Consider the following 71,881-nt stretch of genomic DNA (forward strand, 5'->3'; position numbering starts at 1 on the left):
ATTTCTCCATTGGTAGCTCACTTCAGAATCTCGGCCACTTTATCTCAAAAAATAGATGATGAGCATAGCTATATGTCTTGAGTTCCATACTCTAGTACCATCGGGTCTCTTTTGTATGCGATAGTGTGTTCCTGACAAGATTTATCTTATGTTGTCAGTGCAGTTAGCATATACATGGAAAATCCTGGCAAGGAACATTGGAAAGCAATTCAGTGGATTATTAGATAGTTATATCGATCTGCTGATGTTTGTTTGCAATTTGGGAAAAATAGAGATGGAGTAATTGGATATGTTGATTCTGATTTTGAAGGAGATCATGATAAAAGGAGATCCCTTACAGACTATGTTTTCTCCATTGGTGGTTGTGCTATTAGTTGGAAAGCTACATTACAGTCTACGGTTGCTTTGTCAACTACTGAGGCAGAGTAAATGGCTATTACCGAGGCATTCAAGGAAGCTATTTGGTTGAAGGGTCTGTTTAGTAAACATAGCAAAGACTTACAGGCTATTATGGTCTTTTACAATAGTCAGAGTGCTATCTTCCTTACGAAAGATCAGATATTTCACGAGAGGATAAAGCACATTGATGTTCGATATCATTTTGTGCATGAAATTATTGCTCATAGTGCTATTGTGGTAAGCAAGGTTAGTACCCATGATAATCCTGCTGATATGATGACCAAGATACTACTAAGTTCCAAGTTTGATAATTGCTTGGACTTGGTTGGTGTTAGCTGTTGAGATGTGCCCTTAGGGGCTTTTGTGGAAGAGGTGGAGAGTTTGTCTTGGAATGGATTTGAGTTCTGAATTAGAATTCATGTCAAGGTGGAGATTGTTAGAGTTGTGACCCGAATTATGTTGAGCCGGCCCTGAAAGTCCTGTGGTATTGACCTTTATGTTTTTTAGCCTAGGACTTATTTGAATGCACGTATTATATAGGTGCAATTAGTGGGTCTATTTTGATTATTCATAAAATTCAATCTTCTCCATATTGTACTCTTTCTCCATTATAGTGAAATCTCCTCTGCCTCTACCAGTGGTTTTTTCCGTAAGGATTTCTACGTAAATCCTGTGTGTTGTTCGTGATTTTTTCTTTGCACTTGTGGTTTCCTTATTCTATCTGAATCATAACAAACTAATAGTTGGTGTTTGTCCTGACTTTCTTACCATAATTGGGTTTTCCTTTAGGTACCATAATTCGGTTTTCCTTTTAGGAAAAGGAAAATATATTCTCCATATTTGGCTAATCCTTATACTTGTAGGAAAAGGTTATGGACTTTATAAATAGAGGCTCCTTTGTTCTAGTTTTGTAGCATCCACAATGTAGTCCTAGGGGTTTGAGACTTTCGTTTTGGGGGAGACTTTGTGAGACACAAGTGTTGCAGGATCACTTGTGTGAATCTATTTTCTATTCTGAGTGAATTTTTCGAGGTTGTCTCTCTTGACAGTTTGTGCTCTCTTTTTATAGTGAATTGATCATCTTCTTTTGTGGATGTAGGTCGATTGACCGAACCACGTTAAGTTCTTGTTTCTCTTTTGGTGTATTTCTCGTTTATCTTCTTATGTGGAATTTTTTGAGGTTTACTTCGCTAGCTTTCACATGACACCTAATTATTTCGATCGTAACAAGTGGTATCAGAGTGAGATTAAAATCGGGGGTTCATCTTGGAAGATTCAGTTCTAGTCGCAACCTATTTGACGATAATGAAGATTTTAGTTTGAGAAATTTTATCAGAGTGTTACTCTGTGTAGAGACAAGATTTAATGAAGGAGATTTTGGAGATAGAGATTGAACTTGTTGAATACTACATGAAGAAGGTAGAGCAAATTTATTTTATCAGAAATTCAAGCCAATGGAGAGAATTGATGGTGTTTTCCCTGACTTTCTTACCATAATTGGGTTTTCCTTTAGGTACCATAATTGGGTTTTCCTTTTAGGAAAAGGAAAACATATTCTTCATATTTGGCTAATATTTATTCTTGTAGGAAAAGGTTATAGACTCTATAAATAGAGGCTCCCTTTTTTCTAGTTTTGTAGCATCCACAATGTAGTCCTAGGGGTTTGAGAGTTTCGTTTGGGGGGAGATTTTGTGAGACACAAGTGTTGCGAGATGACTTGTGTGAACCTCTTTTCTATTCTGAGTGAATTTTGTGAGGTTGTCTCTTGACAGTTTGTGCTCTCTTTTATATAGTGGATTGCTCATCTCCTTTTATGGATGTAGGTCGATTAACCGAACCACATTAAATTCTTGTGTCTCTTTTGGAATATTTCTCATTTATTTTCTTATGTGGCGTATTTCGAGGTTTGCTTTGCTAGCTTTTGCATGACACCTAATATTTCGATCCTAACAATTTGTAAATCGTGGAATGCTATAATTTCCAACATTACATTCACAAAAGCTCATTGTAATCAATGCAAAGCTCTAGGATGTAAAAACTCTTGTTACTGAGATGCACTCGCGAGTTCGAATTTACATATGTGGACAATCTTATTAAAATTATAATAGGAAAACAACCATTTCCTCTGACAGGATTCCAAAGAACACATTTGTTAGGCTCAAATAATGGCTTGGCACTATTGAAGAAACCTAAGGCTTATAAGAAATTTGTTCGGTTGAATGCATCATCTAGACAACAACACATTCTTGAGTGCCCATACATGAAACCTCATGAAAACACATTTCCACATGCTTATGGGTTATGTTATGATTCTTCCGACGATGATAACAAAATTGTGTATTGATCTATAACTTGTTTTATGTTGTGTACTCTATGAGTAGGGGTTCTTGGACTAAGAAAAAACTACAACCCGCCCCCCGGTATCACAACAACGTCTCCTTGGCTGCGAACTACTACCTAAATCAGGTTCACGTGAGTGCAGGGAATTAGCATTGAAGGTTATGCTTATTGGTCTCGGAATGAAAAACTTGATCATTATTTACGTAAAAATTCTACAAACATATACTTGATGTGAAGTCGGACGAATTGAAGGAATTTCCGACACTAATTTTGATTGTTACAGATGCACACTTGTTTCATTTGTCTACTCTGATAGGTAGCATTAGTGCATTTGGAGGTGACAGTCATTTTAAAAAAATTGGACATATGGATCGTGAAAGAAGTTAATTGGAAATGGTTAATGAAAATTTAATTGCAAGCATTTTCTCAAAAATTATAAGCATTTGTGTCCCAAGGAAGATGGTGAAGCTATCTTTAATAGAGTAGGGTACAACAAAATTTAGTTAGTTGCATTTTGCTCCTTAATGTGTGCTCTATTTTTTAACTTAATCCCTATCCTATTTTTTTTAATAATTTGCACCCTAATCTCTTTATTTCCTTACAAAACAGTAAAACCACTCTTATAACAATTTTTTCATGAGGACAAAATAGGAATAACAATAATAATGAGTTTATATTTAGAGAAAGATCTCCAAACAAAAAAACAAGTAGCTACCACAATTAAACAAATCTTATTGACGGATACAGATGATTTAAGTACCAAAAAATCCACAATCAAATATGAGAATGGTAACTTCATAATCATATGCATTTGCTTTCAGAAATTTGTTGTGTACAAGTGCAAATGCACGTGAAACTTACTCTTGAAGTCACTTGGAAGTGCAATATATATAATACATTTCTATGACTAAAGAGCTCCAACTTAAACATACGAAACTTCTTGCAAGATTTAATATCAATTCAGCACGAGCAGAAAAATCTCATATTATTTCAGTAGTTTAGCAGCAATATGTTCTGAAATAGACATGCTGAAAGTTAGGACTGGTGATTCAATCCCAAACTGGTTAACTAAACTAGATATACCATGAGTTTCCTCTCCCTGCAAAACACGCATTTGAGGGTGTAACGCCCCGAATTTTGGGCTACAATATAGACCATGATTTCGATGCGTTGTTAATCCCGAAGCCATAAAATCCTATGCCAATACGGCATGTTATTGGGACTTGTGTACTTGGCTTCAAGTCATTCCCAAATTGGGACTATAGGTAGGATCCCGGGCTAAGTGATCTTGGTCACTACCATTGGGGCGAGACACCATGCTTTGTGGTCTTGTGTGTCTCTCCCTCACTTATACTCTAATTTCGGCGGCAACCGAGGTTAGACAGTTGGTGTAAATTATGTAGGGTATTCCACCTAGCTCAGTTGCACTTCATTGTTGTTGAGAAACTATTGCATTACATCCATGTGTTTTCAAATAATTTGATACGAAATTGCTTTATAATGGCTCTCAACTATATTTTGTAAAAAATATTATCTTTTGCTTTGATATCTCTGCGTGCCAGTACATTTATTCAGATCCCCTCCCCTCTCCAACCTCTCAGGTTTCGAGGCCCAGTCTAGGGGTCAAGAGAATCAGTAGATCATTTAGATGGAGTTGCAGAGACAAGTGGTGAACCTTCTATGTTTCAGAAGGTCTTATGTCCTGCAGTCCTTTTATCTTATATTCAGTTTTGGGGTCTACTGGGGGCCTTTTCTCAGTTTATATACGGGTACTTGATTCAATCATTTGTTAGAGATTTTCGCAGACAGTTGTTTAGAGCTTAATTGTGTTGAGGGAACCTTATCTCCCCGTTATTGTTTCTTTTTATATTTATGACCATGTTTCTGAATTATTGTGTTTCTTCTGCATTACTTTAATCATATGAATTAGGTGCATGATTACTAGATAGATAAGGGTGTTTTGGCCCTCCATGGTTTGAAATGCTCATCACGGCCAGGCCCTGGTTTTCGTCGTGACAAACTTGGTATCAAAGCATGGTTCATGGTCCTAGGTTGTCTGTGAAATCCCATCAGGTAGAGTCTTACTTATGGGATGGGTGTGTAGTGCGCCACACTTATAAGCAGGGGGTTACTAGGCGTTTAGGAAATATTTCCCTTCTTTGTGATTTAGTTCGTACTTCAGAGTCTAAACTTCCCCCTAATCAATGCTCACTTGTGTTTTAGAAACACAGTTATGCCTCCACGTTATATCATCGATCAGAATGCTCAGTCAGATGAGGTTTGTCCCTCCCATAGGATGTGGACCCATAATAGGGCTCACACTCTAGAATTTGTCCCTACTCCGGGAGTCCCACCAATCCCTACCATTCTACCTCGGGCTCCTTGGACTAATGCCAACCGTCCCCCAACTGCTCAGGGAGATATTTCAAATGTAGAATTCCAATGATCCATTCATATGCTAACACAGTTGGTAGCTAACCAGGCTCAACGATTGGAAGATGTTGGGTCTGCATCTGATACGTCGCAAGCTACTAGAGTCGGATATTTCATGAAGATGAATCCATCTAAGTTCATTGGCACCAAGGTAGAGGACGATCCAGAGGTGTTCGTGGATAAGATGGAAAAGATCTTTAAGGTGATGCATGTGGATGAGGTTGAAGGGATGGAGCTAGAAACCTATCAGCTCAAGGATGTTGTGAATCAGTGGTATACTGAGTGGGAAGATACAAAAGGTGAAAGTGTTGAGCCTACAGTTTGGGGAGAATTTGTGGAATCTTTCCTTGATCGGTTCTTTCCTCTGGAGTTGAAGGAGACCAAAGCAAAAGATTTTATAAATTTGAAGCAGGGAAATATAAGTGTCCAGGAGTACACTTTGAAGTTTAATAAACTAGCCCGCTATGCACCAGAGTTTACTAGTAATATGAGAGCCTGGATGAGGAAATTTGCATTTGGCCTTGCTGATAACCTGGTACTTAAGTGCCAGGGGGCTATGTTGAATAAGGAGTTAAACTTTGCTTGACTGACCGTTCATATGCAGCAGGTGTAAGAGAAGAAGAAAAACATTGCCGAATCTAGAGTGAAAGACAGACAGGCTAAGAGAGCTAAATCTGCAGACCAGCACCAGGGTCAGCTGCAGAGTGGTAACTAGGGTAATAAGTGGTCGAATAAGAAGAAGTTTTGGAATAATGCACAGTCAGCAGCCAGAGCCCCAGCACCCAGACCACCGACAGACAGACAAACTCAGAGTTTTCAGACTCCTTATGGATCCAAAAATCTAGGTACATAATCTTAGGGAAGTGTGGCGTAGCAGCATTGTACTTATCTGTGGTCTGAGGTTTGTGGGAGGAATCATCTAGGGAAGTGCTGGTTTGAGGGGAGAAACTGCTATACTTGTGGCAAAGTGGGTCACCTTCAGAGATATTGTCCTTCTGCTAGAGTAAATATGGGAGGGGCTAAGTCCCAAGTTGCCTCAACAACTCCTTTTTCTAAGGGTGCCCCTTCAACTTTCGGGAGCGGTTGTAACCGGTTATATTATTTGACTAACCAACAGGAGGCGGAAGCTTCACCAGATGTTGTCACTGGTATGTTACGAATCTTTTCTCGTGATGTATATGTATTTCTTGATCCTGGGTCTACTTCATCTTATGTGACCCCTTATGTGGCTGTTGGTTTCGGGTTTGAGCCCGAAGTTATTGTAGAACCCTTCTCTATTTCTACTCCTGTAGGTGATTCTGTTGTTGCTAGAAGGGTGTATAGAAATTTTGTCGTGTCTATTCATAGTAGGGAAACTATGGAAGACCTTATAGAACTGGATATGATAGATTTTGATGCCATCCTTGGGATAGACTGGCTCCATTCGTGTTATACCACCCTTGATTGCAAAACCCAAAAGGTCACTTTTTCTTTCAAGAATGAGACACCAATTGTATTGGAAGGGAGTTCTGTGGAACCTATAGGTCACTTTATCTCTTATCTTAGAGCTCGAAATCTTATCTCCAAAGGTTGTATGTATCATCTAATCCAAGTAAAAGATTCAAAAGTTGAAAACCTTCCTCTGCAGTCAGTCCCTGTAGTGAATAAATTCCCAAAAGTCTTTCCCAAGGATCTCCCAGGGATACCCCCTGATAGGGAGATAGATTTTGGTATTGATATATTGCCAGACACTCGTCCTATTTCTATTCCTCCATATAGAATGGCTCCCGTGGAACTAAAGGAGTTAAAGGAATAGCTTGCAGACCTCCTAGACAAAGGTTTTATTCGTCCTAGAGTTTCCCCATGGGGTGCACCCATGCTCTTCGTATGAAAGAAGGATGGATCCCTTCGGATGTGCATAGACTATCGTCAGTTGAATAAGGTCACGATTAAAAATAAATATCCTCTTCATAGGATTGATGACATTTTTTACCAGCTTCAGGGTGCCAAGTGTTTTTTAAAAATAGACCTTCGTTCGGGTTATCATCAGTTGAAAGTTAGGGAGTCAGACATAACCAAGACAGCCTTTCGAACCCGATACGGTCACTACGAATTTCTAGTCATGTCCTTCGGGTTGACTAACTCCCCTGCATCCTTCATGGATCTTATGAATATAGTGTTTTTTCAGTTTCTTGACTTGTTCATCATTTTGTTTATTGATGATATTCAGATCTATTCAAAGAGTAAAGAGGATCAGACCAATCACCTTTGAATTATTCTTCAGACCCTTAAGGATCATCAGTTGTATGCCAAATTTTCTAATTGTGAATTCTGGTTAGACGCTATTGCCTTCCTAGGGCATATTGTGTCCAGTGAGGGGATAAGAGTGGATCCCCAGAAAGTTGAAACAGTGAGAAAATGGCCCAGACCCACAACTCCAACCGATATTCGGATCTTCTTGGGTTTGGCGGGGTATTACAGAAGGTTCGTAGAGAGTTTTTCTTCCATAGCTGCTATGATTACTAAACTAACTCAGAAAAAGTAGAAGTTTGTGTGGTCTGACTTGTGTGAAAATAGTTTTGAGAAGTTGAAGGACAGGCTGACTACTGCTCCTGTTTTGACACTTCCCGAGGGTGTCGATGATTTTGTGGTTTATTATGATGTGTCCCGTGTGGGACTTGGTTGTGTATTGATGCAGCATGGTAAGGTAATAGCTTATGCATCTAGGCATTTAAAGGTGCAGGAGAACAATTACCCCACTCATGACTTGGAGTTAGCGGTCGTGATGTTTGCACTTAGAATCTGGAGGCACTATCTCTATGGAGTGCATGTTGATATTTATACTGACCATAAGAGTTTGCAGTATGTTTTCGCATAGAAAGAATTAAACCTCAAGTAGAGGTGTTGGATGGAGCTTATGAAAGACTATGATATGAGTATGCATTACCATCCGGGTAAGGCAAATGTTGTAGCCGACGCCCTCAGCAGGTTGTCTATAGGCAGCCTTTCTTATGTAAAAGAAGGAAAGAAGGAGATGGTGAAGGATATTCAATGCCTTGCAAATCTGGGAGTACGACTCTTAGATTCCAAAGATAGAGGGGTGATTGTTCATGAGTTAGCTAAGTCATCCCTTTGTGCTGAAGTTAAGGAGAAGCAGGTTGAAGATCCCATCTTGATGCAAATCAAGAAAGATATGGGTCAAGAAAATGTTATGTCATTTGAAATTTGTGGTGATGGTATTCTGAGATTTCAGGGTAGGTTGTGCGTTCCGAAAGTAGATGGGCTAAGGAAAAGAATCCTTAATGAGGCACACACTTCGAGGTATGTCATTCATCTAACATCTACTAAGATGTACCACGATCTGAAAACCTTGTATTGGTGGAATAACATAAAATATGATGTAGCTGATTTTGTGTCCAAGTGTTTGAACTGTAAACAAGTGAAGGTAGAACACATGAGGCCAGGTGGTACTTCCCAAGAGATAGCCCTGCCTTTATGGAAGTGGGAGATGATAAACGTGGACTTCATTACAGGACTTCCGAGATCCCGAAACTAGTATGATTCTATATGGGTGATTGTAGATCAGCTGACAAAGTCGTCCCACTTTTTGCCTGTGAGGATTAATTATTTGGGAGAGGTTTATGCTAAGATTTACATTGAGGAGATAGTTTGATTGCAGGGGCACCAGTGTCCATTATATCCGATAGAGGTACGCAGTTTTCATTTATGGAGATCTTTTCAAAAGGATTTAGGTACACAAGTGAATTTGAGCACAGTTTTCCACCCTCAGATGGATGGGCAAGCTGAGCGTACCATTCAGACCCTCGAAGATAACCTACTAAATCTATTATACCTATTAAATCCGCACACCCCCCTATAAAAATGGTATCAGAGCACAGCAATTTAAACAGTACAGAAGAGATATATATATTAGAGTTAGAATATACATGTTAGGGTCAAAATTAGATTTAGAGTTAAAACAATTTACTTATAATTAATTAATTATGCGAAGACCATTTAAAAATAGAGAAGCTTTTAGAAAAATTAAAGAATCTTTAATTAGTAATTATTCAGAATATATAAGTCTAAATAAAACAAAAGAAAATCCACAAAAACTAGCCTACTTAATTACATTAATATCTAGTATTGAATCAAAATTAATAACACATTTAAAATCTAGAAGAAAGAAACATATACCACCTAATTATGATAAAATTAGATTTAGATATCCACCGAGATATTATAAATATAATGAATAAAATACAACGATATAAAGAATTAAAACAAATTATCTCTGAAAAACGAAAAGAATTAAAAATAAGAATAGAAAGACTACATTATAATATATTTGCCGGAGTTAGTAAAAATTCAATAGATACACAAAAAGATGAAATATCAAAATTAGAAAATAGATAGTTTAGAATATGTATATCAACATGACCTATTCACAATAAAATGAATAAAGAAGAATTTATAATAGATGAAAAAATATATGAAAACTACGAAGGATCAAAAATAAAAATAGTATTTTCTAATCTAGGACGAAGATATAAGAAAATAGGTGAACATTTATATCTAATGTTAGAAAAAGAAGAATTAAAATTAGAAGATAAATTAACAGCAATGGTAAGAATAGAAAAAGAAAATGAAGAGATAGATAGGAAAAAAGAAATAGAAAAAATAAAACAACAAACTACAGAAGAAATACGAAAAATAGAAGAAACCAAAAATAGTAGAATTGCAGAATTAGAAAAAGAATTACAAATGTTAAAAGAACTGTATGAACAAAGACAAAAAGAAAAAGAAGAAAAAGATAGAGAACAGAAATTACTAAATGAGATAAATCAATTTAAGGAAAAATTAGAAATAAAAAATGAAGAATTAGAAATAAATAATATAGATATTGAAGAGACAGATAATTATGAGTCCAAAGATAGTGAAACATACACAGAAATATTAACAAATACAAAAAATTTAGAAATCAATGAAGAACAAAAAATTAATGAGGAAAACTTAGAAAATACCCACACAGAAATAAATACTCTTAATAAAAAAGAAAATGAAAATATAATACCTAAAACAACAGAAATAAGAAAACCCATATATTATAAGACTAAGTTTAAAAAATATAATGAATATGATAAATGGATACCAAAACAAATAGTGAATAAAAATTATAACTTTTTAGATCTAGACTGTGTAATAGATACAGAAAAAACAATACAATTATGGATAGGATATATGACAAAACAATTATTAGATAATAATATAAATATAACAGATGCACCGGAATATATAGAAAAAACACTCATAGAATCAGTAAAACTATGGTTTGCAAATCTAACCGAAAATAGCAAAAAAGTATTAAGAACTAATAAACCTATAGAAGGAACATCATCGACAACAACTAAACTAACAACTATAGAATTATTAAAAAAATATGAAACAGCTATAAAAGATGAATTTGGTAGTACGACAACAATCGAAGAAGAACAAAATGAAGAAAAAGATACAAATAGAAATTTAATGTTAAAATTAGTAATATGTAATATGTGTTATATAGATGAATATACTTGCGCATTTAAAGAATATTATTACAAAGGAGCATATAGTATAGAAGAAAGTAAAGAAATAAGAAAAATATATTTTAATAAATTACCCGAGCCATTTAGTTCGAAAATAATAAAAAGTTGGGAAGAAGCAAAAATAGTAGATACGTTAGGAGCAAGAATAAAATATTTACAACAATGGTATAGAAACTTATGTGAAAAATATAGAGAAGAATTAAAAATGGAAAAAACATTAATAAGAAATTTAGCTTGTTGCAAAAATAAAATAGCACCCCAATTTGGATGCGAAGAAAGATATTATAAGAAAAGAAAAAGACATAAGAAATATAAGAAATATAAAAAATCAAAATATAAATATAAGAAATCAAGAAAAAGATATTATGTAAAAAATTATAAACATAAAAGACCATATAGAAAAAAGAAATCTATAAAAGAATGTACTTGTTATAATTGTGGAAAGTTAGGACATTTAGCTAGAGATTGTAAATTACCTAAAAATCCAAAAAATAAACAAATATCAGAAATAAAAATAGAAAATACCGAATACATGCAGATAGATTATATAGATTATGAATTAGAAAGTGAAGATAGTATATATGAAATTTCAGAAAACGAAACAGATAATGAAATAGATAGCGAAATAGATGAATCAAATGACTGAAGAAGATATAAAAATAATAACAAAGGAAGAATATTTAAATGATGAAGGAACAGAACAAAAAATAATATTTGACAGTAATATATTTGATGAAATAAAAGGAAAAGAATTAGATTTAAGTGTAAAGAAAATATTTAAAATACCAACAATAAAAAATATTTTTACTAGGAAAAAGGATGAATATTATGTAGTGTGCCAAAAAGAACATGTAATAGACTGCAGATATGCAAAACGAAAAGCTAGTATACCATTAGTAATAAAAAGAATAATTAATAAAGAAATAAATGATATAAAAAGTAAAGGAGATCCAATAAAATATGTACACCTTGGAGGTACAGAGATATTAATAAAAGCATGTTTTAGAGAAGGAATAGATACACCAATAGAATTATATTTAGCAGACGATAGAATTATAAAACCTATAGAAAAAAGCATAATAACTGCCGTAAAAGGAAATGTAATATACCAAAAATTTAAATTTATAATAAGTGCAAATTATTCAGTAGCAGTAACAGATAGGAATATAGATAAATCATTAGTATTATATTGGAAAATATCAGGAATAGAATTAACCCCAGGAAGTAAATATTTACAACAAGATGTAAAAATCTATATGTATTAACAACAAAACATAAAATAAGATTAACAAAATACAAATAGAAAGCCCATTTGAACAAATAGTAAACACAATAGATTATAATGATTATACCTATAGAGACATAGATACAGAAGAAAATTTAGAAATAGTAAATGATAGAATAAGTACAACAAAAAGAATAGCTAATGAAAAGCCAGAATCATCAAGCTCATCAAAAAGAACAAGTTATGAAACAAATTGAATAAGTAATTTAAACCAATATTACATAACGGGAAAAATAAATGAAAAAGAATATTTAATACTTTTGAATACAGGACAAGAAGAAAATCATATAGCAAAGTATCTAGTAAAAAATGAAGAAATAAAAACTGACAATGATATATGCCCAGATCTACCAAGAAGTTTAATAAATAATAAAAATATAGCAGAAAAAGAAATAATGTTAGGAGTTAGAAAAATAAAAATAGAATTCGAAGTAAAGGAAGAAATGCAAAAAGCAGATATAATATTAGGAATAAAATGGTTAGAACAAGTAAAACCATATAATATAGAACATACACAATTAACCTTAACATATAACAAAGAAAAGTTATTCCTAAAAAGAGCCTTAACATGAAATGAAGATATATGAAGATAGTAGTAGAAGGATATTACAGTAGATATTATACGCCTATGATAGATACAGGAGCAGAAGCTAATTTATGTAGATATAATTGCTTACCAGAAAGCAAATGGGATAAACTAAAAACACCAATAATAGTTAAAGGATTTAATAATGAAGGAAGCTTAATTACTTATAAAGCTAGGAATGTAAAAATACAAGTATGGGATAAGATATTAACAATAGAAGAAATTTATAATTATGAATTAACATCAAAAGATATACTTTTAGGAATGCCATTTTTCGATAAATTATACCCACATATAATAACCAAAACAGACTGGTGGTTTACAACACCATGCAAACAAAAAGTAAGAGCAAAAAGAGTTAATAATAAAATAAGAAAGAAAACTGATTGGATAAAAGGAAGTGAAAAAATTACACAAAAGTTAGAAAATATAAACACTACTGAAGATACAGTAGAACTAGTAGTATTTTCGATAAATAAAACAGAAATAACTATATTTTCAATAAATAAAATAGAAATAATTCAGAAAAAATTAGAACAATTATATAGTGAAGATCCATTAAAAGGATGGGAAAAACACAAAACTACTATAAAAATTGAATTAATAGATAAGAATAGCATAATAACACAAAAACCATTAACATATAATTTTGATGATTTAAAAGAATTTAAAATGCACATAGATGAATTATTAGAAAAACAATATATACAAAAAAGTAATAGTAAACATAATAGTCCAGCATTTATAGTAAATAAACACAGTGAACAAAAAAGAGGAAAAAGTAGGATGGTTATTGACTATAGAAATTTAAATGCAAAAACTATAACATATAATTATCCGATACCAAATAAGATATTAAAAATAAGACAAATCCAAGGATACAATTATTTTAGCAAATTTGACTGTAAATCAGGATTTTACCACCTAAAGCTAGAAGAAAAATCTAAAGAATTAACCGCATTTACGGTACGACAAGGATTCTATGAATGGAACGTGTTACCATTTGGATATAAAAATGCACCAGGTAGATACCAACATTTTATGGATAATTATTTTAAACAATTATCTAATTGCATAGTATACATAGATGATATATTATTATATACAAAAACTAAAGAAGAACATTTAAAATTATTAGAACAGTTCACAGATATAATAGAAAAATCAGGAATAAGTCTAAGCAAAAAGAAAGCTGAAATTATGAAAAACCAGATAGAATTTTTAGGAATACAAATAGATAAAAGTGGAGTAAAAATGCAACAACATATAGTACAAAAAATAATAAATTCGAAAGAAGAATTAGATACAAAAAAGAAATTACAATCATTTTTAGGATTAGTAAACCAAGTAAGAGAATATATTCCAAAATCAGCAGAAACCTTAAAACCACTGCAGAAAAAATTAAAAAAGGATATAGAATATAATTATGATGAAAAAGATAAAAAACAAGTTCAAAAAATAAAATTACTTTGTAGAGAATTACCAAAATTGCAATTTCCAGATGAAAATAAAAAATTTATATATATAGTAGAAGCAGATGCAAGTGAATATAGTTACGGAGGAGTACTTAAATATCGATATGAAGCAGAAAAAATAGAACACCAATGTAGATACTACTCAGGTACGTTCAACGAGACAGAAATAAAATGGGAAATAAATAGGAAAGAATTATGTTCATTATATAAATGTTTATTAGCATTTGAGCCATATATTGTATATAACAAATTTATTGTACGAACAAATAATACACAGGTACGCTGGTGGTTAACAAAGAAAATACAAAATTCAGTTACAACAAAAGAGATTCGAAGACTAGTTTTAAATATATTAAATTTCACATTTACAATTGAAGTGATCAGTACTAACAAAAATGTTATTGCAGATTACATATCAAGACAAAGCTACACAGACTGAAATAGTAGAGGAAGACACTCTAGAAAAAATACTTAACACCCTAACTACACTTTCAATGAAAGTGGACAGTATGGGTAATGAGATAGAAAAGCTAAAGACTAATGAAGATAAACTGAAGTCTATAGCTACAAATCAGCTAACTCAGCAGTGTGCAGAGCTATGTCGATCAGAAGACATTAAAAATCCAGAGCTATAAGGAGACGTTGGGACACTCCATAAAACCCATAACATTTATCAATCTACTTCTGCAGGTACAAGCAAAGGAGTTAATAGGCCAAGATACCAGAATGCAAATATGAACAAAATATTTGAAAAACCATTTACCCCAAAAACACAAAAAGACCATTTATTCATACCCCCACAAGTTAACACATACCGAGATAGCCTAAACCAAGACAAAAAAGTATACAACTACACCGCCCAGAAATACATAGAAAATATATACAGAGTACAAACCTTTCTAAACCATAACCCCAGAGCTACAGACATCAAAGAACCAAATACCAATTATATAACCCAAAAACTACAAGGATACAATAAATTAATCGCACTACCCAAAACTAACCCAAGCCTAGTTAAAACCTGTTTTGACTACGGACTACTAAATACCATATATACCCAAGACGGAGAAGAGCTAACAGCTATGGAGGAATTATACAAGATATTCACTACCTACAAAAGAATAACAAAAGGAAATTTATTTTATATAAAGTGTTATACTGCACCAGCAGAGATATTATATGACGAAATAAAACCAGTTATACAAGTTGTAAAGATAGGACTAACAAGAGATATGATTATACCAGAAGATATTTCGCAACAACCGGAGATACCTAGAATCGAGATACCAGATTTTTATGCAAATAAAAGACTTATTAGACTAGCTACGATCATTCAAGAACTAGCAAATAACTATGCTAACGGAAACCCAATATGGAGCTACTATTCAAGAGATCATCAAATGATATATTCAAATTCAAAAGAGCTACGACAAGCAGATATGGAAGACGTAAGACAATGGATAATGACGCTACTTAACCCAGAAAAACAATCTACCGCAAGAGCGATAAAAAAAGGATTTATTTCAGACGGACTGCTAACAAGATACTGTAAAATAATTGGACATAAATATCCAGACCACCAATGTTCGAGGTGCAATGGAGAAGATAATATTATTCCAGAGGTACATCTAGAATAAAGAAGACAAAATGCCAGCTGGAAAGATAAGATAAAGAGCAATAATGGAGCAGATACAGAGCAATAATGGAGCAGATACGACAAATTCAACGGAGACAAGATACTGTACAAAAACAGAATTATTGTATATTATGTAACAAAAGTCTTTATTAGAATAGTTGTACATTAATTAGATTGTTGAAATTGTTGAAAAACTTTACGTAAAGTTACGTTAGAAAAGTTAAGTTAGAAAAGTTAGGAAAGTTAGGCCCCCTTTCTTTGACTTTTTTAGTCTTAGTTTTTAGAAATTAGAAACATGTGTAAATTGTAGACTTACTTTTCTCGTTCTATATATAACAAAGGCAGAAGGCATTGCAAAAAGCAAGCCTTCATGCGTTGAAGCACCTTTGCTCTCTCCAATCCACAAAAAATATTTTACTCAGTTAATTAGATAAACATATTCCAATGGAAAAAGCTATGGAACAACAAAACTCAGAAATAACAAAGCTACCCGAACAGGTATATCTATTTATGATTATGAATAGCTAATTTCATAATTCCCAACAATCATGATATGATAAAATAAATTCATATTAGTTACTTTATAGTAGAATTATTCGAAGAATAATATGTTAAGAAGTTTATTAACAAAGAGGAAACGGAGAAATATCCCTAAGGACTATGCCATCCTAAAGGTGAAACCATTGAGGCAAGAAGCCGTGGCGGGGAGTAACCAGAGTAGAGGCGCTGTTTAAGGGAAAAAGTATCCGGATTACCATGTTAATAGTGACGGAAGAACATATTATTTAAGAATAATCTAGTATATAGTAAGCTAAGATGACTATATTTTATGTACATGGTTGAAGGAAATATTTTGAAAAAAGCAATTTTATGAAAATGAATGATAATATATCTGATGTGATGGTAGATAAATTCAAGATACTTATTTTGTATGCACTTAGAAATATAAAAGTAGCAGATATAAGAAAAATAATATTAGAAAAAAGCTTTTGGTAAATATTACATGACTAGAATAAATTATATACCACAACTACCTAACTACTCTTATAAATACTTACGATGATAAGTTACATAAAATTTTTAGAAAAAGATATAAAAAATATGCAGTTACTAGAAAAACAGATAAAAATAAATATAGATAAATACATGGAAAACAAAGATATAAAATTTCTTAATAAAAATATGCAAAAACTACTAAGGCTAAAACAAACAACTACAAAATATTATAATAAAACCAATTTTAAAAATAGATCATTTAGATTATCTTAAAGTTTTAATATTATATATACTTAAAAACATAGAAATTATAGATATTAAGAAAATAATATTAGAAAAAGTAATAGACTACGAAATTGAAACTATAAATTGTCTAGAACAGTTATACGAAGAAATTTACCCAGAAGGATATTATTCAGATTAAAAAATGTTAGAATATATTAGACAAACAAGAGAAAATCAAGAAAATCTAAATAATGAAATTAATTATAGAAACCGAATTAAGAAAATAATGGAAGACCTAAAAGAAAAATTAATATGGATAGAAAAAACCTTAGAAAATTTAGATAAAAGTACATGTGATAGTTTATATAATTTAAAAAATTCACTACGAGAAGAACAACACAAGATAATAAATAACATTGAAAATCTAGAATTAGATATACATTATAGTACAGATAGGATAAATTATTATACAGAAATTTGTAACTCTGCAATTACTACCGGATAAAATAATTAATGAATATATCTTACGAAAAAAATAAATTATTAAAAGATATTGAAACAAAATTTAAAAAATATCCACACACAAATAAAAATAGATTCACTAGAAACCTACTAAATCTATTATACCTATTAAATCCGCACAACCCCTATAAAAATGGTAAATCCAAGGATACAATTATTTTAGCAAATTTGACTGTAAATCAGGATTTTACCACCTAAAGCTAGAAGAAAAATCTAAAGAATTAACCGCATTTACGGTACCACAAGGATTCTATGAATGGAACGTGTTACCATTTGGATATAAAAATGCACCAGGTAGATACCAACATGTGCGTCATTGATTTCAAAGGTAGTTGGGTAGATCACCTTCCACTGGTTGAATTAGGTAACAATAATAGTTACCATGCCAGCATCAAGATGGCTCTTTTGAGGCTTTGCATTTTCCATTTTTAGTGGAAAGAATGTAATGGGTTGAAATACTCAAAAGGAGAAGATGCTTTCAAACCATTCAATATGCAAAAACTTACATTATCTAAACATTCATCACCTACAATTTCTTGAAACAGAAAGGAATGCACAAACTTTTGAGCTTCAGTTGGTGCAAACAAAGATGAAATGTCGATTCAATAGCTTGATGTCCATCATCAGAGATAATAACAAGGACATAACCAACAAATTCAAAATTTCTAGTGTCTGCAGTAACGTTTTGATACTAACATAAATGTAAGCTATCTATCCTATACAAAAGAATTTGAATTGTTTGATGTTTCGACGTATATAAGAATCTTTTTTTCTAGTTTATTACTCTTGTTATAGTGAGGCAAACTGATATGTTTCTTCATATGAAAGAAAAAGAGGAGAGCAAATAGGTAAAAGTTGTTACACAAAAACAAAAATAAAAAATATAGAGAGCTGGGCAACAAACATATCATCCCAAATTTTTACCTTTCAATGTCTCCTTCTTCAGTCGATCTTGCAATTTCTTTTTATTTTCATCCATTGATATTTACTGTTTTGTAATTTATCTTCATAATATGAAGAGATAATGCACAAATATGACCCTAAACTTGACACCAAATTATAACTTTGACCTTAAACTTTGATAGTGCACAAATAGGACCTTTAACTATTCAAAACCTGAACTAATATGACCTCCGATTTTGCAACCCCATGCATGAGTTTCACTCGCGCCTATGTGGAAAGGTAATTCAATCACACGGTGCCACGTCGTTAAAAGGCTGACTTGGAGAGGTCATATTTGTGGAGTTTTGAATAATTAAAGGTCATATTTGTGTATTGTCAAAGTTTTGTTGTTTGTGTTAAAACGACGTCGTTTTTATTATTATTATTATTATTATTATTATTATTATTATTATTATTATTATTATTATTAGTATTATTATTATTATTTAGGAATCGAACCAGCGTAATAGGCTGAAGAAAGCGCCCAAGAAGTGCAAATAACACCACCGGGCTATCTAAGTGCCTTGTTTCATGTGGTTCAATATACATAAATATAGATTTTCTACCTTATATATACAACATAATTTTTTTACCGAGGGGGTTCGGGTGAACCCCATGGCAACCACGTAGGTCCGCCCCTGCATTAATTTAATAACGTTAATTTAATAACATTTTAATAACATTAATTTGATAACGTTAATTTTACATACTACTACTACTATCCTTAATAACATTAATTTAATAGAATTTTATTAAAACTAGAATATTTTTATTATTAGTATAGTTTCATCTTTAATTTAATATTTAAATAAATTATATTTAGATATATTATATAACTTAAATTCACGCTCTACTTTATAATATATATACATACCAGCACAATCTTTTCATATGAGGTTGACCCACCTAATTAATAAATCTTCAATATTGATCTTTTTCCACAATGACAAAAGAATTTAGATTCCATTTTAATCTTTGAACCAAAAATAATGAAAAATAATAGTGAAAAGCCATTTAAAGGTCATATTTGTGCAGTTTTAAATAGTTAAAGGTCATATTTGTGCACTGATAAAGTTTAAGGTCAAACTTATGTATTATGCCCTTAGATTTTAAGCTGGAAGCGTCCAGTTTTGCGTGTTGAACACGCATTTTTCCACGTCAGATCGGAGGTCATATTTGTGCAGTTTCGAATAGTTAAATGTCATATTTGTGCACTGTCAAAGTTTAAGGTCAAAGTTACAATTTGGTGTCAAGTTTAGAGTCATATTTATGTATTATCTCAAATATGAATTACCACTTTGTTTACGGTTGGAGATTTTAACCTAGTTACTGATGAAAATGTGAATGGCAGGAAGGATTTATTTCATCTAACCTCCTACATTAAAAATTAAATAAATTTATTTTTTAAAAAAATATTGTTATTCCTAGTTTGCCCTCATGAAAAATGATTAAAAAAGTGATTTTACTGTTTTGTAAGGAAATAAAGAGATTGGAGTGTAAATTGTAAAAACAATAGGATAGAATATAAGTTTTAAAAAATACACATTAGGGTGCAAAACGCAACAGACTCCAACAATATTTATATATATTATCCTAAATACCAACAATTTGTTGGGTAAATTTATAATTCAAATCTTAAATACTATGTGTATTCTCTTGGAGATACACGTTTGGATAGCTTATATTTCCCTAGACTTAAGGTCATACGCAATAGCAAGCAACACAGTACTCCATCGAAACAAAGGTCATATTTTTGAGAAGACACGTGTGATATCTACCGAGAAATGACAAATTTGTCAAATTCTATCTTAGGCATTGATGTGTAATCCTTGGAAATGATGACTGTTATTACTGTTGGTGTCACCGAAGATGGAGTTGGGTGGTTGAAGTATGGTAGGGATGTGGTGGTGCTGTAGGTATAACTTTTTTCAGGTGTTTCTGCCACAGCCGGAACAATGGTGACGATAAGGGTGGATCACAACATAGCTAATGCGGAGCATGGTGAAGTGATCAATGGGGCTAGAATCAAAGGGAAGCTCAATGATGGCGAAACTCTAATGTTCCTAACAAATTCCAATGAAGCTCCTTCAGAAATAACCAATAAATTCACAGTCGCTGCAAAAAATAGAGGAAACCAGCCACCAATATCCATATCTGAAAAATATGGGAATTAATGAGTGTTTGTATTACTATGTTTATTAATGATTCAAAATTATAAAAATGGCTTTGTTTTTTAGGGAGGAGAAGAATGTTGCCTCAGTTGAGTAAAATGAACAAAGAAATTGATGGAATGCTCCACCAGCAATGGCACGGGTGGAGAAACTCGAAAAGTTCGCGGGTATTGACTTGAAGAGGTGGCAGCAGAAAAAGTTCTTCTACCTCTCCACTCTTTGTCTTGAAAGGTTCACATTTGAGGAAGCTTCGGTAGTGCCTGAAGAAAACTCTTAATAAGAGCGATTTGTGATTGTAGAGGCTTCGAAACACTCAGATTTCCTTTGCAGGAACTAGATCTTGAGTGGTCTCCATGATGATCTTGATAATGTGTATAGTGGAACAAAGACAACAAAAGAGTTATGGAGAGTGCTAGAATGGAAGTATAAGACTGAGGATCCCGGAACAAAAAAGTTCTTTATTGTAAGATTCCTGGAGTATAAAATGATAGACGACAAATCTGTTGTTTCCCAAGTGCAGGAACTGCAAGTGATTGTCCATGATCTCCTTGCGGATGGTATGATTTTAACAAATACTTTTGTTGAACGATTTAAACATGTTCTTAGTATTCATATAACCTTTGTTGTAGGCTTGATTGTGAATGAAGCATTTCAAGTAGCAGCAATAATAAAGAAAGCTACCACCTATGTGGAAAAACTTCAAGAACTATTTGAAACACAAATGTAAGGAGATGCCAGTTGAAGATATGATTGTATGACTACACATTGAAGAAAATAACAAGCTACGGAAAGAAGGTAAAGAGGCAATTCTGCAATGAATGGAGCAAGCATTATAGAAGATGACCAAAATAACTCTAAAAATCATAAGAAAGCTAGAAATGAAAGCAATCAACCCAAGAAGAAATTCAAGGGAAAGTACTTGAACTATGGCAAGATAGGCCACAAGTCTACGGATTGTCGTACCCTGAAGAAAAGTAAGAAGAAATACCAAGCAAATCTAGCTGAGTCTAAGAAAGAAATGGATGATCTGTGTGTTATGCTTTTCGAATGCAACTTAGTGGGAAATCCTCGTTAATGGTGGATGGATTCTGGTGCCACCTGCCATGTTTGTGCTAATAAGGATTTATTTTCGACGTTCACTCCATCTCAAGTAGAAGAAAAGTTCTACATGGAAAACTCCACTACTGTAAAAGTAGAAGGAACATGAAAAGTGTGCTTGAAGATGACTTCCGGCTAAGTGTTGACACTTAACAATGTCTTGTATGTTTTGGAGTTACGGAAGAACTTGATTTCTATTTCACTTCTAGAAAAAAATAGATTCAAATATGTATTTGTATTCAAAAAAATTGTACTTAGTAAAGGAGAAGTGTATATAAGAAAAGGCTACCTCAATGAGGGCCTACACAAAATGAATGTAATGAATGTTGAATCAATAAAAGTTTAATTTCTTCTTACTTGCTTGAGTCTTACGATTTGTGGCATGAATGATTAGGCCTTGTTAATTACAAAACATTACGAAAACTGATTAACTTAGAAGTTTTGCTAAACTTTGAGTGCAATAAATCAAAGTGTCAAACTTGTGTAGAATCAAAGTATGCTAAGTATCCATATAAGTCCGTTGAAAGGAATTCCAATCCTTAGACTTAATTCACACTGACATTTGTGATATGAAGTCAACACCATCACGTGGTAGGAAAAAATATTTCATAAATTTGATTGACTATTGCACTATATATTTTTATGTCTACTTGCTAAATAGTAAGGATGAAGCAATAGATGCGTTTCGGCACTACAAAACTGAAGTTGAAAATCAGTTATAGAAAAAGATCAAAAATATAAGAAGTGATAGGGGCAGAGAATATGAATTTTCCTTCTTCAAAATATGTATAGAGACTAGAATTGTCCATCAAACTATAGCCCTGTATTCACCTCAATCTAATTAAATTACAGAAAGAAAAGACCAAACTTTAAAGAAAATGATGAATGTCTTACTTATAAGTTCAGCTTTTGCTTATGGGGGGAGGCTATCCTTACAGACAACCGAATACTCAATAGAGTTCCCATAGTAAGACACAATCAATTCCTTATTGAAAATAGAAAGGAAGGAAACCCAACTTAAAATATTTCAAAATGTGGGGGTGTCTAGCGAAGGTCCAAGTTCCTATGCCTAAAAGGGTTAAGATAGGACCTAAGACGGTGGACTGTGTGTTCATAGGATATGCTAAAGTAGTAAATCATGTCTGTTTTTGGTTCATAAATCTAAATATTTGGATATTAATGAAAATATGTTAATTTAATCAAATAACATTGAATTCTTTGAAAATATTTATCTGCATAAAACTAGAGATGAACAGTCTAGTGGGGGATCTAAACGACCTCGAGATGAACCAAGTTAGAATGTACGTAATGATGAGAATCCTAGATGTAGTACATGTTAAAGAACATCAACTTCATTTGGATCGAATTTTATAACATTTCTCTTAGAAAATGATCCTCAAACATTTATAGAAGGGATGGCATCTTCAGATTCATCTTTTTGGAAAGAGGTAGTCGATAATGAGATTGATTCAGTCTTAAGCAATCATACGTGGAATTTGATTGATCTTCCTTCAGGAAATAAACCTTTAGGTTCTAAATGGATCTTTAAAAGGAAAATGAAAGCGGATGGTACTAATGACAAATACAAGGCAAGACTTACAGTAAAAGGCTTCAAATAGAATGAAGGCCTTGATTACTTTGATATATACTCGCCAGAAACAAGGATAATGTTGATTCAAATGTTAATTTCCATGGAGGCGGTATATGGCCTTGAAATCCAACAAATGCATGTGAAAACCGCATTTCTAAATGGAGAATTGGAAGAATAAATTTACATGAAATAGCCTAAGGTTTTTGTGGTTCCAAAAAAGGAAAATAAGGTGTGTAAACTTGTTAAATCACTTTATGGACTAAAACAAACACCTGAACAATGGCATGCAAAGTTTGACCAAACCATGTTGGTAAACGGGTTTAAGATTAATGAATGTGATAAATGTGTTTATATTAAAGACACTCCAAATTACCAAGTCATTGTGTGTTTATATGTGGATGATATGTTGATCATCAGTAGGGACATTTTTGTTATAAATTAAACTCAGAGACTAATGAGACTAATGATTTAGTATAGTTTTATTACTATGAGACTAATGATATAGAGAGCCCAAATTAAACTCATTTATTAAACACCAGTAAGAATTTACAAAGCCAGAGCCAACCAAGCCTAGTTGGTCATCTCAATTAACCAAAATCTCATACAAATCACCTAACTAGCACCCGTATAAATCTATAAAGACAGAATATGTGTAAAAGGTTTAATGTTTCTCTGAACTCGTATGCATAAAGTTGTCTTCAACGCATGTATCACTGTTTGTTCCTACTTATTCTGCTGAAAAGTCTAGTATTTTCTTTCCCCAAGATTCCATGCACAACAGCTGCAAAGCTTGATCCAATTCCACTCCTGATCCCATATTAAGATGGTTCTGTACCATTGCAACCAGTTTAGTACACCCACACTTCGTTCGTCTATATACGCTCAATGAATAGATGCGGCAAACTTTCAGGTTTACTTCCACAGAGGTCGCAATCTCAATTGATTGACATGCCCTACTTTAATAGCACTTCCTCGATTCTTAGTCTGCCATGATGAGTTAACCATAATGCAAAGACCTGAATGACAAACAAGGCTTCTCCACTCAACATTAGTAGCTTCTCCTCTGATCGGTTTATAGGCTTCTGAGTTGTCAATTAGAATGTCACTACTAAGTTAACGACAAGCAAAACCATTTTCATCAAGGTCTATATTGTATCAACAAGTTTTTTTTAAAAAAAAAAACTAAAATACAAGACAAATTAAAATCTTCCCTATTTTGAACCAACCTTTCACACCCAAAATCTCTGCTTCCTTATAGTCCTTGTCTACACAGTACGAGGATGAAACAGATGCAAATTGTTTGGATACATATAGCTGAACCAACTAGTTTGGAATGCAGGCAAATTTATTGTTGTACTCTTATATCATGATATCTAACAGAAGGAAAATGCATTTATTTTAGCTACCGTAAGATTTGGATATTCCAAGACTCGATATTTTTTTGACTTGATCATATGAAAGCAAGAAAACTAAAATTCATACCCATTTCCTAATAAACTTTCCAAACCTAAAACTTCTAAATTCCTCACATTGCTTTGTTAGGATCGATTAGCCATTCACACACACTAAATCTGTGGAGAGGATGAAGAAAACTAGAGAGAGAGTTCTTTAGGAGAGAGAATTAATTTCGTGGTAACACTGGGTAACCTCCGTGGAGGACAGGCTATATATATTAATATATAACAGTACATCACACATTAATCAGGATCCACAACCAAACAATTCTCCCACTTGGAGACTGATTCTGTCATCTAAGAATTATATTCTCAAAAAAATAAAAAATATTCCTCCATCATCAATATGTTCGCCACACGGCAACATCTGTAGACATAAATACAGAAAGCCAACTAAGGTTTTGCACAACCTTTGTTTACCAACATCAATACATTTAGTCAACATGTCTGCTGGATTCTTTGCACCCTCTATCTTTTCCAAACACATATCACCTTCCTCCACTGCCCCGCGATTGATATGGTACCGTCTTCTAATGTGCTTTGTCTTCAAATAATAGACCGGGTTCTTCACCAGCTGTATGGCACTCTGGCTATCTGTGTGAAGAATCTGCTTAAGCTACTTCTTGCCCAGTTCTTCCAGATAATCTGCCAGCCACATCATCTTCTTTCCAGCTTCAGCTATTGTCATATACTCAGCCTCAGTAGATGAAAGAGAAACGCACTTCTGAAGCCTGGACATCCAACTCACTTCTGTACCTCCTATGGTGTAAAGGTATTTAGAAGTGCTTATGCTTGAGTCTACATCCCCACTAAGATCAGCCTTAACAAAACCTTGCAGAATTACATCACCATTGCCAAAACAAAGTGAAGTACTAGATGTACCTTTCAGATATCTTAGAAGCCAATTCACAAATTCCCAATGCTCTTTCCCGGGGTTTTCTATGTACTTGCTAACAACCCCCACTACATATGCTATGTCAGGTGTAGTTCAGACCATAGCATACATCAAACTCCCAACTGCAGAAGCATACGGAACAAGTGCCATGTGTTCCCACTCCTGAGCTATCTTCGGTGACTTCTTCTTTGACAATTTTATGTGATTTACCGATGGAGTAGTCCTGGGTTTAGGATCATTAACTTTGAATCTGGCCATCACCTTCTCGACGTACTGCTCTTGGGATAGATTCAAAGTGCCAGTAGATCTATCTCAAGAAATCCTCATCCCAAGAATCTTCTTCGCTGCACCTAAATCTTTCATCTCAAACTCCGAAGACAGGTTTGCCTTCAAAGAGTTTATGTCCTTCATACTGGATCCTGCAATCAACATATCATCCACATACAAGAGTAAAAATACATAAGAATCAGTGTATTTCTTGAAGTAGCAACACTAATCCTTTTTACTCCTGCAGAAGCCACTCTTGCTCATAAAGGAGTCAAACTTCTTGTACCACTGTCTAGGTGCTTGCTTCAGCCCATACAAGCTCCTGTTGAGCTTCCAGATCATGTGTTCCTTGCCTGGAACTACAAACCCCTCTGGCTTCTGCATATTGATTTCCTTGTCTAAATCTCCATGTAAAAATGCAGTCTTTACATCCATTTGTTCAAGATGCAAATTCTCCGATGCAATAATGCTCAATACAATTTGGATAGTATCTAATTTCACAATAGGAGAAAATATTTCAGCATAATCAATACCTTTCCTTTGTGAATATCCTTTAACTACCAACCTAGACTTGAACCTTCTTTTACCATCTGGTTCTGCCTTGATTCTGAACACACACTTGTTCAACAAGGCCCTCTTCCCTGCAGGTAACTCACTGAATATCCACATGTTATTCTTCTCAAGTGAGCTCATCTCATCATCCATGGATTACTCCCACTTGATTGAATCCTTCACTTGCAGGACCTTAGCAATAAACTCTGGTTCCCTTCATCAGTCAGCAATAAATAATGTAATGATGGTGAATACCTATCTGGTGCTATAATGGTCCTGGATGATCTCCTTTCAGCCTGCTCAGGTGTCACTTGTTCCACCTCTAGTTCCTCAATGACAGTCTCTGGAGTTTATTAAGTATTTGCTGCAACATATTTGGGTGTACTCTTTGGCAACTCAAGCTCAACTCCTACTTGCTTTGTAGTTTCTTGAACCTTTTGCTCGCTGTCCTTGTAGAAGACGTTTTCATCAAATGTCACATCACAATGTCTTAGGATTTTTTTGTTCCTGTCATCCCAAAACCTTTACCCGAACATGTCAGAACCATAACCTATAAAGTAGCACTTTATAGCTTTAGAATCAAGCTTATCTTTCTTCTCTGGATCAACATGAATATAAGCAGTGCAACCAAAGGTTCTCAAGTAAGAATACTTGAGCTCTTTTCCTGTCCATTCTTCTTCAGGAATCTTGAACCCCAGAGGAACTGATGGTCCCCTATTGATCAAGTATGCAGCTGTGCTCACAACATCTACCCAAAACATCTTAGGCAGCCCACAGTGTATCCTCATGCTCCTTCTATGCTCATTTAATGTTTTGTTTATCCTTTCAGCAACTCCACTCTTCCTTGCCTTCCTGGGAACTGTCCTCATCAATCTGATTCCCTCAGCTGTGCAGAATTGTTTAAATTCTGACTTGTCATATTCTTCTCCATTATCATACCTCAGCCATTTGATTTTCAAGCCAGTCTGATTTTCAACTTTAGCTTTCCACCTCTTGAAAGTAGTAAACACATCTGACTTATGTTTCAAGAAGTAAACCCATACTTTTCTGTTGAAATCATTAATAAAGGTGACATAGAATCTGGATCCACCAAGTGATGAAACAGGAGATGGTCCCCAAACGTCTGTATGGACAATTTCCAGCCATACTTGCTTCGGCTCTCTTGTAGTCTTGGTGAAGCTTACTTGCTTCTGTTTACCCATAACACAACTCTCACAAAGACCCATATGAACAGATTCCATCCCCTCTAAAGCCCCTTTTGCAGTCAGCATCTTCAATCCTTTGGCACTTATATGTCCAAGTCTGTTGTGCCACAAACATGAACTGGAAGCACCCTCAGCAACATCAACTATGTTTATACACCCTGCAGTGGTGTACAAAGTTCCAAATTTTGTGCCACGTGCTACAACCATAGCACCCTTCACAATCTTCCATGAACCTTTCCTAAACTCTCATGCATAGCCTGTGCTATCCAACTGACCAACAGATTCTTCTTGAAACCAGGAATATATTTGATATCCTCCAATGTCCACTGATTTGTTGGTGGAGTTTTTATGCAGACATCCCTCTTTCCTTCAATTGCCATTGGCTTGTTGTCAGCAAGATACACCTTTCTAAAATTTCCAGACTTGAAGTTTTGGAACAATTCCCCATACATGGACTCTTGTGGTAAATGCACAACCAAATGTACCATAACATCGAAAAACAGGTGGAAAGATCATCTCAAGCTTACATAATATAACAACTATATCCCGTTCTAGTTGTTCCAAGTCATCTCGTCTCAATGTCTTACAACATAATCATTGGAAAAAATCACTTAACTGAATCAATGCCAAAGAGACATCTTTATTTTTAAATCCACGAAAAGCAATAGGCAGCACTTGATGTAACAAAATATGATAGTCATGACTTTTGAGTCTAGTTATCTTACCATCATCCCCATTTACACACCCTAAGATATTTGAAGCATAACCATCAGGAAATTTAACAGACTTTAATAATGCCCAAAACTTTTTTTTTCTCTTCTATTGACATATTATAATAAGAACCAGGCATTGTATAATTAGAATCATCATGTTGCAACCACAGTTCTTTTCTTATGTTCATATCTTTTAGATCTTCTCTTGCTTTATAAGTATCTTTAGTTTTCCCCTCAATATTTAATAATATCCCCAAAATAGCCTCACAAATATTCTTTTCTATGTGCTTGAAATCTAACTTATATCGTAAATTCAACCCCTTCCAGTAGGGCAACTCAAATAGAATACTTCTCCACACCCAATTCAGCTCTTCAGGAAGACGATTCTTTCTTTTATTATTTGAGTGTTTTACTGGTCTATAAGTACTGAGTAAATCTAATTGTTGCAAGATTTCATCACCTAAGAGCTCTTTTGGCTTCATTCTTTTTTCTATCTTCCCATCAAATTTCTTGCTTCTTCTCCAAGATTGATTGGATTTAAGATACCAACGGTGACCCGTGTAAGAAATTTTACCTCTTACCGTTTGTGAAGATGCATCCTTAAGATACCGACGGTGACCCGTGTAAGAAATTTTACCTCTTACCCTTTGTGAAGATGTATCCTTGTTGCAAGTAGGACATGCCATGTATCCCTTAGGGCTCCATCTAGATAAATTGCCTAATTCATTTAAAAAAAATTATATGTTCAACAATAGTTTATAACCTGAACATAAAAATAACATATGCAGAAAAACAAGATTCACTACAATAATGAATGAAAATTCAATTTTCTCATGTATTGTCAATTAGCTAAAAGAACACCTCTTTTTCATGCGAAATACAATTAATAATTGCACAACTTTTCTCTCAAGGAAAATAGATAGCTAGGAAAGTAGAGAATTTTAAAACATACCATAAGCTGGAAAGTCATTTATGGTCCATAAAATAGCAGCATGCATTTTGAAGCACTCCCCAGCTGATGCATCGAATGTCTCTACACCGTCACTCCATAACTCTTTCAATTCATCAACCAAAGGGAACAAATAAATATCAATATTCTTTCTCGGTGCTTGGAGACCAGGAATAAGTAATGACATTATCATAAATGGGTCCTTAAAACATCTCCATGGAGTAAGATTATGAGGAACAAGAATAACAGGCCACATGTTATATGATGTGCTCATGTTACCATATGGATTAAAACCATCAGTTGCAAGACCGAGTCTAACATTACAAGGTTCTCACTCATATTAATACATACATTATTACCAGTCTCCTCCGAATAATTGACAAACAATCCTTCAGCGATCTTTTCTAACATAGTACAAATTCCATAGTCCTTATCATGGGCTTCATTTTTATCTTCACTGTAAACTACTTCATTGTTATTTCTCATTTGTGATTTTTCCCCATGGTGTCTCCAGTGCACGTAACTTTCCATAATTCCTTCGTGCAATAAGTGGCCATGCACTATTTTTTGTGTTTGAAAAAACACATTTAAGCAATCTGTACATGGGTATCAAATTTTGGTATTTCCATCAAAGTGAGATCGAACAAGCCGCATAAAAGATTGAACACCCTCAATATATATATTAGTAAACTTTGGTTCATGCATCCATCTTTTATCCATGATCATCTGCACAAGAAAATAAATATCATAGGAGTTTAAGCCTTAATGGTAACTCATTGTTTTATAATTTTCTACTAAAAGTTTAGATATGGTACCTACCATGCCCCATTATTTTACATATTAAATTTTCCTCTCCCTGCCCTACCCAATTTAAGCCCTGACCCGCTCAATTTAAGCATTGTCAACCCCCACCTTTCTCTACTTCCATCTTCAACAAATCAATCCATAAATTAGAATTTAGTATTTTTATATTAAGAATTCAAAAAAACACCATTTACCTCTAGTTTCAATAAATATAAAGTTAAAATCCAACTATATTCACCCAATCATAGAAATCATCTACCCCAAACTAAAGCTTACAATCTTGAACAATAAATTTAGATTACAATGTAGATTAACCATAGGAAATTGAGGTAATTAAACTAAATCAACTCAACTAAATGTAATATTATAAACCCCAAACTAAAAATTTACAAAATTAAACAAGATTAGAATTTAAAAAAAAAAAAAAAGAAAATTGGGGTAGTTGAATTAAATCAACTCACCTAAATGTAAAATCATGAACCCTAAATGAAAAAAAGTACCAATCTTGAGAAAATTTAAGATTAAAAAACAAGAATTAGAGGTACCTGAATATGGAATTCTTGAATCTTGATGGGGTTAGCATTGTTTGTGAATATTTAGCATAGAGGTACCTGAATACTTTGTTTGGGCTTGATAACGTTTGCCTAAATTACGTGCATGAATTGTGACATGTTGTTGATGACTTGAACTTGATGGAGCTGCTGTGTAGTGTTCTCTGAAATAAGGAGATGGATTTTATTTTTTTGAAATTTAAACTTTAATTAAGAGAATAAGAAAAGGAAAAGAATCTGATTAAAAAGAAAAGTTAAAATGAATTTTCTTTTTTTTTAAAAAAAAAAAAAAATTTTAAATGTACAAAAAAATTTAACATAAAAAAAAAAGTAGTATGTGCGTATACTAACTATGTCAGGTATATTGTTCAAATCATATCTCCCTAAATACGGATCATTTCAAAACCTACATCAATAGGAAATAATTAGTATATCAAATTGTCTCTTATATATGATTTTAATCAAAAATCAAATATTATTAATTAATATTAATTTCTATACAAAAAATATATTTTGTAATGTTTACTTGGTGTAAATATCGGGTACATATTTAAAGACTCAACTCAATTTTTTACCGATAGTTTTTTATATTTTGAGTTGTTAATTATTGAGATTTATAGTATTTTTTACTATTTTCAAATAATATTTGTATTCCTATCCCAATTTATGTGAGTGAGATATTTCATGTGTCATGTTTACTGTATTACAAATATCCTTAGGAGACTTCTTTTAAACAAAAGTGCTTATAAGAATTTTATTCGTTTAAAGGTTAATTTTTGAGACGGGATAAAAGTCGAGGTCTATTTGAATTCTATTTACAATATCTTCTATCCCTTACTAATACCGTAATTTAAAATATAATAAGTACTCGTTCACTTTTACTTCTGACATTTTTATTTGACACATCTATTTAGGAAGAAGAATTAATAACATAATTATTTTACTATAGTATTCCTATTCAATGATGTTTATATTGTGTCTTGAAAACATACAGAAGCTAGAGTAATATTCCCTCAAGACCAATCATATATGCATAGTTTTATTTGAAATGCCCCACATGTTGAAGATAGTAGAAAGAATATATATTAAATGTCTGCCCATTTTCATTTATATTTATAAAACTAGATATCGGATCGCCCGCGCTAATATGGGCCCAATATATATTTATAGTAATATATGTTAGGGGAAACGACACAAATGTCAGCTCGCCCAAAATATTTCCACTGATATAGCCATTGATTTGGCAATTCCAATAGATAGCCATTTAGGCTTTTCTGTTGCTACTACCCCTTTTTTTGGTCTTTTCTTTATTTAATTTTTAATGTCAATTATTTTACATGTTACGTTCTCTTTCTTCCTATTTTTTTTGTTGTTTGGTTTTCACTATTTTTTTTCTTTTAATGTTGTTATTTTTTATTTTTTTTGGAATAATGGGGAAATCAAGGTTAGGTGCACGACAAAAACTAGAAAGGTCACGGCGCCTCATGACACCTACCATTCTTGCCACACTGTTTACTAATGCGTCCAAGTCATTCCCTGAACGTACCAAGCAAGCACAAATTATCAGTTTTTACATGTATCCTTCATATAAGCAAGGAAATATATTGCGATTTAATGTTAAAAAACTTTAAGATAGTAAAATATGTTGATGACTCAAGATGGAAATTATCACGGATTGGTTAACCTAGTGTACTAATCTTTTTTCAGTATTGTGCCTACCAATAGGAAAACGAGGACAACAGCTTAGACTCAAAACATAGAACGTACTTATTTATTCACAAGTCCTACATAATGTCATCTTAAATAAATATAGGAGTATGTTCTCTGTAAAAGGTGTATTTATATGGTATATATACTGTATCAACGTGATATAAAAGTGTATCAATTTAATATAAAAGTGTATCAATGCAGTATCAAAGTATATTAATGTTGTATAAAAGTGTACCAATATAGAATAAAAGTGTATTAATGTGGTATAAAAGAGTACCAATTGAGTATAGGGACTGCATGTGCTTGCATAGAATTTTCTTTCTCTTTTTTAAAAAGTGTATCAATATAATATAAAAGTGTATCAATTTTGTATAAAAGTGTTTCAATTGAGTATAGAGACTGCATGTGCCCAATTGGGTCAAATGGCTAAAAAAAGAGGATTAAATTTAGACGACAGGTTACATTTATCCACCTTTTCAATTTGTGTCCATTTTTTTCTAAAAATGGCCACCCCATGTCCTTTTCCCTATCTGTTAATCCCTCGGCCCATCAATAGTTGTTCACTATTAACTTTGACACATATGTTTAAAAATAGTAAATGATAGGGATAATGTTACTATGTTATCTTTTGAATATAATAAATTAATATTTAAAAAAATTTACTGGATAATGAATCGTATTTAATATCAATGGTAAAATCGGCAGAAATGAAAAATTATCCATTGATTTTTCAAATTAAATAATATTGTTGCGCATCTATTTTTAATAAAATGAACGGAGGAAGTAATATTTAGTCCTAATTATGTGACACAAATGTAATTTAGCGTTAATCAAACTTTTTATATGTTTTTTAAAAATTTTACTTATTAATTATTATAATTTATAGTATTTTTAAAATAGCTTCTGTATTATATACGTTACTTTCTCTATCCTTAATTTTACACATATAAATTTTATCATATTTATTATTGAGAATATCCAGCATTAAAAAATCACCCAAATAATATTTTCAAATTAAGAGTTTTTGTTAAAAATTTATTATTTTTTTAAAAAAATTATGAGTGATAATGTCAAAAGTAAATATATTTTTTTTTTTTTGAAATTATGCAATTAATGTTATTGTTTACATCAAATCTAACGCCACCTGAATAATATGTAAACATGACTAGCCAAATATTATTAATATATCATATTTTGCATAGTTTTTATAAACCCCACCAAAGGATCCTTAGGGGTTGTTTGGTTGGGAATGTATTAAGCTGAGATTAGTTATGCTGAGATAAGTTATGATGTGATAAGTTATATTGGGATTAGTTATGCTGGATTATTTTTTATTGAATGTTTCATTGTTGTATTCAAAGTAATATGCATGGTATAATTTCTACGAATAAATTAATTGGTTACCAAAATACCCTCCATCTTATTTAACATTTTATATATATATATATATATATATTTCTTTTGATGCTTTAAATATTTATTCTTAAATATAAAACCTTCGTCTTATTTAGGTTAATTTTTTTTTTTCTGTGTGCATTTTCATGATTATATCGTGTGTATTTTAAAAATAAAACTTTCATCTTATTTAGCTTTAATTTTTTTTGCATGTGCCTTCCTATGATTATGCCGTGTGTGTTTAAGAAAAAAATCTTACTACATCTTATTTAGTCTGAAATAAAAACTTTCAACTTAAGTTTGTTAAAGTACAAGAAGATTTGTTGTTTATGTCAATTCATTTAAACACATATCACTCATATAATATAGACTATTAAAATTTATTTTAATTAATATATACAATATCAATTTTAAAGTAATTAAAAAATTATTTGATTTAAAATTTGTAATTGAACAATTGAATTGATTGTGAATGTGGATCACTCATATAATATAGTGATCAACATTTCAATTCAAATACTTAACAATGACTTATAACTACGATAAGGCCTGTGCTAGTTAATTAAATTTGTCTTTGGCTGAAAAAATTAGTTATAAGAGGCTAATATGGATTTGTGGGTTTGGGGGTAATTTAGGTTGTTGGTAAATATTACTCAATTGAAGATAGGTTAATTAAAGCTCTAATAATTTTAAAATTTATAAAAATATTGAGGATTAATTCATTACAAATTTCATCGTAAAACAAACAAAATTTAATATTCATCTACATTTTATGCATTTATGAAAAGATTTTAGTTTATTATTCATCAAATATTTATCATAAAATGTGAAAAATATTAATATGCATAAAATATTCGTATATTTATTTAACATGTCTACTTATGTTATAGAGTTTGTTAGCCATCTAGATATAATGTTTATCATTTGAATAAATATAAAATTACTACCTTACTATTTGGTTAATGTATATGTTTATGTCAGTAAAATTTATGGAACGCCTAAAGTTGTTGAGTTAAATTGATTAATTAATTATGTACATACTAACGTACATAAAGTTGTTCGTGCATGAATATAGCTGGGGGTAATTTTGTCCTTTTATAAATTTATCCCAAGGATAAATTATGATGGGATTATTATCCCATCAATTATATGGATAACTTATCCCGATACTATTTATTAGTCACGAGATAAGTTGTCCCGAATATTGCCAACCAAACATGCATTAAAAAATTTTATCCCGATATTATTTGCTTTAGCACCTTATACCAAACGACCCATTCGTTTACCCATAATTTCTCTTTTTAAAATATTTATTTATAACTAATCATATTTAATTATAATTACGTAAAAACTTGTGTATCTTAATTAATTGTAAGGCTGAATTCTAGAAAATTGTCGGTAAAACTATAGATTTAGTAACTTATAGTCAAGCTGCTCACGTGTGATAGTGTAGTAAGACTGACAATCTTCCATTATATTCTCAATTGGTTAATACGGAAAAAACTGACCAACTTTACCAAAACTCCCTTTTTGTTTCAGCCTTTTGAACAAGGTCTCAAAGCATCAAGCACTACTCAAACTTCCACATTTTGTCAGTTGATCTGAGGCACTACGAGGGAAAATGGAGAAGAAACCATTTTTGGGCGCTTAATTTTTTTTAGGTTTTTAGCTCCAGAAAAAGTTCAGGAAAATGATCATATATATGAGAAAACAAAAGGAGTTTCACTGAAAAGTGAAGCAAAATTTTCGAATCTGAGCAAGAAAACCAGGTATGTATTGGTTCTCATACTTTATCTTTGAATGAAATTAGATAAATAATTGCATTCAACAATCATATATCAAATGATTTGTTAATTGGTGTCTGACACTTCGTGGTGAATCCTATTTAGCAACGGATTATCAGAAAATTCTGTTAGTTACTATTTACTTAGCAATGGATTAGCAAAAGATGTTTAGCTAATTTTTGTTAACTTGGTGAGGCTTTATGAAAAGAAATGGTGTTTTGGTAGCTTACTGATATGTCCGATTAGATCTAACTTGTTGAGATGGTCACAACCTAATAGTTGCTTCAGAAGGTTTAGATCTTTTTCCAAATGAAAATTATAGTAAATACGGAAGGATGTTTCCCTAAGTCCCCCCGTTCTTAGCGTGAGGTGTGTGATTATCTCTTCCATCTCGTCAAACTCCAGTGAGAGAACGGATCCTAGTTTCTGTAGTTTTGCTAACTTGAAGAGATCTCTAAAAGGAGAAACTTGCGTATCGAAGTTCTTCATCATTTTCAAGTTGCAAAACCCTCAACATTGTGAAATTATTGCAGAGACATTGGAATATAGTTTTTTTTTTCACAGTTAAATGCCCATTTTTCACGACTACACGTACTTGAACAGAGATGGAAAGACAAAACACTAGTAATAACGTATCACAACTCGAAAACTAGCAAAATTATAGCCTTACAAGGCGCAAGACTTAGAAAATTTCCTGGTATGTTGACCTTAAATTTTGTTGAAGGAAACAATATCATAGTTTTGCATGTATTCGTTGATAGGCTTTAAGGTTATACGTTCCTCAATTAGAGTATCCACCGAGACAAGTTCATTAATGATGGTAAGCATGATCTGCTTTTTCTTAATCCCGTAGCCAACCGGGACCAATTTGGATTCTCCCCAGAGAAGATCTTCCACCTCAATACTGCGAACAACATCCTCAAGTTTCTTTAGTTTCGTCATCCCAAGGCTTAAAGTCCATAAGAACGGATGACTTCCCACTCTCTTTCTTCTTGGTAGATGCCTTTGCAGCCTCCCTTGCTTCTGCTGCCTTCTTTTCATCCTTTGTCTCTTCTCCAAAGAGATCGATGTCATCATCGAAAGGCGTAGCAGCTTCCTTAACTGGTGCAGCTATAGCAGGAGCAGTTTGGCTTCCAAATCTCACACCAACAGCTTTCCCGGGAAAACTTGATGCAAGTTTAGCAAAACAGCTTGGTACCATTTACTAGCATTGGGATAACTATCTGAACTAGTTTGCTCCAAGATTTCCCCATACACCTTAATATCATCCTTTGTCAATTGATCTCTAGAGATATAAGTTTTTTCCAGAAAGATGGTCATTAACAGACTTGAGACCAGATTCAGTGTGGAGATTTGAGAAAGCTATAACCATTGTTAGGAATTTGAGCAGTGTAAGAGAAGTTCGTAAGCTTTATTGGGTTGGTAAAAGAGCATTGGATATAGATAAATCATGCAGAAAATGTTCCCCTATCTCCGTTGTTGTCTCCTCTCATTGGTTACCTTCCAATGATATAATACCTTTAGCAGCCAATAGCTGATAACAACCTTCGCACTGAAATCTTTTGATCCTCCTAAAAGTTGTCCAAGTACAGAAAACACGGCTTATGCTGATATGGTAAATCATAATAACTTAAAGCCAAGATACATAATTGAAAATATACAACAACAACAACAAACCCAGTATATTCCCACCTAGTGGGGTCTGGGGAGGGTAGAAAACATAAATTGAAAAACATAAATTCATCAATTATTGTTCCTGTTCTGCTGTTTCCCAACAACAATGTAAATGGATAAGGTCAAGCACTAAAGATTAAAGAAGTTCTAGGAGTTCTCTGCTTTTATCTTGTATTTCTTTTTATCCAATTAAACTGCTTATCATATTGCAGTTACTTTTTGTTTTCCTATAATAGTCTTACTTATGTTGGAATGTAACTTCTATGTTTTTTCTTATTTAAAATCTCATTCATATTGCTTTGAGCAGAATTTAGCAAATCAATGGCACCGGGAGGGGTTGTCCTTAGGCAAACTACGCTTACCGGGGAACTATTCAAGAAACTCAATCACCAGATGAATCGAATAGCACTACTCCCGTTGTTAATAATGGTAATACATTCAACTCAACTATATATTTTTTTTCGAAAAAGGTAACTTGTATTATACTACATAGTGATGGCCCGTGACGGGCCCAATGTTAGAACATTCTTGTAGCTAAACGACATATTATATTTGTTTATAGTATATGATTAATGTTCACATCCATCGTTTATTATTTAGCAGATGCACTACACATGCAGTATTCATGTCTAGGCCATCACATAGGGTTGTTATTTGAATGGGAGGGAGAACACACAGCCAGATGTAGGCAAAAAAAGACCAAAAGAGCTCAACATAGTAATAGTTATCAACGGCCCTTACAAGAAAATGATATACGCTTAACCATAGTAATCGTTAGTTAATACCATATCACTCCCTCCGTCCATTTAGATTATATGAAAATGCGATCACCTCCCTACACAAAATGTTTTTCATAAAAAGAATTAACGAATACAACTCAATTATTTCCCAATACCCACCTCCAGCCATCATGGCTATTGATTGATTACATTGTTTGTGAAGCAAATCTAGCAATCTTTGGAACTCAATCACCTCCGAGTTATGGAAATTCCTCTTGAACCCATGTCCCAGAAAACCTCTTCACCTGTATCTTTTGAATTTGTTGGATTGACAAATCCTTCTGGGATAAGACTTTGTGCATGTTTGGGAAATCATCTCTCAGAATGTTGTACCCACACCACTTGTAATGCTAAAATATTAACTCTCTTCCTGTCTCATACCCGTGATGAAATAGTGCCATGTACATATTTATTATAGTTTCCAATGGTTCAGAAAAGGAAAGAACAATTAATAGATACTTCATGTAGTTTTGAACTACGATAATAACAGAAGGGGAAGTTAATATTTTTACCAGTAAATACAATCAAGTCTGGCTTTTCAATGTCAATAATTTTCCTCAAGAACTGAGTAGTGTTGAGGTTGGTACAGTAATTGAACTCACTCTCCTACACATATCTATCCCGAGTCACCATCCCATTCCCATAGTGCATATTTGCAACCTAAAAACAACAAACTAAAACAAAATTACAACAAATTGTGACAAGAAAACCTATTTTTATTTCGATCATACACCAGGAAAACAAAATCATATTCTGCTTGTCAAATTCCATCTCCCAGTTCCAGGGAAAAAAAGATTAGCTCGAATTCTTCGGCAGTCTATAATGACAAAATCCATTCAATAAGCAGCTGCATTACATCAGAGAATGGTGAACAGTGTCACAAGCAAGAGTTGTGTGTTTGTGATTCTTCAAGCACCGTTACATCTGAAGCCTGTGGAAAAAAGTCTTTTGAAGTGCCTGGTCCAGTACTTAGTCAAATTACTAGGTTATTATCATTTTTTTTTTGCGTAATCATGTAAGCACACTTGCAATAGTCGAGCAGTAAAATTCTGCTCGTAGTGTCAGTTTGCATAAGAAAAATAACCAAACCCTTGAGTAATCTACCCCCTATCACAAGATAGCACAAATACCAGAACACTACCAAATTACTGCTGAGCACATTGGACTGTCACTTATGCTGCTCGGACTCTTCAAAAATGTCAATGGGTGCGTGTCGGATTCGCCAAAACTAGTGTATTTTTGAAGAATCCGACATGGGTGCGGCATCAAAAGTGAAGAGTCCACGCAACTTAGCTGTGCACCACCACCATTCATATCATCATCTTCGTCATATACCTCTTGGGCAGCTTGCTGCTTCCTGCGCATCTCATCCTCAATGTTCATATCATGCAAAGTAGTCTCCTCGCGTCTAATTCCATGCCAGACACTTGCTGTTTGGGTTTTGGAGGAAGCACGGCCTCAAGGTTCTGCCTCTGCTGCTTCCATCACCACCAAAGAGGCTTCCAAAACCACCAAAGAATGATTGAAATATATCAAATGGGTCATGTCCACCACCTCCACCACCCGTTCCTTCCTTAAGAGCATCCTCCCCATATTGATCATATATTTTACGCTTCTTGGGGTCACTCAAGACATCATAAGTTTGGGAAATCTCTTTAATACTTCGTATTATCACTCTTCTTTGGTGCTCTTCCAAATATCTTTCGATCGCTTCAACAATTGAAAGTTGCGGGGCGAGAAGAGAAGGAGATAGCACTTAACTTGGAGGTGCTTACTGGGTTATTATTGTTATTTTCCACAATACGGGTACGTAGAATCTGTATAATAGAACAATCACTTCAACTCGAGTTCAATATGAACATGAACACAATGAAGTATCAAATACCCTCAACACAAGATCAAAATGACCTTTCCAAGAGGTGTATTTATTTTTCAGAAAATAAAGATGAAACAGAAACTATTAAGGTCAAATCGTCCGAATTCACGGACTTTTCTTAAGGAATAATTCCCCTCACTGTACCCGAGGTTATGGAATCTTCCTCCCAGGATAAAATGGCCTTCAATCCGACTATAGCGGTACCTCAAATAGGCGGATTCTTCGAACACACTCACGGTTTGAATGATCACACTTAGAGTATTTTTAAGAAGAAGAAGAAGCTTGTAATTCTGAAAGTTTTCTGTACTTTCCTTTTTTTTTACCTGTGGATGAAAATCAGGTTATTTATAACCACAAGATGCCCCTTTGAAAGTTGGAATTGGTTTAATTTAGAGGTGTGTGTCTTTTCCTGAAAATACATGTCTATTTACTTAAACCATTGCAGTAATTTTTCTGAAACAGTACACCATTTCGTGAAACATTGCATCAGTTCGAAACAGTGTTGCAGCAGTTTGTGAAGCAGTGCACTGTTCATGCAAAACAGATCTACTGTTCAAGTAACAGTGCTACTGTTCACGCGAAACAGTCACTATTCATGCATCAGTTTATGAAGCAGTGCACTGTTCACGTGAAACAGTGCTACTGTTCACATAACAGTGCTACTGTTCACATAACAGTGCTACTGTTCATGCGTTCCTGCATATTTTAATATTTTCATTCACACCCTTTCATTACTATGAACCCAACAATTCCCCACATGAATGGGGAATGGCTATTATTTTCGTAAAACTTTTACGGACAAGTATGTGATCATCAAGCAAAGACTGATTGCATCTGGATAAGTGGGTTTCCCTTTGAACTTTCTATAGTGAACATGCATCGGATGCACTCGGTCAAATGGTAGATTTGATATCTTTGAACCATCGAGCTTTAATGTACACCTAGACAACATATGTCACACAACTAGCCTTTTACTGTTTATGGTTCTTGCAGTTTTATTCTTTTCAACCATGAACACGTCTCGGTTTTCATGAGAGCTTAGAGAATAGGCCTTTACTAACATTCTCTTTGAAGCGGCTTCCACTTTGCCCACACATAGGTGATTTCTAAACATTCAATCCTTTAGATTAAACTATTTGGTCCACTCTGCCAAATTTAGATAATCATTAAAAGACTTTTCACCTTAAGTCTTATCCTTGGTTATTATACATTGTCTACATCATGAGAATGGGTTGGGTAATTGACAATGTTGAACCTGTCAGACACAACTTTGTTTGATCTCCTTGAACCTAGCTCTTGGGATCTCCAGTCTACTAGGTAGAGTTACCGCCATGCTGACTTGTCCTAGGCCTTAAGGCCATTCCCTTTGATGTCCTTTCTACTCCTTCTCTAGATAGGCCTTTTGTAAGTGGATCTGACACATTATCCTTTGACTTTACATAGTCTACAGTGATAATTCCACTAGAGAGAAGGTCTCTAATGGTATTGTGTCTTTGTCTTATATGACGAGATTTACCATTTTACATCATGCTCCCTGCCCTACCTATTGCCGCTTGGCTATCACAATGTATACATACTGGTGCTACTGGCTTGGGCCAATACGGAATATCTTCCAAGAAATTTCAGAGCCATTCTGCTTCTTCACCGACTTTATCTAATGCGATAAATTCAGATTCCATTGTAGAGCGAGCAATACACGTCTGTTTGGGTGATTTCCAAGAGACTGCTCCTCGACCGATAGTAAATACATATCCACTTGTGGATTTTACTTCGTTCAATCCAGTGATCCAATTTTCATCACTATATCCTTCAAGTACCGCAGAATATTCATTATAATGCAAAGCATAATTTTGAGTGTATTTAAGATACCCCAAAACTTTTTTCATTGCCATCCAGTGAGTTTTGTTGGGATTACTCGTGTATCGACTCAATTTACTAATAACGCATGCAATGTCCAGTCGTGTACAGTTCATTATATATATTAAACATCCCAATACTCTTGCGTACTCCAATTGTGAGTCACTTTCACTTTCATTTTTTCAAAGTTCAAAGTTTCCATCCAATGGATTTTTGGCAATATCGAATTCCATATACTTGAACTTGTCAAGTACTTTTTTGATATAATGAGACTGTGACAATTCTAACCCTTGTGGAGTTCGATGGATTCTTATACCTAAGATCACGTCTGCAACTCCAAGATCTTTCATATCAAACTTGCTCTGGAGCATTCGTTTGGTTGCATTGATGTCACAAATGTCTCTGCTGATGACCAACATATCATCCACATATAAGCAAACAATGACTTGGTGATTTGGTGTGTCTTTAATATATACACATTTATCACATTCATTTATCCTGAATCCATTTGCCAACATGGTTTGGTCAAACATTGCATGCCATTGCTTAGGTGCTTGCTTTAGTCCATATAGTGACTTGATAAGTTTACACACCTTGTTTTCCTTTCCTGGAACCACAAAACCCTCAGGTTGTTCCATGTAAATTTCTTCCTGCAAATCTCCATTTAGGAATGCGGTTTTCACATCCATTTGATGGATTTGAAGATCATATACCGCCGCCAAGGCAATTAACATTTGAATCGAGGTTAGCCTTGTTACTGACGAGTATGTATCAAAGTAATCAAGGCTTTCCTTCTATTTGAAGCCTTTTACTGCAAGTCTTTCCTTGTATTTGTCAATAGTACCATCTGCCTTCATTTACCTTTTGAAGATCCATTTAGAACCTAAAGGTTTATTTCCGAAAGGAAGGTCAACCAATTCCCATGTATAGTTGTTTAAGATTGAATCAATCTCACTACTGACTGCCTCCTTCCAAAAGGATGAGTCTGATGACGATGTCACTTCTTTAAATGTTTGAGGCTCATTTTATAAGAGAAATGTTACAAAATCTGATCCAAACTAAGTTGACGTTCTTTGACGTGTACTACGTCTTGGATTTTCTTCATTATGTACATTCTCACTTGGTTCATCTGGAGGTCGTTTGGAACCTCCACTAGACTGTTCGTGTCTAATTTTATACGGATAAATGTTTTCAAAGAATTCAGCATTGTCTAATTCAATTACCATATTTTCACTAATATCTAGATGTTCAGATTTATGAACCAAAAATTGACATGCTTTACTACTTTTAGCATATCCTATGAACACGCATTCCACCGTTTTAGGTCCTATTTTAACCCTTTTAGGTATAGGAACTTGAACCTTCGCTAGACACCCCCACACTTTATATGAAATTGACTGTGTCTTACTATAGGGAACTCTGTTGAGTATACTATTGGCCGTAAGGATAGCCCCCCCCCCCCCCCCCACAAGTTTTGCGGTAAACAAGAACTTATAAGTAAGGCATTCATTATTTTCTTCAAAGTTTGATTTTTCCTTTCCGCAATTCCATTAGATTGAGGTGAATACGGGGCCATAGTTTGATGATTATTCCATTCTCTACACATATTTGTGCAAAGGGAGATTCACATTCTCCGCCCCTATCACTTCTTATCATTTTGATCTTTTTGTCTAACTGATTTTCCACTTCAGTTTTATATTGCCTAAACATATCTATTGCTTCATCCTTACTATTTAGCAAGTAGACATAACAATATCTAGTTTAATCGTCAATAAAAGTTATGAAATACTTTTTCCCACCACGAGATGGTGTTGACTTCATATCAAAAATGTCAGTGTGTATTAAGTCTAAGGGATTGGAATTCCTTTCAACGGACTTATAAGGATGCTTTGCATACTTTGATTCCACACATGTTTCACACTTTGATTTATTGCACTCAAAGTTAGGCAAAACTTCTAAGTTAATCAGTTTTCGTAACGTTTTGTAATTAACATGGCCTAAAAGTTCATGCCATAAATCATAAGACTCAAGCAAATAAGACGAATTCGAACTTTTATTCATTTCAACAGTCATTACATTCATCTTATAAAGGCCCTCCGTGAAATAGCCTTTTCCTACATAAATTTCTCTTTTGCTAACTACAATTTTCCAAGAAACGGTTACACATTTGAATCCGTTCTTATCTAGGAGTGAAACAGAAATTAAGTTCCTACGTAACTCCGGAACATATAGCACATTGTTCAGTGTGAAGACCTTGCCAGAAGTCTTCTTTAGGAAAATTTTTTCTGTTCCCTCCACCTTAGCAATAGCGGAGTTGGCCATGTAAAGCATTTCTTCTACTTGAGCCGGAGAAAATGATGAGAACAACTCTTTGTTTGCGCAAAAATGGTGTGTGGCACCAGAATCCATCCCCCATTCGCGTGGATTCCCCACCAAGTTGCATTCTATGAACATAGCACACAAATCATCATATTCTTTGTTGGACTCAATCATGTTCGCTTGGTCCTTTTTCTTGCCTTTCTTCGGTGCGAGAAAATCTGTGGACTTGTGGCCAATTTTACCACAATTGAAGCATTTTCCCTTGAACTTTTTCTTGGGTTGATTGCTTCCATGTTCAGCTTTCTTTCTTTTCTTCGAGTTGTTTTGGCCATCTTCTACAATATAGGCTCTATTCATTGTAGAATTTCCCTTTGACCTTCTTTCGACAGCTTTATTGTCCTCTTTAATACGAAGTCGAACGATAAGATCTTCAACGGTCATCTCCTTGAGTTTATGCTTTAAGTAGTTTTTGAAGTCTTTCCACAAAGGTGATAGCTTGTCAACTATCGCTTCTACTTGGAAAGCATCATTCACAATTAAACCTACAAAATAGTTTATGTGAGTATTAAGAACATTTTTAATTTGTTCAACTAAGGTATTTTTCAAAAATTTACCTTCTGCTAGGAGATCATGTATGATGACTTGCAACTCCTATACTTGAGAGACAACAAATTTGTTGTCAATTATTTTGAAGTCCAGGAACCGTGCAACAAGGAAATTCTTAATTCCCGCATCTTACATTTTATGTTTCCATTCAAGTGCCCCCCACAGTTCTTTTGATTTCTTGGTTCCACTATAGACATTATAGAGGTCGTCTTGGAGACCACTCAGAATATAGTTCCTACAAAGGAAATCCGAATGTTTCCAAGCTTCTACAATAACGAAGTTGTCCTTGTCCGAGGTTCCCTCAAACACCTCGGGAGCATCTTTACTAGTGAACCATTGTAGACATAAAGTGGTGAGGTAAAAGAACATCTTTTGTTGCCACCGCTTGAAGTCAATGCCAGAAAATTTTTCGGGCTTCTCTGCAGGTGCCATCGTTGGCAGAGCATTTGTGCGACTTTATGTGGCAATATTATTTGCCCCCATAGACGTTTTAGCGTCCATCATTTGACTTTTAGCTGTCATTTTTTCTGTCACCACAAAACAGAAAATTAGTATTTTTCAGTATAATATTAATAAAGTTAAATAACTTTAAACTCTTCTTCTTCCTGTTTCTAGTTAACGATGAAGTTTTTATTACTTCGAATCGTCAACCGAGTGAACCTTAACTTGTGATGAAGATTTTATGTCTACTAATCACTAGTTAAATTCAAGCGGAGTAGAAAGCCTAAGCTTTAATCACCAAAAATAAGCAATACAGATCCTGTAAGAATTATTCCTTAAGATTGTTATTTTCCACAATACGGGTACGTAGAATCTGTATAATAGAATAACCACTTCAACTCGAGTTCAAGTATGAACAAGAACACAATGAAGTATCAAATACCCTCAACACAAGATCAAAATGAACTTTCCAAGAGGTGTATTTATTTTTCAGAAAATAAAGATGAAACTGAAATTATTAAGGTCAATCGTCCAAATTCACGGACTTTCCTTAAGGAATAATTCCCCTCACTGTACCCGAGGTTATGGAATCTTCCTCCCAGGATAAAATGGCCTTCAATCCGACTATAGCAGTACCTCAAATAGGCGGATTCTTCGAACACACTCACGGTTTGAATGATCACACTTAGAGTATTTTTAAGAAGAAAAAGAAGCTTGTAATTCTGAAAATTTTCTGTACTTTCCTTTTTTTTTACCTGTGGATGAAAACCAGGTTATTTATAACCACAAGATGCCCCTTTGAAAGTTGGCATTGGATCAATTTAGAGTTGTGTGTCTTTTCCTGAAAATACATGTCTGTTTACTTAAACCATTGCAGTAATTTTTCTGAAATAGTACACCATTTCGTGAAACATTGCATCAGTTCGAAACAGTGTTGCAGCAGTTCATGAAGCAGTGCACTGTTCACACGAAACAGTGCTACTATTCACGTAATAGTGCTACTGTTCACACGAAACAATCACTGTTCACGCGTCAGTTCGTGAAGCAATGCACTGTTCATGCAAAACAATGCTACTGTTCACATAATAGTGCCACTGTTCATGCAAAACAGTCACTGTTCACACGTTCCTGCATGTTTTAACATTTCCATTCACACTCTTTCATTACTATGAACCCAACAATTTTCATCTCTTAGAGTAAGTTTGAGGAAAAGCTATGTTACTAGACGAGCATCAACAATGGACGTAAATGTTTGTAGGAAATCAGAAGTTTGGAAATCTTCCTCAGTAGATTGAATATAGGATCTTCTTCAATTCCCTGCGAAGAAAGGGAAACTGAGAGAGAAAATAAAGAGAAAACCCCAGATAGCAGAAATATAATTCCAAACGTAGAAGCAAAGCAAGCTAATATGTCCAAGGTTCCTGTTTAAGCCCATAAGAAAACTATAATCCCTAAAATGGTTACTGGAAGTTCTGTTTCTTAATTGTATGGTCCCGATGAAACTAATAAAGCAAAGGTTCATCTGAATAATGTACAAAGAAAAGCTTTGGTTCCTCAAAGAATCAATGGACATGTATCCTTTACTTTGGTCTCAAAGCCTAGTGAAAGAATTGGAAATGGTCAGTATAGAAGGGTTGTGAGCAGCGGTAAAGAGAATTCTGTTGTGAGAATGGGTATGAGCCAGAAGTCAATTTGCAAAGAGTTCCAGGGGTGTAGTACAAAATTCTCGAATTACAAAAATGAGAATAAAAGAAGCCTCCAGAGCACAAAGTCGAGTGGTGGTATGGTGAATCCAGATAACAGAAGGGAGGTCACAAATCATGGAAATGTAAAGAATAAGGTTTTCTACTAATAAAAGATTGAAAACTGTATGTAAATAGTACACATTCTACCTCTTCCATTCTCTATTAACTGTGCAATGAAACTGTATAGATGATATGTAGATGGTCTAGTGCTGTCAAACTAATTTTGTGAGGTTCATCTTATTGCTATTCTATAATATTTCAAGTGCTCTGGAACATATTTTACTATCTGGTACATGGAAATATTGAAAGAGGCTTAAAATTACTGTTGCATCTTAATTATTCTTTTCAGCAGTTTATCAAAAGCAGACTGGATATGTTCTTTACTTCTTCTCTAATCAATGTGGTTTGTTGTTGTTTCATAAATATATCTATATATATACTCTGTCATTTTTATACTTAGGTGGTATTTGAATTGATGTTTTTTATCGTTAGATGATTCTGCTAGACTCAGAAAAGGTCGTGGAAAGACTAAACGGAAAGGTCTTAAAAAAATGAAGAAGGCCATGGGAAGCAAAATGAAAATAGAGATCCTGGTTTGTAAAGGAAGGCCAATAAAGCCAATTCAATCAGCCAAACTATCCAATGAATTAGGGATAATTGCTCGCAATTTTCTTCCACTTCCAAATAAGTGGAAGGAACTTACAAGAGAGGACAAAGATGCAACACTAATTAGATGCCAAGTAAGTATTCTATACTCTTTTAAGATTTGTTACCTGACAAACAGTTATATCATTAAAGTAATATTCTTTTGGAGCAACTGTGATAAAGTAATATTAAACATAAGATTAGTATGCTAAAATTAGTGTCATAGTGGCTGGGAAGCTCCAGAAAGTGGCACGTTTGCTCATGCTTCATCATATTTGATGTTGTCATTTGTGCTATAGGTCAAAGATCTTTCTTATAGTTGTCTGTGTGATGCATGATAGGCAATGCCTCGTCTACCATGTAGTTTGAGGTCTAGGTTTGTGTGGCTCCGAAAGTGAAGAGTCTGAACTACTTAGCTTATTATTGTGCAGGTTAGGTATAGTTGTTAAAATCATTGTCCAAAACATAAACAAGAAAATGTACTTCTTACTTGGTGTCATGGAGTAGCAATTGTCTAATGTCTTTAAGATCTGATTTCTTACCTCCTTGATTCCTGTTGTCATAAAATACTACTTTTTTTCTTTTATGCCACTTGGACTCTCCAAATGTTGTTGTAACCATCATGTCAGATCTTCTATTCATTACTTCTGGAGGATCAGACACAGATGTGGACAGTCCTATCAACATAGTTCTTCTTTTTTTATTTCTATTATATTGAAGCCTCCATCATTTCACCCCTAGCATCTCTCTTACAGGTTATCAATTGATGTTGGCTGTAGTTTGTTATATCCGAATAAGTACGAAGTTGAAAACGTTTTCTTTCTATAATTACTACTGACGAATCTTGTGATGCCTTGTTTCTGTAAATATTATGCAATGTGCATTAATCCTCAGTTGACTATGACAATATCCGAAAGTTGAAATCTTTGTCAAAAAATTATATTGTATATGTAAAAAATTATACGAAGTATATAAGTCACAAATTGCTTTAAGTACGTACATAATAATTCTTGAATCCCCTTAGCAAAATTTCTGACTTGCTCATTGCCAGTAACCCCATATTCTTATGCTTCTGGCTGAAATAGAGAAGCTTCTAATGAAAAGAAGCCTGTATTAACAATTTTGAATTGTGTAAATTTCATCGTATTTGTTGTTAGTAATATCACTATTTTTTATAGTATGTATGTTTTATCTTGAGCCAGGGGTCTATCGGAAACAACCTCTCTATCTCAAATTTGAGGTAGTGTTATGGACTGCGTACACTTACCTTCCCCGGACCCCATTGGTGGGAATATACTGGGTATGTTGTTGTTCTGTAGTATGCTAGGATGGCTGATGTAGCTAGTCATCTGACCATCACGTCAAAGATTGAAGGCCAAACATCATGTAAGGCTCTATATCCTCTCAATACATAGTAGGCCTATCATATTTTTAAGATACAGAAGAAATAAATGCTGATAGTTTCTTGTATTGAACAAGTAACTAAGGTGCATTTCATGAAGTACTTGGATTTTAAATCAACTGTAAATCTTTCAAATGGTATTGTCTTGTCCAATTCCAAGTCCACATATTTCGAACTAAGACTTCAGAGTTTCCAAAATCACAGACTACTAGGTTCATATGCATTCCGAAGACGTCAAGATAAAATACCTTTTTTTGACTATCTACTATATAGGAGTCCAAAATGACTTCCACTATGTCTATCAATATATGTCCATCTTATGAGACACATAACACTAGTTTGAAAATACAAGACCTGCATTCTGCATTTATGCTATTCTAAAATTAATCTATTATCACATTAGCTATTCATTTAAGTAATCCAACTTCAGTTGTCATTCATTTTTATTACAATATATCAATCAACTAAAATTTACATAGTTCAAGTATGACAACTAAATATATACCAAGATTTTTTAGATCAATGAGCCACCATAGGTGTTCGGGGCCAGAGCCAAATACAAAGGTATAGGTTCGATCAATCCCACAAACTTTGGTTCAAACTTTGTAAATCTATTTAATATGTATAAATTAATAATTTGGAATGTAGTAACTTAAAAAGGACTATAATCTGAACCTATAGATTTCAAATCATGGGTATAAATTTCTTGAACTGCAATGTATGTTTTTAAGGGCATTAGAGTTTTAACGTACTAGTATGTTAACAGATGTTATGAGTATAATTTTAATCTAATAGATATTTTGATTGTTTCATGTGTTTCTTCAATACTTATTTGTTTTTAGGAGAGGTTTGACATTAATTTGGATGAGCATTATGTGAAAGATAGTTGTGAGGATATTCTGAAAAATAGAACCCGGCAATGGCGCTACAAGTTAAAACAAAAATTTGAAAGTGCACGATCCGTGGAAGAAGCTCGTAAAATGAAAGTTGAACAGTTGATATCAGAAAATTGGAATAAGCTTTGTGACATGTGGAACGATCCAGAGCACAAGGTAATTTATATTCATGTTATTCTCGTTATTTACGTTATGATGTTTTTATTTTTCTTTGCAGAAACAATGTGAAATAAACAAGGTCAATCAAGCTAAGCTTAAATCTAATCATTTCATGGGATCATAAGCATTTGTAGCAGCTCGTGCAGAAATTGTAAGTTATACCATTTTAATTCTTTTTACTACTGACACTTTGATACTATTTAATATTTTGCTGTTTGATAAATAAGAGACTAGGTTTGTCAGTTGTATCTCATTTCAAATACCTCTAAATACTATTTCATATTGTTTTCTTGTTATACAGGGTGAAAAGCAACATGAAGGTGTAGAGCCTGACAGAATTGAGTTATACAAGCATAATCATTACACAAGTGAAAAAGGATGGCCATCTGAAGAAGCTGAGACTATGTAAGAAATTAATATTTTAGTAACATACCATTGCATTTGTATGATTAATATTCTTCATGTATTCTTTTTTTGTGTTATTATTTTACGCAGAACAACATGACAGATTTAAAATCTCTTTATACTTCTGGAGAGTCTTCCATGACTATTGATGAAATTGTGGATGTTGTGCTTGGTACAAAGTCGGGGAACATAAAAGGTCTCGGTTATGGTCCTAAACCTAATACTACAAGGGAAACACAAAGGAGAATGACAGAGTTAGAAGACTCCCTCGAAAAGGCAAAACAGGAAGCTGCTAGTGCCCAAAATGAGTTACAAAAATGATTAAATGCAGCTGAAACTGTGTTAGAAAGCCATCAATCGCAGGCACAAGACCAGTAGTTGTAGATTAAAGCATTAAATTTTTAGTTGAATATTGTAGCCGCACGCCCAAAGGAAATGCTTAAGAAAATGCAGCTTCTTGTTAGTCCGTCGTTGTCAAGGTTAGAAGTAATGAAAATTTATATAATAAGTCCTATTTAATTTTGCTTTATTAAATATATAAACTATGTATCATTTGCCATCTAAATTTGAATTTTTTTAATGATGCAGTGGAGAAAGAACTCCATCAGAATGCCAACTTTAGGTATATTTCTATTTCACCTACTAAAACTTCATATTTAACGAGATTTTATAGTTTATACCAAATATGTTATTTATATTATAATAGATAAGTAAATAATTTACATTCTTAACAAAATGATTTATCGAGTTTAACTGCCTTTTTGAGTTCTAAAGCCTTCTTCTTCTATAGTAGATTAACATGATAAGGATTACCAAAATCACACCAACTGGCAATGAAAAACTCTAGAAAATACTTTTTACTTTCATTCCATCTCATTTTTTTCTGACTATCTGCGACTACAACTAATGCCTCCTAATATCTAAAGTCAATCTAACCAACTCTCATTTTTCTTCCCTTAGCGCACTTTACACCTTTGACAGTTGACATCACTCGAGAACCTGGTCATAATTCTTGCTCACTTTGTAGCTCTTGCTTGAGAACATGCAAATTGTTACCAGTTGGCTTCCATGTCTCCTAATAGTTGTTGGTACACCTCCCTCTTCTGTGTATATCACTCTGAACTTCATAAGAACAATTCACAACAATTTTTGTTGAGATAAAGGTAACATAGTATTCACACTAGAAGATTCATCATCTAACAAATGATAAATTTTTCCATAGTGTCCACCATATGCATAGTGGAATAGATTTCCACCAGATATCCTTCCTTCGTCTGTTACCAATTCCCTTCCAACTACTAAGTAATTCTAAAGTTGTTAAGTACCATGATAACAACAAATGATGAACTAATCCGAAACAAAATTCAAAATCGAAAGCGTTTGACATAAATATTCATGCAGCTGTAATAAAACAAAAATCCACCACTTAGTTTTAGTACAACATGCCAGACATGGTGTAGAGAGATTCGATGTCAAATCCCGATCCAAAGATATTGGTCTACAATTCTTTTATTGCAGGTTGAGTCAGTCCATCATTCACCAATATTTTGTTCAGAGTGTCGGGAGAGCATGCTTGGTACTTAACTTTCCCATTAGAGAGAAATACCTCAGCAAGTTCAAGTTTCTCTGAAGTGAGGCTAGTGCTGTCCATTGCCTTACTAAGTACCTTAAGAGCAAGTTGAATGGCCTCTTCCCTTGTGATATCATCCTTGTAATCCTTCTTAAGAATTGATAGAGCTGCCTGGTTGTTTGCTCCAATTGCTGCGGCTTTCCAACCTCCGTAATTTCCACTTGGGTCGCTCATGTACAATTGGAAGCCATAATTTTTATCCCAACCTGCAAAGAGAAATCAAACACCCAAGGGACGAAGTCCACCAAACTGTGTATAACCTTGCTTGGTATCACATACTGACTGAACAAGTTGTTCAACTGGCATGGGTTCTTGATAAGCGAATGTATAGTGCTGAGCCTGGACCATGGCCGTGTTGATCAATATGTTGGCATCAGACATAACTCCAGCTACAGCGCATGCCACATTATCATCAATCTTGTACATCTTCTCACTCGATGTTGAGATCTGAAGCAGCTTAGATGTTACTTTCTTTTCACCTACCAACACCACCCCATCCTTCGACAAGATCCCTATAGCACTACCTGCATTTCCAATAGCCTCCATTGCGCACTCAACCAAATACAAACGGCCTTCGGGGGAGAAGATTGTTGTAAAACTATCATACCTTTGTGACATTTTTTCTTATCTGCAATTTACCTGAATAAAGTAAACAAGTCAAGTATTAAGCTATTCAAAATTCTGAATTGTTGGTATTTCTATATGGGTGCGGGCTGATTTTAGCAATAATATAACTTGCGCTTGCATAATTTTCTTCACTTTTCCACAGGTATAAAAGTAAGAGTTGGATGAAGACTAATTGCAAGATCAACACGTTATTGGTACTTAGGAAAAAACCTCTACATATTTGTCCTAGTTTAGGATAGTAGTAATATTTAGTACAATATTTCAGTTACATTTCCTTCATCATTGGACTTGTTTTAGTTTTGTTTACCCTGTAAGGAGATATTACCTTGGTACAATTTTAATTTTCTTAATTATTTGATTGTGGATGAATTTTATCATTATTTGACATGTTTTATAATTTATTTTTAGTTTATTAAATTCTAATTTAAAAGATAATATCATTATGAAATAATTACGCATTTTTTTTGTAATTAGTGACAAAAGATTTTATTGTCAAAGGTAATTTTTAGCAACGATTAAATCAGACTTTTCAAGATAAATATTTTCGTCACAAAATAAACTAATTTGTCAAAATTTTGATTATATTTAGTGACAAATGCATTTGTCTCAATTTCTTCCTTTTTATTTGATACAAATTAATCTTGCATTTTATGACAATAGTAATTGTCAGTAATCATAACAATTTAATGACAATTCTATATCATCGGTAAACAAATACTATTTTTAATGACAAAATGATAGATTTAACTACGAATTAGTAACATTTATTATAATAACAAATTTGTCATTAATTAATACATTAAAGACGAAAATATTTGTTGTACACAAAAAAATTATCATTAGTGACGAAAATACATTTGTTCAATAACGAAATATATATTACTCTAGAGACAATTGGTGTTGTCGCTGATTGAACTAATTAATTAGGGATGATAAAAATTTTTCGGTATTATTAACCTTTTAGTGACAAAAGCGTATCATCAACTACAAAAAAAATTATTTTTATGATAAACAAATTCATCATAAATGTTACACATTTTGGGACGAATTTTTTTTTTGTAGCTAATTTAAATTTTTTAGCGATGAAGCACTAAATCGTCTTTGTATACATTTAGCCACCCACTTTTGGAGACGATTGATTGAAAATTTTTTTCCGTCACGCTAAATCTTTTGTGACGAAATATGATGTATAAGTGACAAAATTATTCGTCCTTGATAATCAAATTTGTTGTAGTGTTGCACCGTCAAAACTTGACCTCAACTCATTTTCTTCATCGCTCTTCAATAATAATGTGACAAATAGAATCACAAAAGACAATCGAGGAAAGCCGTTCTCAAGAGGATACACCTGTTCTTCCATCAAATATCATTTTCAAAATCCTCATAAAGGTAAACACTACATCTTTGATAGACTTTAAAGAGTGTTTCAAATCACAGAAAGCTATGATTTCAATATTACTTTCATGAAAGCCCACTGTGATCGATCCAAAGAGATAGGATGTGAAAAGCCAGTGTTACAAAAAAATGCAGGCGAGTTTGAATTTTTATATTTAAACAACCTCAATGAGGTTATCATAGATAAATGACAATTCCCGCTCAAAGAATTCATAGGTGCTCAAATCATGTGCTCATACGATGGCTTAGTATTACAGAAAAAACCTAAGGCTTATAAGAAGTTCGTTTTGTGCAATCCACCATCCAGACACCACCACATTCTTGAGTGTCCATATATGAAACCTAAAGAATACACATTTTCTGGTGCTTATGGCTTAACAGTGATAGAATCATAACACATACCATTAGTACAAGAAAATATGTGTTCATGAGGTTTCATATATGGACACTCAAGAATGTAGTATTGACCAGATTATGGATTCCACAAAACAAATTTCTTGTAAGCCTTAGGTTTCTTCAATATTACCAGACCATTATATGAGCATAAGACATGAGCACCTAAGAATTCTTTGAGAGGAAATTATTGTTTATCTATGATAACTTCATTAAAATTGTTTAAATCTATAAATTCGAATTTGCCAATATTTTCTATAACAAAAGTTTTTCACTTCCTAAGGCTTTGGATTCATTACAATGAGCTTTTGTAAATATAACCTCGGAAATCGTATCATTCCATGATTTTGAAACACATTTAAAGTGTAACAAAGATATAGCATTTACTTAATAAGAATATTGAAAATGATATCATCAGGAAGAACAGATCTATCATCTTTGATACGGTTCCCCTTATTATCTTTTGTAATTTTGCTTTTAACATCATAATTGAAGAGCAATATAGAGAGTGGCTCGGGATCAAATACTAGGGCACAAGAATAAACATCATTCTATTAGGGTTTATTGTAACATATATTATTATGTCGTTGGCACGATATTTATAAATGGTCAACATAATTACACTCTTACCTTAATGTAGAATAGTAAGTCCATAAATTTTGCCGCGAGTACTTTATTTGTATACGGTTCTCATGTTGTATAAAACGAATTTTCTCGCTATTACTTTATTTATTATAATTAATTTATAACTACCTTTAACCAAATAACATAAGAAATTTAGGGAAATTTTATTTTAACAAATAGAAACAGAGAGAATTTTAACTAGCTAAAGTTAATAATTAGTAGAATATTATCTCACACTTTTAATTTCTATTTTGAAAAATAAAATTCTAAACGTATGCCACAAATGAATGTCTAGAAAGTTGGGACTCATGAGCTCTGCTATGTGATCTGCACACATAATGTTAGCTCAACGTAGGTTCAATATGCATTCAAAGAAAAAGTACTATAAATTTCCTTATGTCTAGAAGGTTGCTCTATGTTGGATGATAACTGTCCAATATGCGTCAATGTATTTTTAGTGTGACTCACCCCAAATTGGCTCCAAAATATCTAAATAACTTTATTTTAATTTCCCACTCTATATCCCACACACAAATTAGAGACCGATTAAATTCAAATTCAAGCTGAGAAGCCCCACATTCGGGAGATGAGGGAGCTTTCCACAAAGGTCATAGATTTGAGAAGACACTTGTGATATCGACAAAGCAATGACAAACCTATCAAATTCAATCATATGCACTGATGTGTAGTCCTTGGAAATGATGATCATTATTACTATTGGTGAAACCAAAGATGGAGTTGGGTGGTTTGAGTATGGTCGTGGGGGTGCTTGTGTCGATGTAGACGGTAACCTTTTTAAGGTGTTTCTACAGTAATTATTGCGACAGTAAGGGTGGATCACGACAAAGCAATGCGGAGCATGGTGAAATGATCAATGAGGCTGGAATCGGAGGGAATTGGTTCTTGTTGTTGAATTTTTTGAACAGTTGTTTCTTTTTGCAGTTTCTGTGGAAAATTTTGCTAAATTAATTTTGAAAGAATTTGAGAACGAGACTATTAAGGTGCATACTGATATTCGTAGATGACTTTATTTTCTTTTAGCTTATTCTACATTTTTTGGGGTTATGCATTAAGTGTTTTTTTCTTCTTTTCTTTACTTCTGTTGATTTAGAGTTTTATTAAACTTCGGATGTTTTTAAATTATTTCAACTACTGATATTTTGGTTGTCTTGTTTCCTACATTAGCTAGCAATGTGGTATCCTATTTTGTTGTGTGTTTTTATCTTTCTTTGTTTGTTATACTGTTATCTGTCATGATTCGGGGGTCTATTGAAAAAAACCGCTCTACTTCATCTGAGGTAGTGGTATGGACTGCGTACACATTACCATACCCAGACCCCACTTTGTGGGAATACATCGGGTATGTTGTTGTTGTATAACAAATAATTGCAAAAAAACATCCCTTTTAACCTATAGGGTCATCACTCTTGTGTAGATTAGTCTTGCTCACTTTTGTAATTAATAAAGACTTTAGGCTAACGTAAGGGTTTTTCGAGGCCAAACCTATAACAAAGAGCCAAAGATGCAACATGTCAGATATTAAGTCAAATATTGTTGGACCCTTGTTTCTATATTCATTGGCTGTTCGACCATAGCTTTGTTGGAAATCAAGAGTCCCCAATGATAATTGAAAAGACAAGCTAAGACACTCAAATAAACTACCTCTTGGTAGTGGCGGATCCAGGGTTTTGGTTAAGGGTGTTCATAAAATGAAAATAAAACATTGTTGTGTTTGCCAAGGTTCAAACCCAAGTTGGTGGGGCAGCATTGCCCACCATTGACCACTAGGCTGTGCTTCTTTAGCTTGTCAAGGGTGTTCAACAATATGTATATAACCATAAATATCTATATTTAACACATATACTCAAATTTTTTTTTGACGAAGGGTGTTTATCTGACCACCCTTCGATGGCTGTAGCTCTGCCCCTGCCTCTTGGATATCTTGTTATTTCAAGGTTCATGTATTGGATCTGTCGCATCCTACTTGTTCTCTATCATCTACCCAGTTTCACAAATGATGCAATTCAGTTGCTTAAACTACACTAATTGCAAGGACTTCACTTTTCTCCACACTTGTAATACAACTGGTTGGTCCTTCTGTAGTCAAAGACCTCTTAGCTCATCCTATGAGGATTAGCCTACAAGTTCTGTCCTTAGTTGTATATGGTATTACTGTTCCATTGACTTTAGGACTGAATGGGCTGGTAATAGGCCGAAAATCCCTAAGACTCCTCTTCCCCATTTTCTCCACAGCCCCTAAGGCCTTTTGCTGTATTCTGGCAATTTTAATAGAAGCCTTCAAGGTTTGAGGATTGAATCTCATAAACATTGCCATTTAGATCAAAGGTATTATAGCTAAGACCTACTAGGATCTCACTCATAAAGAGGACAAGTAATGGATTGACGAAGGAGCAAAATATATATCATATTTTAGTTTGACAAGTTATAGTTCACTTGTGATACATGTTAGCTTTACATTTTATAGTCTAATTTTTTTTCGAGATTGTAGAGTCAAGTTAGGACATTATATATAATTGTTAATTCAAACATTAGTCTTTATTTTATTTTTTCCTTTAGTGTGATGACATTATTTGATTGTAAACATTTATAAAACTGGATAATAGGTATCTCGCATAGTAGATTTACATTAATTAGTCAAGTGTCGTGCTTTCAATCCTCCTAGCTAGAAATAAAATGAATTCATACTAGAGTATCAAATGTTAGTCACAGATAAATCAAAACCAAACATAACTTACAAGAGAATCCATCCTTTGCCCTAGACAAGGAAATTAATGAATGAGGCATTTCCCATTCCCTCCTTCAAGTGATGAGCACGGACTTGGCCCTCAAGATCCCAAGTCTGTACATATAATAGTAAAAGAACAATGTTAATTTTAGTGTTTTTCCAAGACTTCATTTGGATAACTAGTACATATATATATATATATATATATTTACCTTATGGATTTGGGAACTCCAAGATTGTACGAAAGGCTGATTTTTTTCACCTTGTCATCAAAAGGAAGCAAATTCATTCAATCTTGAGAGAGAATTTTTCTCTTCTGCAATTGTTGTTCTTGATTTTCCATATTCATTTATGTCTTTGATGTGTTGTTGGGTTAGTGACACAATACTGATTGAAATCAAAGCAATGATTGATTTTGTTCCATCAAAGTCAATCATGGGCTTGTTAGTTGAAAAATAAAATAAAAAGTGTTGAAAAAACAAAAATCTCAAAAAAAAAAAAAGAAATGTGTCCCATTTTTGTGTTTGAGCTGTAATTTGAGACTAAGATTTAGGAGATTTTAGTGTGTTTTGTTTGTTTCTAGTGTTAGGTTCTTGTTCCCTAAAACTAAGTGAGTCTAGATCTTGGATTTCAGCTTAATTCGGGTGGTTTTGAGTTGTTCACCATTGTTGAGTTTAAGGTTGAAGAAACTAGTAAGGTGAAGCTCGAAATTGGAAGGGTTGTTGTTGATATTGTGTCTTGGAAAATTCATGGTTGTGTTATGGAGTTTAACGTGAGCAAAAGGAATCCAAAATCATTTAATTTGGAGTTCATTTGGTTTAGTTTCAATCTTTTGAGTGTTTTTGTTGTTCTTCATGTTCATCATGTATTGTTGAACAAGAACATTCAATAGGTGTGGTTTAATCATAAAGAGTGGAGAAAATAGTGTAGTCTTTTGTTAGTTTTGAAACATATCCCAAAGAAAATAGGGGGCAATAGGACTTTCAAAAAGACTCATTACTAAAAGAGAGTAAGGGCACATACCAAGACAAACAAAAGAGGAAAGGAGACAAAGGCTTTCAAAAAGGTGAAAGGAAAGTCAAAAGTCTTTTGAATTTTGAAAAAGGCTCTAAGTCTTGTGCTTTCCCTCCTTTAGCTGATTTTTCACTCTCCCAAATTAAAAATTTGACCAATCCAAATTACAAACTGCCATGTCACCAAATTGCTACATCACCAAACTACCACGTCATCTAAGTGCCACATCAAAAACCTTGAAGCTCAAATTTCAGATTTTAAAGTTTCTTTTCTTTGTTTCGTTAGTTTCATTTCTTGATTCTAGTACTAATTAGCAACTAGTAATCACGTACTAGATTGTGAATTAGTTTTTGAATCTGTTTTTGTCGTGTCTTCGTTATTTGTGTGCTTTTCTTATTTTTAATTCGTTGTAACTTTTTGTTTCAAGTTCGTCAGTAGAATTTTCTGTTTTGTATCTTGAGTCGATCAAACAAGAATCTATTCTGGCTGCTAAGTAGAATTGACATCTTATTGACTACCGGAGTATAAGCAATTTTCAATATTCGCCGCTCCAATTGTGAGGATCACAAAAGTGAGTGTCTATGAGTGTTGGTGAAGAGCTTTTCCTACTAATCTTGTTTGTTTGCTTTTGTTTGTTGCCTTTTTTTTTGTTAGGTACCATGGCTGCCCATAATTTCAAGGCCTCGTGTGATCGCATCAATGACGATCTTAAAGATATGCAACAGTACATTGAAATTATACGCCAATTGTTACCTAAGATTTTCCCTCAAAATCCAATTCCTCTTATCCAAACAACTTGCGATAAGAGCTTCCTAAAGGAAGTTGCTGCCCAAGTTCTTGAAAGACCTTCACACCAAGGTAAATATGAACATACTAATGAACTTGAAGGTAAATTAGCTAACTCTTACACTTTTGTGCATGTGAATGATGATCGTGTGGATAATAATCCGTTGAGTGTGAGTAGTAGGTTCCCTACATGTGAGTAAATTTATTCTTTGCCATTTATGGATGATGAACATATTGTGCGAGTGGATACACTAGTTGATCCTATAGATGACCGAATTGACTCTTTTTGTAAGTTCGATTTGTGTCCAACTAGTGTTGAAGCTATTATGTTGAATGGAAGTACATCGTCGTGTGAAAAATATGTTAACCAACTTGTGTGTAAAACTTGCCCACCACTTGAGGTTATATATGATGAGATTAAGGAATCTCAAGTGAGTGAAGAATTTGAAAATGTTGGTCAAGGAAATAGGAGTGAACCCGAGAGCTCTTCTTGGGGTAATCTTGTGCTTGAAATCTCCTTGAAACTCGATATTGATCTTTTAGAGAGTGAGGAACTTGCTTGTTCCAAATATGCCCGTGGGTTGGATAATACACTCTTTAGGTATAATATCTTGTTTGAAGATGATATAAACACTCCTATGGAGCCTAGTGGTGAAGATGATGGTATATCTTGCCTTGGAGGCTATAGCCTACATACTAACCCACTATGGTGTGACAACCTTCCTCCTAAAGATGGAAATCTCTTCTTGGAAGATGAGAGTACTCTTAAGGGCAAGGAATGTGTGGTTTTGGAAGCTATTCCTTCTTCTACTTTGTGTGACTTTATTGTTGAGAGTACTCATGGTGATGGTTGGGAAACTAGTAGTGAGTACACACATGAGGGCACCCTAGTAGAAGTTGATTTGAGTGATACCTTTATCTACTCTCTACTTGATTTAGATTATATGTATTCTATTGTAGAGAGAGTATCGTTTAGATTGGGTGGAGATCACAGGAAAGGAAAGTATTGTCTAGACCCTTGTCTATGGCCACTCTTCCTGTTTGACCCCGGTGCCAAATGTAGAAATGGTAATGTTGATGCACCCAACTTGTTTCTTGGTTTACATGACAAGCAAAGTATAGCTCTTGATGAATCCTTAACAAAATCCTGTGTACATCTTTCATTGAGTTTTTAATATTCCTTTAAAAGGATCCTTGGTTATACTCTAAATATGTGCCGCCTTGGTGTGAATATGTTTATTATTTTGCTAATCCTACCCTCATGCCATGAGGATGTTGTGTTTGTTTGTACTTTCTCTATTTTGCAAGGTACGGATTCGAGGTCGAATCCTTTTCAAGAAGGGGGGATGATACAAGTGAAATGGCCGTCTTAGATTTCGATGATATCCTTCAAAGTCACTACATGAAGAATCAAGCTTTGGTCGTATGGAGGGAACAGAATCATGCTTGGAAGGGTTATCATGAGCATGCCATTGGACAAACCTGAGTGTGGAAGATTGCTTGGACCCTTGAAGACTTGAGGACTCTTGGGGTGGACCACACTGTGTTGGTTCATAGTTTTGGCTCCCTTCATTAAGGGAATTTTGGTCACTTAGCCTTAAGGGCATTTTGAACAATTCATAGTGTTTTCCAACACACCAAATCCACCCCTTAGTCATTAAGGATGTCTTGGTCATTTTGCCATGTAATAAGCTACGCAATATATAGTCTCTTTTTGGTCTTTTCTTACTAGCTTTTGAATGATGAAACATTGAAACATTGAAAGTCCTCTCTTAGAGAGTAGAACACCTTAGTATAGTCTTAGTAAGGGCTTGGAAAAGATATTGTAGTTTAGGTCTTGAAAAAGCCAATATTGACATTTGCTTAGAAACGGTGGTTCTTGAGGTGAGTTGATTCCCTTAGAGGTCACTATAAGAAGATTGGTGTTTGATTATTGCAACTTTGTGGGTCTCTTCGTTCAATACACGTGTTGGTTCTCATTTCTTCGTAAGATCTTATGTCATCTTGCCTGTCCCTATCTTATTTAACTTTGTATGTTTGTAGTTTGTCTTCTTTATCTTGTGTATTTGTATTGTTACTGTGACTTATCTCTATCTTGCTTTTAGTTTCTCCTTATTTTGTGGACTATTTTAGCACTTCGTAGATCATTCCCATATCAGCTAGTTTGTGTGTTTCTTCAAATTCTTTCTTCACTTTTTCAACTTCCTGTTTTCCTCCACCAGTTGGTCCATTTAGGGTTCCTTTAACTTTTGTGAGTTTTAGCATAGAAAGCTTCACTAGGTATTACTGTGGGCTAAACCTTCTTCCAAGTTAGTCCAATTCAGCCTGTAATTTGATAAAATTAAGCTAAAAAGTTTTAAGCCCATTTAAGAACTTTTTAGCCTAGTTCGTGCAAGCCCACAGGTCTATAAGGCTTGAGTAATGTAGATTGGAGTGATTTGTGGATCAAATAAAAAGTAATTAAAAATAAAAATAAAATAAATTACTAAAAATATCAAGATTATAGGAGAACCCTAACTCAAAGTCCACTTAAACCATCATTTAATAATATTACAAAGTCCAAAAATTTAAATATTGTAAATAATCAAAATGCCAAATCCTAAAATTTTTAAAGAATCACTGTATAATATTTACTTGCTTTTACTCTTGATAGTCTACAACCATCACCTTATTTTTAAATTAAAAAGATTATACAAACAATAGTAATATTTTAAAAAGTCAGCTCACCCGTCGCGGCTCAAAACCACAAAATGAGGGGTTGGGCTTGCTATTTTCTGGCTCAAAATCTTAATGGGTCAGTCCTTCGTCAAATTCCAAAGCTCGAATGGACTAGCCCAGCTCAGATTGACAACTCTAATATGAAGTCATCTTTGTTGGTAACCATTTTACTTGTTAATGCAGGAACTTCCAATTCAAATACAAATTTAGTTGGACTTTGATATGACTATAGAATATCGAGTAGTTTTCATTTCCCATTTCATGGCAAACCATTTTCTCTCCCCCCTCTAGAGGTATTTTAATGATATGTTTTATAGGAACTGGACAAGCCTACTTGGTCAAATACCTAGTGGCAAACTCATATGTTCCTCTCATTAGAATATTTCTAAAAAAGTTCCTAGATAACAAGTCTAAACATTTTCTTCTTAATGAGATTGATATTGATGATACCGACGATATTGGAATTCAAAAAAATATTTAGCTAGCTTGGGGCCAATTTGAGGTGAGCCGCACTAAAAATGCATTGAAGCATACTTTATATGAATTTTCTTTTTCCTTCTCCTATTCATGGACTTAATTTCTACATTAATTACAGAAATAGTTTTCGTTATATATGTGGATCATATATAAGTATCTTATATGCTGACAAATACTAGAAATAGTTCTTACACTAATCCTAATAGAATTTTTATGTTGCACTTCATGCCATAGAACTTAACCCCAATCTACTCTATGAATTGATCTTCGAGTGATGGAAAAGGCAAAACAACAGAAGACAATCGAGTGTAGCTGTATCAAAAAGGATATATCTTTTTTCATATGATATCTTTTTAGCATCCTTATTCAGCTATACACTAAATCCTTGTTGTGTTTTAAATCTATTTTTCTTAGAGTTGTGACTCAAATTATGTTGAGCTGGCCCTGAAAGTCCAGCGGTATGGACATTTGTATTTTTGGGCCTAGGACATATTTGTATGTACGTATTATATAAGTGAAATTAGTGGGTCTATTTTGATTATTCAGAAAATTCAGTCTTCTCCACATTGAACTCTTTCTCCATTATACTGAAATCTCCTCTGCCTTTGCCCATAGTTTTTCCTGTAAGGGTTTCCACGTAAATTTTGTGTGTTGTTCTTGATTTTTCCTTTTCACTTGTGGTTTGCTTATTCTTTTTGAATCATAACAAACTAGTATCAGAGAATGTTCGATTGTTTTCTCGGGAATGGCAACCATGAAGTATGATATTCCGCTGTTGGATCGCAACACCAGATTTTAGTTATGACAGGATGCGGGTTGTGCTCGCACAGATGGATTTGGATGATGCTTTATTAGGGTTTAAGAAGATACATTCATCGTGGATGGACAAGGACAAACGATGTAAGGATTGAAAGGCTTTATCTCAGAACCATCTTCATTTATCCAATCAGATTCTACAGGATGTTTTGAAGGAGACCATAACCATTGCATTGTGGTTGAAACTGGAAACTTTATGCATGACAAAGAGCCTAACAAGTAAGTTACATCTCAAACAACGACTTTATTCCCATCGTATGTCTTAGGCTGGATCTTTGGAAGAACACCTATCTATCTTGAAATAAATCATCTCTGATTTAGATACTCTGGAGGTTAAGTACGATGAGGAAGATCTAGGATTTATGTTATTGTGTTTGCTGCCTGCATCATACATGACCTTTAGGGATACGATTTTATATAGTCGTGATACCTTGACGATTGATGAATTCTATGATGCGTTGTTCTCTATGGAGAAGATGAAACATCTTGTGAATGGGTCAGAGACTCAAGGAGATAGTCTCATTACTCAAGGAGGAAGGACTCGTGATAGGAATTCTGGGGGTGATGACAAGAATAGGTCAAAATCCAGAAATAGAAACAAAGCCTATAATTACTGTAAGAAGAAGGTCCATATCAAATCCGAGTATTGGAAGTTACAGAATAGAGAAAAAAGAGAAACACCAAAACCAAAGGGAAACCAACCAGAGAAGTCTGATGAAGCCAGTTTTGTTGAAGATGGCGGTAGTGATAGAAAAATCATGGTAGTTTTTGATGGTAACTCCAAACCCTGTGAGGATTGGATTCTTTATTCAGCTTGCAAATTTCATATGTGTCGTAATCGAGATTGGTTTACAACATATGAAACACTCTCTAAAGGTGTTGTGTTGATGGGAATAACATACCTTGTAAAAGAGCTGGTATTAGAACAATCAAAATCAAGATGCTTGATGGGGTTGTGAGGACACTTGGTGGTGTGCGGTATGTCCCAGACCTGATGAGAAATCTTATTTCCTTGAGTACCCTTGATTCGAACGGTTATTGATACACTGGCGAAGGTGGAGCCCTGAAGGTTACTAAAGGTGCTCTTGTTGTGATGAAGGGATAAAGAAAGTCTGCAAATTTGTATGTCCTGCAAGGATCTACTGTTACGCGTGATGCAGCAATTTCTACCTCCTCTCTATCAGAAAGTGACGTTGCTAAACTTTGGCATATGCGCTGGGGCATATGAGTGAAAATGGGATGGATGAACTAAGTAGGAGAGGACTTCTTAATGGACAGAGTATTACCAAATTAGAGTTTTGTGAGCACTGCATTTTCGGGAAGCAGAAGAGAGTCAGATTCACTAAAAACATCCACTCAACTAAGGGCACACTTGATTACTTTAATTCTGATCTCTGGGGTCCTACTAGAGTACCTTCTAGAGGAGGCACTAATTACTTGTTGACTATTATTGATGACTATTCTAGAAAAGTTTGGGTGTTCTTTCTGAAGTAAAGAATGATGTGTTGCCTAATTTCAAGGAGTGGATGATTATGATTAAAAAGAAAATAGGAAAATAGGTAAAACGTCTTTGGACTAATAATGGTCTAGAGTTCTATGCTAATAAATTTAATGTTCTGTGCAAGTTAGAAGGAATTGTAAGGCACTTGACAGTTTGTCATACTCTATAGCAAAATGGTGTAGCTAAATGAATGAATAGGACTATAATGGAGAAGGTGCATTGTTTGCTCTCTAATGCTGGTTTACCCAAGTCTTTTTGGGCTGAAGCTGCTTCCACAGCTTGTCTTCTTATTAACCACTCTCCCTCAGTCGCGATTGATAAAAAGACTCCTCAAGAGATATGGTCCGGTACTCCTACAAGTTATTTGAATTTGAGGATATTTGGATGTCCTATGTATGCTCATGTTGATAATAGAAATTTAGAACCTAGATCTATCAAGTGCTTATTTATAGGTTATAATCCTGGTGTTAAATTTTATAAGCTTTGGTGTCCAGAAAACAGAAAGGTTATAATTAGCAGGGATGTTGTGTTTGATGAAACTGCCATGCTTCCGAATTCCTCTAAATCTAGTGTTTTGCCTCCAGATAAGCTTAGTGACATGAATTATCAAAAGTCATTCACCCACGTTGAATTGAAAATTGAAGCAGAGTTTACACCAGTGCCTACTTTTTATTCTAGCCCGGAGATATAGAGTGGTATTATTTCTTCTTCACCACTAGTGACGCCATAATATTCTATTGATAAAGACATGCCTAGAAGAGATATTAGACCTCCTCAGAAGTATACTGAAGCTGATTTGATTGCTTATGCATTGAGTGTAGTAGAAGGTATTGATTCCAGTGAAGAACCTTCTTCTCACTCAAAGGTAGTTAGTTGTGATGATTTTGGTCGATGGATGATTTCTCTATAGGAGAACATGGAATCACTTCTTAAGAATAGCATATGGGATTGAGTGAGATTTCCTAAAGATAAGAAAGTTGTCCATTGCAAGTGGGTATTCAAAAAGAAAGAAGGAGCATCGGGAATTGAAGATGCTAGGTACAGAGGAAGACTAGTTGCTAAAGGTTACAGTTAGGTTCTAGGTGTTGACTTCATAGATGTGTTTTCTCCAGTTGTAAAGCATAGTTCGATTCGAGACTTACTTGGTATTGTAGCCATGCGTGTTCTTGAGCTTGAGCAGTTGGATGTCAAAACTGCATTCATACATAGATATCTTGACGAGAATATCTATATACAGCAACCAGAGGGCTTTGTAGTCTCAGGAAAGGAGGATTATATATGCTTGCTAAAAAAGTCTATTTATGGCTTTAAACTGTCTCCCAGGCAGTAGTATAAGAGGTTGGACTCCTTTATGACCTCTCATATGTTTCGGAGGAGTAGTTATGATAGTTCTGTCTACCTCAAGGAGGTAAGTGATGGTTCATTTATATATCTTCTCTTGTGTGTTGATGATACGTAGATTGCAATAAAGGATATGAGAGAGATAAATAAAGTCAATGTAATGCCCCGCAATTCGGGCTACAATATAGACCATGATCTCGATGCATTGTTAATCCCGAAGCCATAAAATCCTATTCCAATACGGCATGTTAATTATTGTGTAGCATGTGAATCCACTCAAACTTGAATTTAGACCATAGAGGTCCTTCAACTCAAGGACGAGTTGAAACTATTTCGATCGACTAAGTTTTAGTGGACGTTATAAAATGTGTCAGCTTCCATCGACCATAACTCTCTGTATATGTCGAATTAGGAAGCCTACTATGTGTCAAATGATAGGTATTCGAGTTAGCTTTCCAACGATACCAATTTGGCTAAAATCCGACACTCGAGCAAGAAGTTATGGCCCTTTAAAGTGATAAGCGTCGCCTAACCAATCGCCCATGGCCACTGGAAAGCATAGGCAATAGCCTAGGCGGCGCCTATGTAAACATAGGCGATAGCCTAGGCGGAACCTATGTAAACATTGGCGATAGACTAGGCGGCGCCTTTGTGAACATAGGCAACGGGATGGCCGGCGCCTATGTAAAGAATTCTAGTGAGTTAAACACTCCGTGTTGGGGACAAAGTGGTCCTTTTCCACCCTTACTTAGCCCTAAAATATGAGATTTAGTTCCAAGGACCCCAAAATACATATTCTTTCATCAAAAGTGCTCAAGATTCTCCTTAGGGTTTCAAAATAAAAACCCAAATAGTTCAAGATTTGACCGTAGGTTTTCAAAGATAATTACATATTCGGAATCACCAATCCGCAAGCTTCAAGAAACATCTATTATCCTTGGAAATAGAGGTACGTGGGGTTATCCAAAAATCTCATGGGTGTAATTTTTATGAACATGCATGCTTTTAAATAGGGGTTTTCAATCAAATACTAATATCTTGCTTTCAATATGATTTCTAAGTCATTTTCATTATGTCATGAGAATTGTTTGCCTATATACTTCAATGGTTGAAACCATGCATATGTGATTTGAGATTTTCCATGGAATTTTGATAAATATGAATAATAAATTGTTTTCAAATTCCCATGATAATGTTTCGATACTCCATATTATATTGTGATCAACAAAAGAGAGCATGAATTTGAAATAAATATTGTTCACCACTTGTGACTGATGAAGCACCTTGGTTTTTACATGGTTATGCATATGTGGAAGTGATATTAATGACTTGCAAGTTGGGTATAATGATACCCTATAGAATACGATATGTGATTGAATAAGATAAAATTTGAATGCATTGATTTTACATGAGAAAGGTTGATGCCCGAAGAAGGCATTTGAGACACAAGGGCTCATCGCTGGAAAAATGTGTTTGCCGACACAGAACATTGGTACCAGGCTAAGTGTTCTTGTGTACTTGACTTCATGTCATTCCATAATTGGGACTATAGGCAGGAGACTGCGCTAAGTGATCTTGGGCACTACCATTGGGTCGAGACACCATGCTGTGTGATCTTGTGTGTCTTCCTCTCATGTATACTCTAATCTCGGCGGCAACCGAGTTTTGAAAGTTGGTGTAAATTATGTAAGGTATTCCACCTAGCTCAGTTGCATTTCATTGTTGTTGAGAAACTATTGCATTACACCCATATGTTTTCAAATGATTTGATACGAAATTGCTTTATAATGGCTCTCAACTATACATTGTAAAAATATTATGTTTTGTTTTGATATCTCTATATGCCAGTACTTTTGTGCTGACCCCCTCCCCTCTCAACCTCTCAGGTTCAGAGGCCCAATCTAGGGGTTAAGAGAATCAGTAGAACTTTCAGAAAGAGCTATAGAGACAAGTGGTGAGCCTTCTATGTTTTGGAAGGTCTTATGTCCTGCAGTCCTTTTATCTGAGGGCTTGTCCTAGGTTTATATATAGTTACTTAACTCAGTCATTTGTTAGAGATTTTTGCAGACAGTTATTTAGAGGCTAATTGATGTTGAGGGAACCTTATCTGCCCGTTATTGTCTCTTTTCATATTTATGACCATGTTTCCAAATTATTGTGTTTTTCCGCATTTCTTTGATCATATGAATTAGGTGCATGATTACCAGACAGATAGGGGTGTTTCGGGCCTCAATGGTTTGAAATGCTTGTCACGGCTAGGCCCTGGCTCGGGTCGTGACAGTCAAAGCCTAGATCAGTAAGGAATTTGAGATGAAGGATCAAGGAGTAGCAAAGAAGATCCTTGGCATAGAAATTATGCAGGATAAAGAGAAGTATAAGTTATACTTGAGTCAGAAAAGGTATATTGAGAAAGTGCTTCACAGGTTCAATATGAAAAATGTCAAATCTGTGAGTACTCCATTGGCAGCTCACTTCAAAAATTGGGCCACTTTATCTCCAGTAACAGATGATGAGCATGACTATATGTCTCAAGTTCCATACTCTAGTGCCGTCGGGTCTCTTATGTATGCGATAGTGTGTTCCTAACTAGATTTATCTTATGTTGTCAGTGCAGTTAGCAGATTTATGACAAATCTTGATAAAGAACATTGGAAAGCAGTTCCATGGATTTTTAGATACTTGCATAGATCTGCTAATGTTTGTTTGTAGTTTGGATGAAACAAAGATGGAGTAATCAGGTATGTTGATTTTGATTTTGTAGGAGATCTTGATAAAAGGAGATCCCTTATAGGATATGTTTTCACCATTAGTGGTTGTACAATTAGTTGGAAAGCAACCTACAGTCTACAGTTGCTTTGTCAACTCTTGAGGCAGAGTATATGGCTATTATCAAGGCTTTCAAGGAAGCTATTTGGTTGAAAGATCTGTTTGGTGAACTTAGAAAGGACTTACAGATTACTACAGTTTTTTGCGACAGTCTCTTCCTTACGAAAGATCAGATATTTCATGAGAGGACAAAGTACATCGATGTTCGGTATCATTTTGTGCATAAAATTATTGCTCGTGGTGATATTGTGGTAAGAAAGGTTAATACCCATGATAATCCTGCTGATATGATAACCAAGACACTACCAAGTGCCAAGTTTGAGCATTGCTTGGACTTTGTTGGTGTTAGCTATTGCTTATTCCATCCGAATAATAACAAACTAATTGTTGGTGTTTTTCCTGAATTTCTTACCGTAATTGGGTTTTCCTTTAGGTACCATAATTGGGTTTTCCTTTTAGGAAAAGGAAAACATATTCTCTATATTTGGCTAATCCTTATTCTTGTAGGAAAAGGTTATAGACTCTATAAATAGAGGCTCCTTTCTTCTTGTTTGGTAGCATCCATAATGTAGTTCTAGGGATTTGAGGGTTTAATTTTGGGTGAGACTTTGTGAGACACAAGTGTTGCTGGATCACTTGTGTGAACCTCTTTTCTATTTTGAGTGAATTTTGTGAGGTTGTCTCTCTTGACAGTTTGTGCTCTCTTTTATATATTGGATTGCTCATCTTCTTTAGTGGATGTAGGTCGATTGATCGAACCACGTTAAATTCTGGTGTCTCTTTTGGTGTATTTCGCGTTTATCTTCTTATGTGGCGTCTTTCGAGGTTTGCTTTGCTAGCTTTCGCATGAAACCTAATTATTTCGATCTCAACAATTTTTAAATCGCGGAATGCTATAATTTCTGACATTACATTCAGGAAAGTTCATTGTGATCAATCCAAAGCTCTAGGATGTTAAAACTCTTGTTACTGTAATGCACTCGTGAGTTCGAATTTACATATGTGGACAATCTTATTAGAATTATTAGAGAAAAGCAACCATTTCCTCTGATAGGATTCCAAAGAACACATTAGTTAGGCTCAAATAATGGCTTGGCACTATTGAAGAAACCTAAGGCTTAGAAGAAATTTGTTTGATTGAATGCATCATCCAGACAACAACACATTCTTGAGTGCCCATACATGAAACTTCATGAATACACATTTCCACATATTTGTGGGTTATGTTATGATTCTTCCGACAATGATAACAAATTGTGTATTGATCTATAACTTGTTTTATGTTGTGTACTCTATGAGTAGGGGTTCTTGGACAAAGAAGGAACTACAACCTGCCCCCCAGTAACACAACAACGTCTCCTTGGCAGCAAACTACTGCCTAAATCAAGTTCACGTATGTACAGTCAGGGAATTAGCATTCATGGTTATGTATATTGGTCTCTGAATGAAAAACTTGATCATTATGTACGTAAAAATTCTACAAACATATACTTGATGTGAAGTCACACGAATTGAAGGAATTTCCTACACGAATTTTGATTGTTACAGATGCACACTTGTTTCATTTGTCTACTCTGATAGGTAGCATTACTGCATATGGAGGTGACAGTAATTTTAAAGAATTGGACATATGGATCATGAAACATGTTAATTGGAAATGGTTAATGAAAATTTAATTGCAAGCGTTTTCTCAAAAATTATAAGCATTTGTGTCCAAGGAAGATAGTGAAGCTATCTTTAATAGAATAGGGTACAACAATATTGAGTCTGTTGCATTTTGCGCCCTAATGTGTGTTCTCTTTTTTAACTTAAACCCTATCCTATTTTTTTAATAATTTACACCCTAATCTCTTTATTTCCTTACAAAACAATATAACCACTCTTATAATAATTTTTTCATGAGGGAAAAATAGGAATAACAATAATAATGATTTAATATTTAGAGAGAGATCTCCAAACAAAAAACAAGTAGCTACCACAATTAAAGAAATCTTATTGACGGATACAGATGATTTAAGTACCAAAAAATCCACAATCATATATGAAAATGGTAACTTCATAATCATATGCATTTTCTTCTAGAAATTGTTGTGTACAAATGCAAATGCACGTGAAACTTACTCTTGAAGTCATTTGGAAGTACAATATATATAATACATTTCTATGACTAAAGAGCTCCAACTTAAACATCCGAAACTTCTTGCAAGATTTAATATCAATTCAGCCCGAGCAGAAGAATCTCATATTATTTCTGTAGTTTAGCAGCAATATGTTCTGTAATAGCCATGCTGAAAGTTAGGCTTGGTGATTCAATCCCAAACAGGTTAGTTAAACTAGATATACCATGAGTTTCCTCTCCCTGGAAAACACGCATTTGAGGGACTGTCAAATTTAGCAGACAGAACTACAACTGAGATATAACTGAAAACTGATTCCGACAATTCTTGTCAAAGTTTGGAGAAAGACCCAATGAGAGTACTTTCTATAACTTGCTCACAGGGAAACACCTGAACCGTTAATCTTGTAGCGATTACTGATCATTTAATCACATGTAATCAGGGTAGCACAATACAGCGATGAAATAGATCTACTATGGAACTTAAGGGACCATTCAGGTTGAAACTTAGAATAAGTTCGATGT

The 71,881-nt window shown here is 34.1% G+C and overlaps 2 pseudogenes; both read right to left on the bottom strand.

Annotated features, from left to right (window-relative positions):
* Nucleotides 1–35,546: 35,546 nt before the first annotated feature.
* LOC107854083 lies at nucleotides 35,547–37,081 on the bottom strand (annotated as a pseudogene).
* Nucleotides 37,082–51,844: 14,763 nt separating this feature from the next.
* LOC107854082 lies at nucleotides 51,845–52,736 on the bottom strand (annotated as a pseudogene).
* Nucleotides 52,737–71,881: the final 19,145 nt, after the last annotated feature.

This window comes from Capsicum annuum, chromosome 3, assembly GCF_002878395.1.
Source record: "Capsicum annuum cultivar UCD-10X-F1 chromosome 3, UCD10Xv1.1, whole genome shotgun sequence".
Taxonomy (NCBI): Eukaryota; Viridiplantae; Streptophyta; class Magnoliopsida; order Solanales; family Solanaceae; genus Capsicum; species Capsicum annuum.